This window comes from Tiliqua scincoides, chromosome 9 (assembly GCF_035046505.1).
Source record: "Tiliqua scincoides isolate rTilSci1 chromosome 9, rTilSci1.hap2, whole genome shotgun sequence".
Lineage (NCBI taxonomy): Eukaryota > Metazoa > Chordata > Lepidosauria > Squamata > Scincidae > Tiliqua > Tiliqua scincoides.
The window spans coordinates 31,634,505-31,705,803 of record NC_089829.1 but is presented as its reverse complement, the minus strand read 5'-3'; the positions used below and the strand labels follow the sequence as shown (position 1 = coordinate 31,705,803).

Below are 71,299 nucleotides of genomic sequence, written 5' to 3'. Positions count from 1 at the left end.
GGTATCAGTTCTAAACCTCTGCAAAGACTGTCCGTTGCAATGAGACCTGTTTCCTTGCTTTTGTAGCGCAGCACGCAGGAGCTGAAAGAGGTGGCCGCTTTGCTTCTGGCTCAGCAGACCGCTCTAGAAATCATTGTTAACATGTGCTGTAATGACGGTATGTATGCAGTAGTCATCGTTGAGAGGATATTTTGGATTTGGGTTTTTTCATGGTGTAAGAAGCTCTCTCTTCTTCTCTTTCTCAAGTAAGCATGTTAAAATTTTTAGCCTTAAATCTTATCCAAATTATCCATTAAAAATCCCTAGAATCAATTTGGTGGTTAGCAACCTTCAGTCTCGAAAGACTATGGTATAAGCCTACAGCATCCGGTATTCCTAGGCGGTCTCCCATCCAAGTACTAACCAGACCTGACCCTGCTTAGCTTCCAAGATCAGACAAGATTGGGCATGTGCAGGGTAACAGTTGCTGCCAATTTAATGAGTGTCAATTTGCAATTGACCATTTACAATTGCAGCAATTTAACAGTTGCTGCAGAATCAATTTAATGAGTGTCATTTTACAGGTTTACCACTGCTGTCAGAGCAGTTGGGCTTGAACCAGCTCCCATTTGACTCCTTGCATCCTAGAAGTGCTTCTATCAGTGGGTGTTAAGCCTGTGTTTTATAACTCCCTTATGTCACAGTATGAAGGAGCTGGTTTCCTGAACATGCTTGTTTTCCATTTCCTGCACCATATAATATTTTTATTAAAATTACGTTTAAAAATGTTAAAATGTTGTTATAGTTATGTTTAAAAATAAAAAGCCACAATTTCTTAATACCTTTATTAAGGCCAGCCAAATAAACACAAAAGCAAGCAAGAGTGGATGTTAAAAGCAAAAAAGGGGGGTTGAAGGGTCATTATGTATACCCCCCCCCAGCTTGCAGCTTGTCATAGTCCTAAAGCGGCACACAGGAGGAATTAAGCAGACTTAGTGTTGATTAATTTCAGGTGATGTTTGGCAGGATCTCTGTTTCCACCCAGAGGTTTTCTGGTTTTAAAAAAATGAGACAATGACTGTTCCCAAATTTTCAGAAAGTAAAGTCTAGCAGTCACTCTGTTCCATCCCTGGACCCCTTTAAAGCACAGAGGCTTCTTGTCGGGCATAAAACAAATAGGAGAGAAACCCAAGTGGCCATGAGCATTGTCCTCCTTCTTCTCACTTCTTTTTAGAAGCCCTGGGGACAAACTGAGGTCCTCAGTTTTCCCTGTCTGCAATATGGGGATAATAATGGTTGCCTTACAGGGTGGTTGTAATGATAACAAGAGGATAATTCGTGTGAAGCACTTTGAATGCCCAGGAGTGCTGTGCATTTTCCCTTGAGAGTCTGGGAGAAAACTGTGCAAAAGTGGTAAGTGATAATGAATTCTGGTCTTCTGGATGGTCTTCTGATTGCTGTGCTGTGCTGTGCTTGCAGACCCCTCCGATGATGAGTGGGAAGAGTTGTCCAGTAGTGATGAAAGCGATACCTTCCTAGATAACTATAATGAAGGCGAACAGCTGCTGTCACCCCTGTGCCTTTCTGCTGAGGTTCACACAGCCCTTATGAACCACTGTGTTCCGAAAAAGGTAGCATCCTCCAGCATCTCTTACATAAGACACCTGGATCAAGATCCAAATAAGCGCATGACTAGCTCTGAGTTCCCAGTGGGGTTTTCGATTTGTGTTTCTGGAACCAAAGTGCTCCATTTCAAAGCACACTTGGAGTCTGGTACTGGGTGGGAGAGTTGCTGTTGCTAAGAGAATGAATTAATAGAATGCAACAGGTTGCTGTTGTTAATAGAATGAGTTAAACAATCCCACATGGCCCTCAGACTGTTGGGCTTCTCACAAAGATCGTTTTGAGATCTCGGCCCTGGGAATCTTCTTTTTGGGCAATGTGGCAATGAAGTTTAACAGCTCTTTTCCCCCCTAGGTCCTTGATAAAACAGCTTTCCCCAACAGCGTAGCTGTTGACATCTGTACAAAGAGTCCAGCTTGGAAGCTGCTTATTAAGAAGTAGGTGTTGCTTGTTTTTTCGTGCGTTCCTAAACGTTTCATTAGGGCAGCTCTGTCTCTTCCTGCCTTTCTTCAGAGCTTCCAGAGGAATCTGGCTGGCCACCGCAGAATAACCGTGATGGGCTAGATAGAAATTTGGTCAGACTCAGCAAAGTTGTTCTTGCACCCTCCCATTTGAATAACGTCTGTTATTTTTAAGGATTAACAGCTGGGCCCTGCGTGGCTTTCCCCTGTTTTATTTTCTAAGAATTCTACTTATCAAGCAAGGCGCTAGAGAAACCTTATTCAGGTCTATTTTTAACTTTCCTCCTCTCTGAAATTTTCAGGAGTCAAGTTGAGGTTTGTACTTGAAATGCAAAACATTGTCCTGTTCATTCCTCTCCCTACATCAAAACCAGGGATTGTGCTTTGATTGAACTTCAAGTGTAGGATTGTTCTCTGAGCTTTTATTGTTCATTCTGCTGTCTCAGTGTTCAGCCAGGTTTATCACATTATGAACAGTGTTGCATTGGGAATCCTGAACAGCTGAGTGAAACCAGAGGCTTCCGTTTCCTCAGCCAATTTGCAAATACTGTACTGCCTTGAAGCAAAGGAAAAAAATGGAATCCTATCCAAATAATTACATCCACGTTTATTTTGTTCATGCATGGATGTTCAACCACACAAACTCTACAAGGTCTTGTCCCTGAATTTTAGTTCCTTTTAACCACCTATTTTGCTTCCTTGGCATCAGAAACTACAACTGACAGAGACCAAATGTTGGATAGTGTAGGCTTAAGATGTCCCCCAAAATTATTTCCTTTGGAAGACTGTGATGGTTTGGAATGGCTAAGATCTGACTAAATAAGGAACTTGGGGGGGGGGGAATTTCATGTAGAAACCCCAATTCAGAGTACTGAGTATAGGGATCAGGAACTAGAAGTCTGCTCCTCATACCTGGCTCATTGAGGGATAAAGCCTGTGCTCAGGTTGCCTACCCAGGGTTGAAAGACAGATGGAAAGAGAAGCTGCTATAATAGGACTTGTTGGCTCAGAGGGTTGGAACTGGGGATGCCAACCCCTGTGTCTTTCTAAAAATGACAATCCAAAGTGGCTGATTGGGATACAAAAGCTTAGTTCTGTTGATGGGAGTCATAAGGAGCCATAGGCTGTTACGTGGCAAGTGTATTCTTTGTATTTAGTACATTCTCTGATGCGTGGGGAGATGATGGATAGAAGGTTCTGCCTTCAGGTTTCTTGTTGGGCTTGATGACTTTTTTGCCCTCTCCTGCTCTATGGGTCCTCTTTATGGAGACACTGAACATGCACTGTGACTGATTTGGTTCCCTTCCAGGTTGAACTTGGTCCAGTACAGAGCCCTGACCTGCCTTCACAGCATTCTGTTGGTGTCTGATGTGGATTGCCTTGGTGGAGCTGAGGTGCTTCAGTCGCTGTCACAACACCTATCCCAGCTGGTCTTTTCTCAGTCAGGTATGTTTTCAATTTGCAGGTTGTGTCCCACTCGCTGAGCCCCTTGTTTCTTCATCTCTTTCATGGCCCTTTTTGATTAAAGGATTATATCAAATAAAGTTTAAAAGAGAAGGCATTGGATAGAGCAGGGGTGTCCAAACATTTTGGCAGGAGGGCCACATCATCTCTCTGACACTGTGTCGGGGGCTGGGAAAAATAATTAATTTACTATTTAAAATTTGAATAAATTTACATAAATGAATATATTAGAGGTGGAACTTATATGAATGAATGAAGGTCTTGCAGTAGCTCAAGGCCTATAAAGACTTTGCACAAAGCAAGGCTAGCATTTCCTTCGCTGCCACTGCTGTATCACAGGCATGAAACAGCAAGTAGTGGAGGGAGCCCTTGTCCCACAGCTCAGGTGAGAAGTTGAACAGCCGTCCTCTTGCTAACAGGAGTTGCATTGGACCAGCACAGGCTCTAAAAAGTCTCTGGAGGACCAGAGGCTCATTGGAGACTGGGGGCTTCCCGAGGGCCTGATTGAGAGCCCCCGAGGGCCGCAGGTGGCCCCCGGTCTGGGGTTTGGGCACCCCTGGGATAGAGGGATGTTCTTTTCCCTCTTATGCAACACCAGGCCCAGGGGACATCCACTAAAATAGAGTATCAGGAGAGTTCGAAAAGACAAAAGAAAATATTTTTTTAGTTACAGGCTGGGTAATCTGTGGAACTCCTTGCCACAAGATGTGGTGATGGTGTCTGGCCTAGATGCCTTTGAAAGGGGATTGGAGAAATTTATTGAGGAAAAGTCCATCACAGGTTACGAGCCATGATGGGTATGTGCAACCTCCTGATTTTAGAAGTAGGCTACCTCAGAATGCCAGTTGCAAGGGAGGGCACAAGGATGCATGTCTCTTGTAGTTTTGTGTGCTCCCTGAGGCATCTGGTGGGCCATGTGAGATAAAGGAAGCTGTGCTAGATTGATCTTTGGGCTGTTCCAGCAGACTGTACTTAATACCTGTTGCACATGCCGACAACATGTGCCATTATCTCCCCTTTTTCCCCCCTCTGCTGATCATGTTGATGACTGATATTCCATTTTTTGTGAGGAGAGATGGGAGGAGGGGAGAGAACCTTGTCTGCCTTGCAGGAATTAAATTAAATGTCTGCCGGATTAAAATATAATGAGTCAAAATGAGTTCTGTTTTGATTTTGAACAGAGTTTTCCCAACACACGGAATTTCTGGAAGCTGTGACCAGTGCGTTGCGGGCTCTTTTGCAGATGTTGGCATCTAATAATATACCTCAGGTGAGATTGTTTGCTTCCTCCACTAATTCATTTTAAAATATTCACTTGACATGTATTGCTTCAAACTCATTTTAAACTGAAATAGGACTTGCTTCCTTTTCCCCCCTGAAGGCATTCATGAGGTAACAGCAAGAAGAGATAAAGGCTACCTCATTTAAGTACAGTTATGAATCACTTAACAGTGGGGATACATTCTCTGAACCCCATCACTGAAGCAATTTCATCATTATATGAAAAACATACATATGTTTTGGTGGTGTTGCCATTAGGAGACCCCAGAGGCCTCTTTTGGGACACATCGGGCCTCCATGGGCCTCAAAATGGCCACAGAAGCATCCAGAAACTAATTCTGGTTTTTGGTAGCAAATGAGAAGTACCTTTCCTAAAACTGGAAGTAGCTTCCAGAGGATTCTGTAGGCTATTCTGAGGCCCATGGAGGTCCAGCATGACCCAGAACTGGCCTCTGAGGCCTCCTAATGACAACACCAATACCACCAACACAAAGGTAAGGAATTTCAGCTACTGTACAGTAAACCAGTGACAGACCATCATATATGTGGGTCAGTTGGAACGTTTCTTATGATGCCCACCTGTATACACAGAAGGCCATGTTTTGAAGATTGGGGACATGGTTGGAGGGTGACTTCTTAAAGAGAAATTGTTGACAAGAACAAAACCATCCCACAGCAGCTATTCTGTTGTCTGAAAAACAGTGTTATGGCCAAAGGGCACGTGATGTTAAGCCCGTCATAGTGAGATGAGCTAAACACAGAAATTAAAATGGAAGTGTCTCTTAACCATTTTGCATAGATACATTCCTGAAAGTCAAGCACTGCTCAAAACAGCCCTGTAGGACAGTGTTTCTCAACCAGTGGTACAACTACCACCGCTAGAGGTGGAGTATGGTGGTTCTCATGGGACCCCTGGACACCTGCCACCCAGCAGTGAGACCAGGAATGTGACACAATAAACAGTGGTAGGAGGCTCGGCTCAGTGGGCAGAGCTCCAAAGCATACTTTTCCGTATTTAAAAAAAAAATGCTCTCGCCCTCCCGGAGCCTCTTACTGGTGTTCATTGCATCACACCTGGCCTTCTAACCTGCAAGTAACTTGCAATTATGTCATCACCAGTTACTTCAGGTGGTACTTTAAATAAGTGGACCATGTGAAGTGGTACAGCAGGCGACAAATGTTGAGAAATGCTGCTATAGGATGTTAATCCAATAGGCAGGACATGGGCTGTTTTCCTGCTTGATGTCACTTCTGTTTGTGACATCACTTCTGGTGGGTCCTGAAACATTCTCATTCTAAAAAGTGGGTCCTGGAACTTTTTAGAGGCCCCAGAGGCTACAGCCTGACTTATAAATGCCGAGGAGTATGGCTATAATGGTGACTGGGCAGCAGTGCTCCCCCCCAGTAGCAACTTATTTAACCCTTGATGCACATAGCCTAATCTGCCCTGTCCGTTTCATGAACCACTAACAATTGGGTCATGACCCCACTGGTGGGTCTCAGACCCACAGTTTGAGAACCACTGCCCTAAGGCATCATGGCACACTCATAAGGCACATACTTTGGGAACCCCTGGGCTTATTTAAAATAATAATAATGACTTTGTTCTGTTTAAACAGTGTATGACTCCTGAGCAACTGATGACTTTGTGCGAAGCTGGTATTCACAGCAGCCATGCTGGAGTGCGGGTGAATGTAGTTAGCATTCTAGGAATTGCTGGCAGTGTGCTTGCAAAACTGGAAGACTCTTCTGAGACACTAAAGGTAAAGCCACACTCCCCAGTGGTGATCTGTTCCATTGGCAGGGATCCTTATTGCTCCAAAGATTACCTCCTTTTGGGGTATTTACTTGTCCCGTGTTTCTGTATGGTTTCAGATGATTGGGAAATTCCTCCTTGAAGTGGCAATGAAGGATACATCTCTTGTGGTGACGGGAGAAGCTCTGGATGCCATCTTTGACGTTTTCGCTGATGGCAGACAAGCGGAAAAGGCGGCAGAGCAAATTAAATTGCTTCCTGCACTGAAGGAGTTCCAGCCGGTTTTTAAATTGCGAGTGAGTATGTTGCATCATGGTGGGAGGAAGATGCTGAAGCACTACTGTGATTTGTGCTACAGATCATAGAGGTGGACTTTCCAGAGTGTAGTGCTCCCATTGATTCCTAAAAACTTCAACTTTAAAGTAAACAGGTTACAGAAATCCGCAAGTTGCTAGTCCTCAAGAGGGAACTTACATTCTTTAAAAGATGGAGGCAGGTAAAGATTGTGAAAGGGCTGTTATAAGAATTTTAGTGACTATTGAGGGAGGTACTTGGTTTCTTCCTTTGCTTTTCATTGTTCCCTGTCCATCCCTGAAGACCTGAGACCCAGTTTTCATGTCTGCTCTTTGTCAACATTTCATGAGACCCATTCATTCCCTTGTTCTTCTGCAGTGTTTTCCTGGTAGAATGAACTGCCTAGCTTTTCTCGGTTGTGTGATGCTGCTTCCAATTAAAGCAGTATACACTTCTTGCAATGCCGGAACAGAATTTGTGTCCTGTTCTATCTGATCAGGTTGATTTCTGAGACAAGACCAGTACAGGCTCCTGGCGGTCTTGAAGTACTCAAGTTGTAGCATTTGGTTTCTTAAGGAGTTAACATAAAGAATTTGTCTGAGAAATGATTGCTACAGTGTACCTGCCAGCTTCAGAGAACATGTTGCACTTGAACACAAGAAAGGAGCTAGTCTGCCAATATATCAGGCAATTGCTGAGTCATCATCCAGCCAGCAGAATCTAGCCTAGTGTTTTAGTGCTTCCCCAAGGCGAAGTGAGAACCTGGGGGCAACAAAGCACAGTTGTTAATCCAGGACTGCAGCATTTTGCATGTGTAGGGGTCAATGTGGTCTTTAATGGCCAACCAAAAACATGGCAGAGTCTTCTCTGCTTTGCCTCTAAATAATCTTCTGCTCTTTTCCATATTCCAAGCTTTGAGCTGGGAAAGAGAGTGGGGAATTGTTTGTAACTTTTCTCTCCAGTTTGGAGTTGGGCTGTGCTTCAGGGAGCCCCTGAATCAGTCTGGGGAGTGATCGATCTCTGGCTTCAAGTCAAAGAGGAAGGTTGTGACTTGAACACTGGGGCCATCCCTATAAGTGGCATCCCTTTAAGTGTGTCACAACACACACTTTGGAAACCCCTCTACTAGAGATGATATTTTATCTGAGGTCTTGATTGATTCAACCAGATCTTTTATTAAAAACTGATTGTTTGCAGAATGTTGCCCTGTTTAAACTCATCCTCAAACTTACCATTGAGTTATAGGCAACTGGAGGGAAACCTTTTTTTATTCTAGCAGCTTTTTGCTTTGACCAAGTGGACACACTGTGCTGATTTTTGAAGGGATGCATATTATAACTCTTGTTGTCCAGGATGAGTCAGTTGTATTGGGTGGTTTAAGCCATTTCTTCCCAATGTTGCATATACACAACAGGGATCAAATGTGTACACCTGTGGGCTGGGCAGAAATGGGTTAAGATGCAAATTGACTTTGAAATGAAGAATGTCCGACAAATGCATTTTCTTTTAAATTGCAGATGCGGAAAGAAGGAAAAGGACGGTACAGCTCAGATCAGTTGTGTGTGCTTGACAATGTGAAACTGAACTTAAGAAGATTTATTGCCTATCAAGAGACACTGGAGAGAAAAAAATAACATTTGAATAGCAAGAAAGACTGCAAAGCTATATTTTTTATTATCATGTGCTAAATATATTACTCTGGAATTATAGCACCTTGCAATGATTGGTAAGGGGGAGCGGAGATCTATTTTTTATGCTGCATTTCTTACAGGTAAGTGTGGAATGAGGGGGTGACCTGGGCGTGGCTTCAATAAGTGTCACAGAATTTAATGTCGATATAATGACGTTTACCAGAATGTGTCCTTAAATCAGGATTGGGAACAATTATTTTTAAACACCTAGAGGCCATTTTTCAGTTCCCTAAGAGCCAGCACTGCCTATAACCAAACAAATTGAGTCCACGGATAACAAGTACAGTATCGGATTTCTAGGTGACTAAATGTCTGAGATTTTTTCAATTCTCCATTTGAAGGTATGTTGTAGCCATACTTTTATTAATCTAATGACCATGATTAGGAGATTGCAAGTACCTCATAGGCTTACATGCATCTCTGCCTTCTGTCCTCCCCTTCTGCACCTCTGGCTCCTGTTTTCAGACCTAATGATGGTGTAGTCTTAGGTCTGCACTATTGTTAACATTAGCCATGGTTAGCTCAAAATGAAAATTTGCAAACATGCTTCTAATAATGGTTGCAAGCTGGTTTAAGCTAACTAACCATGGCTAATGTGGGAAGGGGCACATAAGCCTCCAGGGTGCTCCCGCTATCTTTAAGCCATTTCTGCCGGATGTTGCATATACACAACAGGGATCAAATGTGTACATCTGTTAGCTGGGCAGAAATGGGTTAATCATGATTAGAAAGTTGAAAATATTACCTCTGTACTGGACTTTCTAGGTGGTAGTGTCATTGTGTGAAAATATCCATGGCTTCTGGCATAAAATTACCATTCTACAAGGAAGTGAAAGAAATATGAATGCCTCAATGTCAAGTCAAGTCGAGTCAACCTTGAATGCCTCAATGTATGCTGGAAGATTCTTAAAAAAGAAAGTAAACTTTTATGCTGTGTCTTGTGTGATATAATTCATTGGAGAAGTGGTGATTGCTGTTAAGGTGAGCAACTTTTGTACACTTAATATTGACTGTGAATTAGGTCCAAATTCTGTACCCTGGGATTGACTTTGTTTCGTTTTTGTTACTAAATCACACAGCAAAAATGCATCCAAATTCTTACAGCACAAAGCCTATCCTTTGCTGTACAAAAAGTCTGGAATCTAATATTTCCAATCCTGTGCACCAACATTGGCCATTTAGGTGCCAGCCATACACAGGGCTGAAAAAATATTTCAGATTTCATAGGCACCGTCATCCTATTCCCTGGGCCATGTGTTGTCTGGACTTTTTCCAGCCTGGGCTATATTAATGATTGCTATTGACTGCTACTGGTGAGCAGTAACAACAGGTGTAGATGTTGTCACTCTGCAAAATTGTCCACACCTGTCACCTTGAAATGCGTTTGCTGGAGAAAAAAATATAGATGGCACAAAACCAGCCTAGTTTTCTTGAGTCACTTAGGGAGTATATAGTTGGGAGTTAACTGAAATCAAAAAAGTAGCCATGTTAAGCAACAGTGTTCTGCAACACCTTTTGAAACGAGGAAAAAAAGATAGTGGTGTGAGATTTTGTAGGCAAGGGGTTCCTATTATCAGCCTGTTGGTATGTCTTGCCTACACAATACAGTTAGCCTTCAGTATCCGTGGTGACTCTGTTCCCGGACCCCTTGCAGATACTGCTTTCTGTGGATAATGGAATCTGTGGGGAGGGCCTCAAGAACCTTCCAGACATGACCAGAAGACTCTTCCAGTTGCATTCAGGAGGTTCTTGAGGCCCTCCAGATGTGGGTTCAGCATTGAGTCAGATCCATGGGTGCCAAACCCACCGATAAGGAAGGCTAGCTGTAAATGTTTCCAACTGGTTTGTTTATAGGAGGCAGGTTATGCAGGCCTGTGGGAGGAGGGAATATGGGGGACTGGTTGTTATTCCATCCTGACCAGCTCATTTGGGTTCCCAGCTTCACACCTGCTATCCAGGCAGAAAGGAGCAGAAATTACACTTTGTGGGATGTTTATGCCTGTTCCTGACTAGGATGCATGCATGCATCACAAGAAGCTTGAGATGCTGCATTCAGTAGGAGGAGTGGAGAAATTTGGATGGGCTGTGCCTGGTGCATTACTGTGTATTATGCATAACTGAATCTTCTATAATGTGCCTTCTAGATACAGAGAGTAGGGGTGTACTTTTATTACAAAATACTTCAGGTAAAAAGGCTTTAGACTTTGAGATGCAAAAGATCAGGGCCTGCTCATGCATGAGGCTGACTAAAGCTGCAATCCTATCCTCACTTACCTCGGAGTAAGCCTCATAGACTATAATGGGACTTCTGAGTAGATGTGTATAGAATTGGGCTCTGAGACACTAATCTCAGGCAGCAGATGGAGGGCATCCACCTCCACCTGCTTACTCACCCTCACTTCTCCTTTCCCTATATTGGAAAAGGGAGAGGGACAGAAGAGGACATGTGGAGTAGAGAAGAGGGCTGGGTTAGACTGTCTCTGACACACTATCCCAGCAGTTCCCAAACTTACCCTGCCCATGGCACCTTTAGTGTCACAGGAATTTTTTCACAGTGCCTTATCATGGCAGTGCTGCACCATGGGCGGATGAAATGGCTGACAGCACTCCCATAGGATTGTGTGAATCTTCCGAGATCATGCAATCTCAGCTAGGTCAAGATGGCGGTACCCAGAAGGGCTAGTGCCCCTGTGAGTTTGCTATGGCACCCCAGGGCACCATGATGCACAGTTTGGGAACCACAGCACTAACCCATTCCTTCATACTTTTCCATTCCATCCTCCTCTTCTCCAATCCAATGAGTCAGAGGAACAGAGGCTGGCACATCGGTGATTATGGGGGCGATATTTGCCCAATATTTGCCTACTACCCAAGATGTAAGGGAGGCATCTGCAGAACATTTTCTGAAAAAGATGAATGCTTCCTATTCCTCTCTCTTTACCTTTTGGATTGTTGCCATATTGCTTTGAACCTGGTATATTTCCTCCCAGCTTATATCTTTTATGATCTAAAGCATATTTGATCTCAGTTCGTTTTTCCCCTGTAGCAAAGACAGCCTAATTTATGTTTGAAATGGGAAGGTAAGTAAGCCACATCAAATACATCAACTATTTTTGTACTAAGTCTAGGATATAAAGCATATATAAATATACATACTTCTTTTAAAAAATGAGACAATTTCTACCAACATTTGGATAGCAGAGGTTGTATGTTAGGGTCACGGAAAGAGACAAGTTAGGAGACAAACTTCTAAAACCGATTCTGCCATCATCTCTGCATTATGTTAGCAGTGTTTTTTCAAATTTTGCACAGGTGAAAGGAGGATTCTGGCCCAGGTTACATTTGGCTATTTGTTTTCACTTTCTCCATTCAACCTTTTTGATTAAAAACTCACATATATTTGCCATGAGGTGTTGAAAATGAGCATTTGCAGAATGGTGCCGATTGTGAATATTGCTTCAAAAGTATAGGTGGTGTGATGATCCCAGTTTGAAACTGTTGCTTGGAGAACCTACCCAGTACATGATTTTGTGCGCTCGTCAATAAGGACACAGGAATCTTATGGTGCGTGTTTGTGGCAGTAACACACCTGCCTCTTCTTGTTGCAAAAGATGGTGTCACTTTTTCATGTTGCTAAATACAAACTCAAAATTGATAATACCTGCTGTTGGCTGACTTCCTTCATTGCTGTGGGAGGTGCTGCATGTTTTTAAATAAAGTAGATAAAAAGCAAGCACCCACTTTGGGAACGTCTAGTTTGCAATCTGTTCCAAACTATTTTAATCATGTGTGGAGAAACGGAAAACTTGCTCATGGCTTTTGATGAAAAGAACAGAAACACTTGTTCGAGTTATCTGATTGGAATGAGGGATATTTTTAATGAAAACAGACTAATTTTTCCTCCCCCCCCCCTAAAATTAACTCGGGTCTGTGTTTATTTCTTGACTGCCTTTTCATTTGCCTCAGCAAAAAAATATGTCATGCTTTTTCAAATCAATAAGAAGTTGGAAACTATTACTGTAAGGAGGAAAAAAAATGGAATGTTGTCTGTGTTTACTAAGGGATGCTGGCAAATGCCCTGTAATAGCCCAGATTGCTTGGGTTCTCCCCTCTCTGGTCTTGGAAGACTACCCAGTCCATGTTGGGTTATTGTCCAAAAATGGGTTTGTAAATGGAAATGTTCCCTTGTGACAATTCACCACAGACATACCACAAGATGGAAAGAACAGCTAGCTTGAATGAATCTGATATTGAGCTTTGGTTTCATAGATTTTGTGGTACGATTAACATGATCTTTAGACCAAGGGGTTTGTTGGTTGGTGGTAGCTTTGATCCTGCTTTTCAAAACTTTAGGGATGTCTTAAGATAATTGCTTGGGGCACTTTCCCTGGGAGTCTTGCAGGGATCTGTTCCATCTCCTCTTTTATGTAGTGTGTGTCAGGGAAAAAGGGAAGACTTTCCAGGGGGAGAATAAGGATGTATTGGTACCCAAATTCTGAGAATACCTACCCTGGCTTCTAATTTTGATCAAACCAGATGATACATCTTGCTGAGGGATAGTTTAGATCATTAATTTAGAGCATAATGCCTGCGGGCTGCATGTGGCCCCCGGAAGCAGTTTGGCTCCTGTGATAATTGGGTTTTCCCTACGTGATAATTGGACTGTACTAATATCTTGGAAATATGAACAAGATTTGCACATTTTCGCTTTGTCATTTGAAGCAAATGAATTTCTATGTGAGAACAAAGGGCTTCTTTCTGGCCTTCACCTGGTTAATGATGTCACTTTCTGTTTAATGATGTCACTTCCAACCTTCAGCAGGCACCATGAATGCTAACTTTGGCCCTCTGGTGGCCCACTCCCACCAGGAATGTCAAACTTGTTTCATACAGAGGGCCAAAGTTATCGTTCATGGTGCCTGCTGCAAATGACAGAAGCCTACTGCAAATTATGGAATGGGCTACATCAGAATGCCAGATGCAAGGGAGGGCACCAAGATGCAGGTCATGTCTTGTGTGTTCCCTGAGGCATTTGGTGGGCCACTGTGAGATACTGGAAGCTGGACTAGATGGACCTGTGGCATGATCCAGCGGGTTATTCTTATGTTCTTAAGTGAAAATGTGCAAATCTTGTTTAGATGCTGGGCTCAATTTGGAAAAGGCACAAAGGAGCTGCTCTGTGTGTGTACACATGTACAAGTGAATGACTAGCTGAAACGCAACTAAATCTGTGCATCCTCTTATGCCCAGTGATTGTAGTGACAATAAATTTTCTTCCAACATGTAATTAATGCAAGATTTTTACCACCCTTTATGGATGCACTTCTTTTCACTGTTTTTCATGGTGTTCTCCCCCCCCCCCCAATTACCAGATAAGTCTTCTCTCATGCACATTGCTGTGGGCAGCACGATTTTGAAACTTCAGCTGGCAAAGAACATGATTCAGCTGTCCAAGGACATAAGCCACAGGGTACCCCTTATACCAGTGTGGTGCATTAGCACATAATTGCTTCCGACCTTTTGACAAACTGTTTCTCTGCCTAAGTAGCCTCAGAGTTATTACAATCATGTAAAGAAAGAGTTTTTGCAAATGGTCCAGAAATTCCAGTTTTGAAGGGAAGCTGGTCACAGGGCATTTTCAAAGAATTTGCATCCCTGGAACTTGATGCTTGGTATTAGTTACCATTAAAACTTGAAATTGCTCACCTTTGGGGAGCAATTAAAGCCCCACAGAATATGCTGAACCAGGTCTGCATGAGTTCTAAGACACAAGAATTCAGGAGTTATTGAACTTTACCTTTGAACAAGGTCCATCTCTACTCAACCAGACGTTCTTGATAGATTTCTGATGCGTTGGCTGACTGTCTTCATTTACTTGCTTGCTGTATTGCTGACCTCAACCTTTTGGCTGCTTTTTTGAGAGTGCTTTTTATTCTTCCCTGTATTTATTTGGTTTTTAACTGACCATATTCCTCAGGCAAGCACAAATATAAAAGAGATGTATGGTAGCTAGCTCCACAAGAAGTGGAGCCATAAGCACAGGTGTTAAGTTCCTCCTCAAGTGAAACTTCTTATAGCATTCAGTGGGGCTTCCTCCTATGCAAGGGTGCATAGATCTGTTTGACTTTGACACCAGGCTTGTGTCATCATGAACCCATGATAGGCATAAGAAGAATTATTACTGCTTAATAACTATTAGACTACTGTATCCTGCTCTACAGCTCAAAAGCATGTAGCGGCTGTAGAACAGGATAGAGCCCTCTAAACCACTGATTCTCAACTTTTGTCCTCTGCTATATCACTTCACATGGTCCACATATTCAAAGTAACACTGGAAGTGACTGGTGATTACATCATTGCAGTTACTTCTGGGTTGCAAGGTTAGACACTGCGCAACAAACACCAGTAAGAGGCTCATGGTGGACAGGAAGGCTTTTTTGAGCACAGAAAAGGATGCTTTGGAGCCTCCTACCACTGTTAGTTGTGTTCCTGGTCTCGCTACTAGGTGGCAGGTGTATAGGGGGCTGCAAGTACCACCAAAACCACTTCAAGTACCACTGGTGGTATCTGTACCACTGGTTGAGAAACACTGTTCTAAACTTTTGAGATATTACGATCATTGTTTCAAAAGCCTGTGGCGTAGCACCTTGTTTAGTCTAAGTTGCTACAATATTTTTGGTTTTTCTGCAACAGACTTGCAGTCTGGTTCTATGCTTATCTGCTGAGAAATCAGTCATGTTGAGTTCAATGGGATTTACACCGAGGTAAATGGGTAGAGAACTGCAACCTAGCACAACTACCTGTCTGAAATAATTAGATTCACTTGGTAAGGAGCTTTGAAATGTTCTGTTCTGTTCTGGATATTACTCCCTGTATTCTTTGCTTGGTTTCTTTTGGTGTCTTGTATTTTTCATTGGTCTTGTCACCTTTCTTTCCCCCCTATGCCAGTGGTTTTCACAAATTTAGCACCGGGACCCACTTTTTAGAATGAGAATCTGTCAGGACCCACCAGAAGTGACATCATCAAGCAGGAAAATTTTTAACAATCCCAGGCTGTAATCCTACTCACACTTACCCAGGAGTAAGTCCCATTTACTATCATTGTTAAAAGAATATACATAGTAGCTTGTTTAAAAGTACAGGTCCCCAAATGCAGTCAGATACCATGGTAGCATCAAGTCTAATATATTAAAAATAAAATACTGAAATGAATGGGGACCCACCTGAAATGGGCTTGCAACTCACCTAGTGGGTCCTGACCCATATTCATTGAATTTTTTTTGTTTGCATAGGGTCTCAGGAATAAAATCACCTTTGATCACTTCTAGTGTCTGGCCAAGCAAGCACTCACTCATGAACCACCAGAGAGAGCTGTGAATGGACTGTTGGTAGCCAGCACTGAAGTGCTGACTGCAGGCGGTCCATTCACTACTCTCTCTGGTGGTCCATGGGGACCCCATCACTTGAGAGATGCTTCCTGTGGACCACTCACAGCTGGCATTGCATGTGGTCCATGACAATTCCAATTTTTGCCTCAGTGTTCCACAGGCTCCTAAAGGTTGGGAGTCAGTGGTATAGGGCAAGAAGATACAAAGTGGGACAGAGTGTCTTCTCTACCTTTAACCATTGTATAGAAGAGGGAATTTTGGCAGGTGCATCTTTTTAAACCCTTCCATGTTGAGCTACACCTGTCAAAATTCCATCTACTATACCTTTAACCAGGGGTGCCCAAACCCCAGCCCGGGGGCCACTTGCGGCCCTTGAGGCCTCTCAATGTGGCCCTCAGGGAGCCCCCGGCCTCCAATGAGCCTCTGGCCCTCCAGAGATTTGTTGGAGCCTGCACTGGCCCGACACAACCGTTCTCGGCATGAGGACGACTGTGTGACCTCTCGTGTGAGCTGTGGGATGAGAGCTCCCTCCACTGCTTGCTCTTTCACATCTGTGATGCAGCAGCGGCAGCAAAGGAAAGGCCAGCCTTGCTTTGTGCAAGGCCTTTTATAGGCCTTGAGCTATTGCAAGACATTCATTCATTCATATAAGTTCATCTTTAATATATTAATTTATGTAAACTTATGTAAATTTATTCAAATTTGAAATGTAAATTAATTTCCCCCCCAGCCCCCAACACAGTGTCAGAGAGACAATGTGGCCCTCCTGCCAAAAACTTTGGATACCCCTGCCTTTAACCATTGTATAGAAAGCACTCTGTATCTGGTAAGCCTATCATTGCATGAAAACCCAAAACATTTACATAAAAATTGTTAGGACTAAGGCTCTGCTCTACCCCTATAAGCTTTTCTCTTGGTATTTATTTCTATTTCCATAAGACTGTAAGAAGAGCCCTTCTGGATCAGGCCAAAGGCTCATCTAGTCCAGCTTCCTGTGGTCTACCAGATACCTCAGGGAGCCTACAAGACAACAAGGGACCTGCATATTGCTTCCACACCCCTGCATCTGGCATTCTATTTACCCTTGTGCCCCCAACAAATACACTAGACTGCGCTTGGGTCTAACTTGGGCCACTTTATTAAACAAAGTGACCAATTTTAGGTCCCTTCGGGGAGAAAAACTGGATACAAATGCAGTAAGTAAGTTAAATTTTTAATGCATGAAACCTACTGGGTAAACCTTCCTTCCCTCCCTTGCCAGTCTGGGGTAGGCAGAAAAAAACAAACAAAAAGCTGCCATCCACCCAGTTTGGATGACAGAAAAAAACTCCTACCTAGCCCTCATGATGCAGTTGGCATCCTTCAGTCTCGGAAGACTATGGTGTCACACTCTGAATGGTGGTTCTGGAACAGAGTGTCCTCTCCAGTGCACGAAGCCTGGGTAAAGTAGGTATGGAGGATAGGCTGTTACCCATGCAGCAAATCCCCCCCTCTCCACATCGCTGAAATGGTCCAATGGAAAGGCAGAGGCCAATACGGTTGGTTCCAGTGGCGTCGCAGGAGTTGCCAGAACGTGACTGTGTTCAGCCATGAACTGCCTCAGGGACTCCGGCTCCGGATTTTGCCTTGAGGTTGACTCCTGAAGCCTTTTCCATAACTGGATGTAGCCACAAGGCAGTGGAGTTTTGGGATCAGAGTTTTCCTTCTCTCAGATGAGCTGCCTTCCCAGGCTGACGAGTCCCATCTACCTGGTGGCTGTTTAGTCGCCTTTTACGACAAGTACAGCCAAACTGAGGGCCTATTCTTATCCCCAGCCCCCAGGGGTTCCCTCATGATGAGTGACCAGCTAATCTCAGACTGTACATATCCATCATGGCTTGTAACTTGTGATGGAGTTTCACTCCACAAATATGTCCAATTCCCTTTATAAGGCATCCAAACCAGATACCATCACCACATTCTGTGGCAAGGAGTTCCATAGACGAATTAGATGCTGCGTAAGGAAATACTTTGTCCTAACTCTTCCAAGACTTTAGTGGATGTCCCCTGGTTCTGGTGCTGTATGAGAGGGGAAAGAGCAATGCTCTACTTAGCTCCTGCATAATTTTGTGGGTCTCAGTCATATCCTCCCCCCCCTCAACTCTTTTATAGACATTTTTGGCACCCTGGTAGGAAAACAAAAAACTGGTCCCTCAAAGAAAAAATGCTGGTGTTAAAAGGCTCTGCACCCACAGCACATGAGGAGGAAACTATGCTGGTGTTAGGCTGCCATCCTATTCTTAGGATAGCTCCTATATCCTATACTTCTATCCTAGCTATCCTATTCTTAGGATAGCTCCTAAGATTCCTATACTTAGGAATAAGCTCGATTGACTATAATGGAACTGAGTTCTGAATAGACATGCTAAGACTTGGACTTTTAGGCTGCCATCCTATCCACTCTTTCCTGGCAGTAAGCCCTATTGACTCTAATGGGACTTACCTCAGAGTAAGGAGGTAATGTGATGTTGGGCTGACATCCTAGCTACACTTCCCTGCAAGTAAGCCCCATTTACTCTAATGGGACTTACTTCTGAGTAGATATGCATAGGCTCAGATGGTGGATAGGATGGCTATCTCAGCCCAATCCTAGGCGTGTCTACTCTGAGGTATGTCCCATTAGTCAGTGGGGCTTACTCCCAAGAAAGTGTGGATAGGATGGCAGCCCAACAGCACAATCCTAAGCATGCCTACTCAGAAGTCAGTCCCATTAGACTGACTTCATGGGAGTAAGTCTCATTGACTTCTGAGTAGGCATGAGCTTAGGTGTGTGTTATTGAGCTGCCATCCTCTTCACACTTTCCTGGAAGTAAGCACCATGGACTCTAATGGAACCGACTCCTGAGTAGACATGCCTACGATTGGACTGTTAGGCTGCCATCCTCTCCACCCTTCCCTGGGAGTAAGCCCTATTGACTCCAATGGGACTTACCTCAGAGTAGACATGTCTAGGCTCAGAGGCTGCCATCCTCCCCACCCTTGACTCCAATGGGGCTTACTTCAGAGTAGACACGCCTAGGACGGGGCTCAGGCAGCGATCACTTCCCTGGGAATCAGCCCCACTGAGTGTAAAGGGACTGACTTCTGTGAGCAGCCCTGCCTAGGGCTGGGCTCGGTGCCAGAGGCCTCTGCCCCGCTGTCTCCACAGTCCCTGTGGGGGGGGGGGGACCAAGGGCTGCAGTGGGGCAGGCGCGCTCCCCGCGTGGCGCCGAGAGCAGGCCTGGCCTCGAGGGCCGCGCCGGCCTGGCCCCCTCGCTCGCCGCTCTTCCCGCTCCCTCCCTCGCTCGCCTTTATTACGCGCGGCCCGTGCGGAGGCCGCCTCTGGGGCACGGCCCCGCCTCGGTCGCCGGCAGGGGCGGGGGCTGGGGCTGCCGTGCCTCGCGCTGGAGGACCGGGAGTAGCAGCAGCAGCACCTCCAGCCGCAGCAGCAGCCGGGCCTGCCGCCGCCAGCGAGCCTCCGAGCCGGGCCCGGTCGAGGGAGGGCGGGAGCGAGCAGCAGGAAGGCAGGCAGGCGGAGGAGGAGGAAGAGGCGACGGGCAGCCCAGCGCAGGAGCCTCCCTCCTCGCTCCGGGGCCTCCACAGCCGCCCGCCATTAGCGCTGGGAGCCGGTGGGTGCCGCCGCCACCCGCTCGGCTGCTGGGCCGGGGCGGGCTCCCTCGCAGCAGCAGCGGGGGGAGGCCGGGGCTTGGGGCTCCCTAGCAGCGGGGCTGGGCCGGGCCGGGCTCCCTAGCAGCAGCAGGGGGAGAGTGGGGCTTGGGGCTGAGCCGGGCTCAGGGCTCCGCAGCAGCCGCGGGGGGAGGCCGGGACGGCGCTTGGAGCTCGACCGCAGAGGGCTCCGCAGCAGTAGCGGGGGGGGGGGACACCACCGAGCCCGGCTCCCTAGTAGCAGCGGGGACTGAGCCGCCCCGGGCCGGGCTCCCTAGCAGCAGGAGGGGACCGGGGCCTGGGGCTGGGCTGACCCGGGCTTCCTGGCAGCAGCGGAGACGGACGAACTAGGGCCTGGGGTTCGGTCGAGCCGGGCTCGGCAGCAACAGCGGGGACTGGGCCGGGCTCTCTAGCAGCAGCAGCAGCAGCAGCGGGGACTGGGCCGAGCCAGCGGGGGGGGACCAGGGCCTGGGGCTCGGCAGCAGCAGCGGGGACTGGGCCGGGCTCTCTAGCAGCAGCAGCAGCAGCAGCGGGGACTGGGCCGAGCCAGCGGGGGGGGGGACCAGGGCCTGGGGCTCGGCCGAGCCGGGCTCCCCAGCAGCAGCGGGGACCGGGCTGGGCTGACCCGGGCTCTCTAGCAGCAGTAGCGGGGCCGGGACCGCGGCCAGGCCGGGCCGGGACAGCCACGGGCGGCGGCAGCGGCGGGCGGGGGCCCCGTTTGATGGATCCCCGGATCGCCTGGTTCCAGCCAGAGCAGCTCGGGCCGTCGAACCGCCTGTGGATGCAGATCTGGGAGACCACGCAGGGGGTGCGCAACCTTTACTTCCAGCAGCAGCAGCACGAGCAGCCGCCTCCCTCCGCCGCCGGGGCAGCCCCCGCACCCGCCGCAGCCCCCCCTTCCGCCGCCGCAGCCCCGCCGCCGCCTGCGGGGATGTCCCGCGCGGGCCCTCGCAACACCGAGCCTCAGCCCGACTTCCTGCCGCTGGAGAGCGCCAGCCACCCGCAGCAGCACCGCAGGCAGGCCTCGCCGCAGCCCTCCCGGCCTAGCAGCGGCGGTGGCAGCCCCCGCGGACCTCCGCAGCAGCAGCCGCCTTCCTCCGCCTCCAGCTCCTCCGCCACCGCCGCCTCCAGCAACAAGAGGAAGCGGGACAACAAGGCCAGCACCTTCGGCCTCAACTACAGCCTCTTTCTCGGGCCCGCCGGGGAGAGCGCCGGGCCCGCGCCCGGGGACGGGCCTCTGGGGAGGCCCCAGGCCGGACCCGAGGAGCCTGCCGCCTACACGGGCACCCCTTGGAAGAAGGGCAACTACAGCCAGGGAGTGGTGGGGTAAGGAAGGGCGAGGGGATCTGTGCAATGGGGGTCTGGGGTGATGGGGAGGAAGGGGATGGGGTCTGCAATGGGGGGCTGGGGTGGTTGTGGGGAGGAAGGGGATGGGGTGTCTGTGCAAGGGGGGGACAGCGTGATAGGGTGGAGAAGGCAGAACCTCGGGCTTCCCTGCCCTTTCACATTTGGTTGTGTAAGGGGGGTTCATCTCTGTTGGGAGGAAGAGGGAGAGAAAGATGATGTGTGAAAAGGGAGGAGATGGAGGGTGTGGATGCAAGGTGGGGAGAAGGCAGAGCCACCTCCTTGGCATCCCTTTCCTCCTCCTCCTTGCTTTCCTTTTCCTTTCACGTGTTATATATGATTGTAAGGGGTTTTTTATTCTTTCTGTCTGGTAGTGGGGGGTGTGTGTGAGAAGGTTGAGAAGGGGTGTGTGGATACACCTTTCGCATCCCTTTTCTTTCTCTCCTTCTTGCTTTCTTTTTCCTTTCACATGTTATGTTTGTAATGTGAAACATAAAGGGGTTTTCTCATCTCTCTGTGGGGGGAGAAGGAGCGTGTGAATGCAAGGTGGGGAGAAGGCAGAGCTTCCTCCTCAGCTTTCCTTTTCCTCCTTGACTTCCTTTCCCTTTCACATGTTTATTATTGATGGGGGTTTTCTCTTCCTCTCTTATTGCCTGGTTGGGGAGGAAGGGGGAGAAGGAGTGTGTGAATGCAAGATGGGGAGAAGGCAGAGTCTCCACCTACCCCTCCACACATTACATTTGTTTGTAATGGGGGTTTTCTCCTCTTTCTCTGTCTAGGGGGGGGGGAGAAGGAGGATGTGAATGCGAGGTGGGGAGAAGGCAGAGCTGCCTCCTTCTCCTCCCTGGTTTCCCTTTCGTTTCACATGTTTGTTTGCAGTGGGGTTTTTCTCCTTTCTTCCTGTCTAGTTTGGGGGAGAAAGGAGGAGAGGAGGAGGATGTGAATGCAAGGTAGGACAGGGAGGAGAGGAAGCAAGAAAGGTGGGGGGGGTGGATGAGAAACAGCTGCCAGTCCCAAGGTTACAAAATAAGGCCCCAGTGTTGCCCCAGAGGCGGTGTGTACTTTTAATGTATTGATTACATTCAATCTTCTAGGCAAAAAGTTAATTTTTTATTTTTTTTTTGTAAAGGCTTAGAACTGTACTTTTGAAACCCAGAGGTCAGGCTGCCATGCAAGCCCAGAGGCATAGAAGTTAATGTTAAGGCAACTCTGCATGTGTTTGTGGGTTTTCTGCCTTCATTTCCCTCCCCCATATGGTTTCTTAGCAGAGTGGAAAAGGGGTGTTCTGAGTATGTTTGTATGCTTGCTCTGGTTGAGCCTTGTGATTTCTGGGTGTCAGTAGCCAGAAATGTTAAGGCAGGAGTAGAAAGCTGATCAAAGCTCAGAACCACACATGTGGGGCTGAAGAAGCTGCAGCAGTAATGCTTGATATTGTGGTGCTGGTGAGGACCAGCTGCAACACAGGCTCATTGAAACATGTGCTGTTAAATGGGGCACTCCTTGCAAGGTTGTGGTGTGTGGATTTGGTTTTTTAGCTTTGGGGGAGATCCAAAAGGGCAGGGCTACCATGCTGCAGCAATCTGTAAGGGCTGAAGTGTGCTTGTGGATTGGTCTGATTTTTGTCTGCTTTCTAAGGTTTGATGAGACTAGATTAGACTGACTTCTGTGCAAAGCTAGGTTGGTGTCAGCAGGGGTGGAGGTGGTGAGCATTCACATATGGCTGAGGCTGCTGTACGATAGCTTAAAATTAAAGAAACTTGCTTGAGAAGCTCTGCATGAATGCTGTGGGATTTTCATTCTGCTCTGCAGCACGGTAATGTGCTTGGATAGAACAGTCCCTTCTTAAAATGCTGCCTAGCAAGCTTAGTCCAGAAGCACATGGCATGGGAAGCAAGAACACGATTCATTGTCCTTATCTGTCACCAAGACATACAACACACCCCCTTTTTTACTGTCTACATATAGGCATGCATTCATTTTTTTTCATTGTGTGTCCCTTCCTATAAGAATGTAAAAAACGTTTTATATCTCCTGTACCTGCAGATTTTAGGCACGTGCTGAACTTGCTATGCTGTCATTGCTTCACCCTGCCGTAGCTTATTTGCACAGGGTAAAGGGTGGAGAGCTGGGATAAAGAGCAGAGAGCTAGCAAGATACAAATCTTTTTTTTTTTCTTGAAATAAGCATGCCACTCCTGTGTGCTTTTGAATACCACAGAGACAAATGCACACGTGCTATACAAAAGGACATGCTCAGGGTTGTGCCTTTTGGTCCTGCGACTGTAGGCGCCACCCTGTGCTGTCGCAGCATGCGTTCCAGCACATGGAAGTACATGGGCCAAGAAGCATATCATGAACAGGCAGTGTGCCTGATAAAGAGCAGAATGTACAGTGAATGTACAGCTGGTCTGTCACCCAGGCCTGAGTTCAGTTGATCAGCAAATTGTACACTGGAATTTCCCTCTCTATTGCCCTTTGCAAAGTCTCATTTTTCTGTGCAATGCTACATTTTCCATAGACAGTCTGTCACATATAGTGTTATATTATGCATGGTCCCAGGAGGTAGATTCCTTTCTGAATACAAATATTGTGCCTGTGTGCAGAGCAAAGTGAGTGTGAAGGAAAGTCTTCTGTACAGTTTATGCACTACTCCATGGTGTGTTGTGCTTAATTTAACAAATGGTTGTAAGGTGCTTGAAGGTGGTCTAAAAAATCATTCATATGTTTGTCTCACCTGCGCCATTCTTGCTTTGCCATCAAATCCTGTCCACTAGTTTTGCTTGTATTCTGCCTCTGTTACTTAAATCTCTAAGTCATCATACCTATCCATGTGCTCTGTGTTTGAGTCAATGCATTTTTAACTACAGTAGCATTTCCTTAATGCTGCAGTACATTTGCACTATTGAGTTGTCATTTTAGACAGTATTATCTCCTATGCATTCTGTTACACTTTCCTTTTGTTGTAGACTTTACACAGTATGGCACTTCATAGTCATAAATGTATAGAAGTTTTTTTCAGTGTATATGCTGCTACTGCCTTTGCATGTGGACCTTGTCAGATAGAAGTACAGTACATGCCTCAATTGGATGCTGCTTCAAAGCGTTAAGTCATACATAGACATCTTCAGTTAATGTAGTGTTGTTTTTTTAGACCCTGTGTGTGTGCTTAAACTGAAAATAGTGGGAGCCCATCTGTCTATTCCTTGCCTAGATTACAGGCATTGATGAATGTCAATGGGCACAACTAGATCTGAATCAATTAGAAGATTGCCGGGTGACGTAGATTAGCACAGATTTCTGATTCCCAATTGTTCAGCAATGGCAAGTACAAAATGGCTTCTTCTCTGTGCCTATCCCTCCAATTTTGGCTGCTGAAACAAAGACCATTGGGGAAGGGAGAAGATAGGCAAACTGTACTCCCCAGCGCAAAATGTGACTTTATTCTTGAGTTCTGATGCAACATGCAGTTCCTTTAATATGGCATGTTAAAAAAAATCACCGCCTGTCAGGGTTGGCCTTGAGCTCCTTGCTTAGCTTTGGTGGTGCTCACCTCTATGAATATTAAGCGGTTGTTTTTGACTAGGTTTTTGTGCAGCTACACTAGCCAGATTGAGAACTTTTTGTGTTAAAATCTCTGATATATAGTAATGTAGATTTAAGCTTGCATGTAGAGGTCGTTCTAGCACATGGCTTGTGCAGTATAGTAGGTAACTGGCACAGTCCCAAAGCCACTGGTTTGCATCTGGCTCTGGTTGTGGACCTTGAGATTCCATCAAATAAAGTAGATCCTACATATGTTAAGTCTGTTACCCCTACATATAAATACTTATGAGCATTTCTCTCATGCTAGGAATTCCCTCTGAAAAGTTCTGTTTTAAAGGTTGGAACTCGTATGAGTTGGTCTTTGCACAGTAGAATATCCTCCATCCTACAGAGATGTGAAACTTGGCTTTGTAATAGGTGAAGAAGTACAGTAATAGAACGGAGAAGACTTGAGATGAGGGTGGGTATCTTAATGTCGGCTGAAATCAGTCTCCAGCAGGAGGTTCCAGCCCTAGCTAAATGACCGACTTTCATTATTTTGTGACCAGTATGATATGCAACTGACCACTTGGGTTTGTACCATGCTCCTGGAATGACCAGAGGCTGGATGTTTTGGTGAAAGAGAAGAATTTCATTTGGCGAGAACTATCATCTTCTCTGATATTGTGTCCATTGTGAAGCTGTTTCCAAGCATCTAGAAATATCTTGCTCTCTTCTGTCTTATGTTTTGGTTGTCCAGGTTGAATATAATGTCTTGGTTTTAGCATCGTGCCAAACCACTGACACAGTTCTGGAAGCTCAACCACCGTTAGGGATCTAAGGTACAGGCAAACCATGATTCAGAGCTCCGGTCTAATTCCATCTACTCAACTCTGCTGTCTCTGTGCATCATTCTTTGAAGGCAGAATGGCTTCAGTATAGTGTATACTGGCTATACAGTATACTGGCTATACAGAAATGGCTATCACTATACTGTAGTTTGTCACTTCAGCCATCCCAGTAAACCATGGTTAAGCTGATGCAAAATTCTTTGTTTGGGTTTCAAGGCCACATTTATCAAATCCTAATCGTAACCCAACATTTTGCCCTAATGTTGGGTTACGTTATTGTAGGGCATTGTCAAGGGATAAAAAACCCAAACTGACCCCAGTTTGGGTTTTTTTATCCCTTGACAGTGTGCTACACAGCTTAGGGTGAAACGTCTGGTTATGATTTGGATTTGATGTATGTGACCTTGAAACCCAAACAATGAATTTTTCATTAGGTGACAACTCTGGCCCCAGAAGCCTTAGTTTTAACGTGGTTAAGCTGCTTTGCCTGATGTCTGAACTGAGCCCCCCCTCCTTTCGGAGACAAGCAGGAAAGAGGCAAGTTAAATTCATTTTGTGTTTTCAGGTGTTTAAAAACTGCCATCAGAATTAGGCTTTGCTGAAGACCAAATAGACAGTAACAATTGCTTGTTATTGCTGAAAGCTGGTCTTAATGCTCTTAGATCTTTTTTTGACAAATCCTGTGTTGACCTAAGATAATGAATACAGTAGTTAAAATATAAGCTGACACTGCATATGATAGTCTTTTAATAGACACAAATAAGTTACATTCTACTAGTATGTTTTAATAGGACCAACTAAAACGACACAATCTTGAGCAACTAGTTGTATGTCTTCAGAATTCTTAAATCAGGTGAGATGGTAAGAAAAGCAAAAGTTGGGGGAAAGCTGAGTGGTGAAATGTCTCCCAGAGGTCCTAGCGTAATCATATTTAACAGTTATTTATCCAAAACCACCTTCTGTAAAGTGAATATTTTTGGGCAAAATCTTATAAAACTGCTGTTCCAGTGAGTAGTTGGTCATGTTTTGATGCATTATAATTATGAAATCAGGCCTTCTGGTAATGTGAGGTGTTACAACAGAGAAGAAGGTGGATAAGTAGTCTTGAAACTCACCAGCAGGTTACTTTTATATAATAACAAAAGGCAGAGAGTCTTAACTAAAATTTGAATTAAAGCCATTTCTGCCCCCAACTTTGCATATATACAACAGGGATCAAAGTGTATACCTGTGGGCTGGGCAAAAAAATGAACTGAATTAATTGATAGAGACAATAGCTTGCACTAGATCAGTGGTTCCTAAACAGTGGGTCGGGACTCACTGATGGATTGCAACTTGACTTTTGGTGGGTTGCCAAAGTGTGATGGAAAGATCAGGTAACTAATTGCCTTAAACCCTGAAGCTGTTCAGAAATCAGATACTGTAGCTGCTAACTACCCTGCAAGGAACTGAGTTCCTTCAGTTTACAAGCATGTTTGAATATAGGGAGATACGTTGTGGGTCTGTCTTTCTAGTTATTACTACTTAAATAAATAATTTCTTTCTACATTTCCTTTCTTAAGAGACTGGTAAACCTAGGTGAATCCTGATAAAGACCTACTTTCTAAAAGTGGATCCTGGCGCTAAAAATTTTGGGAACTGCTGCACTGCATCAAGAATCTGGAAGACTTGATTCAAGTCTTTCAGCTAATATGGGTTCTGTTGTATGTATTTGAAGAAGTTACTATCCCCCAACCTCAGTTCCCCATCTGTAAAATGGGACTCATACTAACATAATTTACTTTGTTTGTACTCAAACTGTTCAGAAACTTGAAAACTAAGAATTGTATTAATGATCAATAGTAGCAGTAGCACGTAAAAGCAGTAAGGTTCAGTAAGACACCACCTATCTTGAAAAGTGTCCTGCTTGGTCTATTTAAATGGTTTAAGCAAACCACTGTAAACATTGTTGTAAATATTTGTAAAAATAGTTTGTAAAGCATTTAATGCTATATTGTCACAATCTCCTGTACATTCTTACCAAATTGTAAAAAAAGATTTTCTTCAAACTTACTCAATGAGTACTTTTTCAATATTACAGTAAATGGCACTCCAGTCCTTTCTGAGATATCAAGTGTGCTGATTTAATAAATTAACTTGCTCCTGTGCATCCCATTCTTAAAGCAGTTTTTCAGTAGTAATGGCCCGTCTGTTTTTATGCACTAAATTGCTCATATGGTTTAGCTTTATAGAGAGATGATTAGTCCCTACTCAGACTGGCATGAGTTCTCTAATCCTGTTATCTGTATCCTGACTGAAATGCTTCAAGGTGCTAGCAATACTTGCTGCCACTTAAAGCTTTTGGACTTGACTTGGGTAAGAGTCGCCTGGAGGCAAATGTCCTAACACAGCATGGGGATAGTGCAGGTTGGACCGGTTATATGCTCCATTTCTCAGGCCAGTAGTGCTTCTCCAGCTGCATGGGTTTCAATAAGAAAGTTGTCTTGCACTGAGTCAGGCCATCACTCCATCTTACCAAGTTAGTGTATGGGCAGTAGCTCACTTAGGACTTTGGGTACAAATCCTTAAATCACTCATTGGCTTTCTGTGTGATACTGGATCCAGCACATGTCCCTGATCTTTACCTTCAAAAGCCTTTATGGCCTTGTCCCTCTTTACTTCTCTACTCTACTCCTGCCTATGATCTTTGTTCCTCTCATGTTGCCATCCTCAGGTGCTCTAAGCTCTTCTGCTCCCTTAAACACCTCTGCCCTTTTCCCCTTGTTGCTGCTCATTCCTTGTTAATCTGGATGTTAGATGGGTCTTTTATTTCTTCCTGATTTGGATAATCATAATCAGGAAGCTGGAAGGCTTTCCTTGTTTGGTCATGGATAGGTCTGGGGGTTAGGATCCCTACAGTCAACTTTCTAGTGCATCACTTAAGCTTACCAGACTTGAAGAAACAACTGACTACAGGGCCCTGCAGGCTACTCCTTAAGAGGGGTGGCCCTGTTGGCAGCATTTAACATGTGCGTTAGCTAGGGAATCAATTTTAAACAGCCAGGAGGTTTCTGTATGCCTTTTGGCAGTACTACAGGATTATTTCTCTTCTGTAGTGGCTGCCTTGGGCAGGTGGGTAATGCAATCTATCCTCCATCTGCAGCTGGTTCATGTGAGAGTCCCATCCTGGGATGATATCGTCTGTCTGTTACATATCAATGATCTTGAGTGCCCTTTGGGAGTCTCGAGAGAGAACTGAATTTTCTTGCTGTGGATTTCAGTTCCTGAGTCTCCCAGAGGGCATTCCACCCACCACTGTTCTTTCTCCATGGGACGAGCTGTGCTTATTTTTTTTTCTCTGTGGGACGAGCTGTGCTTATGTTTTTTAGAGAATTGTGTTTTGTTTTGTTTTGTTTTTTTACAACTGTCTTTATATGTTGGGTGAAAGGTAGGGATGCCTGAGAAAGTTCCTTGGCTTCTACTAGCCTGCTAGTTTTTACTTTTGTCTCATAGAGTTAATTAACTGAGATGGTATGAGTTCTGTGTTAGCAGCGCTTGGTGATAGTTCTAGTCATTATGGAGCAAGTGGTAGCCACTGCTTTTCAGTCTAGTCTGAGAAGGTGGCAACTCTTTCCTCTGAAGAGGCAACTTTCCTGGTTGACCCTCCCCACTCTGCTGGGGGAGGCACCATCCCAGTAATCTTGGAATGTCTTCTGGGAGTCTTGGGAGAATAGGAATTAATGTTTAGATCGTGGCATTATTCTTTCTCATCTTTTATTTAGAGATTTATATCCTGCCTTTCTATCCAATGAGGACACTTGAGGCAGCTCACAATTAAAAACATATTAAAAACATAAAATATACACACATAAAAGGCATTAAAAACAATAAAACCTGGATCCCAAATTAAAATCCATTCAAAAAGTGCCATGCCCCCTGGTGTCAGCATAAAAAACCTCCCTAAGTAAAAAGGTCTTAAGCCCCCACCAAAGAGGGAGCTGTTCTCAATTCCAGGGGGAGGGAGTTCCACAAATGGGGAGCCACCACCGAGAAGGCCCTCTTTCTTGCCACCATCCCCCTGTTCAAAGCATTCTCTCATTGTGTTGTCTCTTGATCTGATCAGCAGTATCAGCTGTTTATGAATGTGTCCCTCAACATGCTCCCCCCAAAGCTTAGTTTTCTTTCTTGTGACCACCCATGACTGTAGATTGTCTCATTAGAGAGAGCTGCCATGTCATCTATGTATCTTCTTCATAGAGCTTAAAATAATAGAATTGTAAGACTTGAAGGCCTCAGCATTGTTCACTGTCAATCAGCATCAGTGTCAAAATGCATCTGAATGTACAGGTGCCTATAATTTTGCAGTGCTCTTTTTGCCTTTGAAGCTATTATGAGTCAGGATTGTTCCACACCACTCGTTCAGGGAATGTTCATTTTTTTAACTCTCTCTTTTTGCATTTATTGTTGAAGATTGAAGAATAAAATATAAACATGAGTTGGTGAATCAGGTTTAGCCAGTTTGAGTCACCAAAATGCATGCCTTAGAATAAATATTGTACACACCTAGAGTATTTGAAGGTGATATGATTCTTCTAATGCAGGTATGCCCTCAAAAGTAACATCCATTAGTTGCATGCTGGTATATTGAAAAGTAATGTATTCCAGTTGATTTTTTCTATAAGAACCCAGTCTTAGATTTCTATTCCAAAGTGCTTTAAAAAAAATTGAGCATGTATGGTCAAATAAGGACAGTTTCTCTCTACTAAATCTGAGAGAGCCATCACTTTCAACTGAGTGAAACAGGCACTTTTGCAAAAAACAATAACCTCCACCATGCATGCAACAATGAAAATGCAGCCATGTCTCTTCCTCACCAAAGTTGCTAAAATACCTTCAATAGCAGTCTAAAAACCCTGGAAAATAAATTTGGAGGGAAAGGTGGGATATAAATTGTTTTAGTAAATAAGTAATTAAGTAGTTGCATGGTGTGCAAAGGCCAAAAAGTACATGCAGGGCAAACCTCCCTGAATGGAAACTTCTCCAAGTGGGGTGTCATAGCCAAATGGTCCTCCTTCCAGCCACCACCTGCTTAACCTCAGAATTTATGAGTGTCCAGAGAGCTTCCGACGATGACCTCAGTGTCCAGGCAGGTTGATATAAAAAGTAAATTTCACAGTTTGGTGTGGAAATTTTCTCGACTGATATAGTGAAGTCCATTCTTTCATTTATGGAGAATTCTGGCAACATAGAAACAGTCTATTTGCGTTTTGAAACTCTTGCAATTCAGTAACATAATTCATTTTGAGTTCAAAATAATATCAGTAACCATTAGAATTATCTCTTGATAGATTGGTACAGTATCAAAAAGTTCAATAATCCATCATGGCAAACACTAATTTTATTTCCAAATGAAATAACATGAAACAGATTTCTTCCATAATCCATATGTGATGATTGAGTACTTGGTTGTCTTTTTTCCCCAGGAGGAATAAATTTATTCCATATGTTTAATCATTTCAGAACATGTAACCTTCCATTTCTAAATTTAAGAAATGTTGTCAGTGTAGTCACAGTGCTATACCTAATACTTTCTCAAATTTATTAGTGGGAACCAATTCATTTTTAAGTATTACACTTAGAATCACAATTGAATTTTTGTTGCAATGGCAAACAAATCGGAGAAAAACGTGAATTGCTATAAACTAAATTCCACTTTAGGGTCCAGAGATGGTAACATCCTGGAATTCATGGTTCTAGTGTGTTAAGGCAGAATCCATGTGTGAAAAAGTTGATTTCCAACACTTAAATGTCTTTTTCTGCTTCAAAAAGAGAATACTGTGCAATAAGTTTATGGTGTTATTATAGTACATGTTGTCCTTTGAGGAATTGTTTGCATGAGAAATTTTTTTCACATTTTAATACTACCCTTCCTCCAAAGAGCTCAGTGTGGTATACATGGTTCCTTTCTTCCTTTTGTCTTCAACAAGCCTGTGATGTAGGTGACGCTGAGGATAATGACTGGTCCAAGGTCACCCAGGAAGCTTCATGGCTGAGCAGGGATGTGAATTTACTTCTTCCAGGTCTAAGTCCAACATCAGAATCACTACACCATTCTGGCTCCCTCCTCTTTCCCACTTTATTGTACCTTTTGTACATGTGGGGTGGGTGGATTTAACCCATATTCTTTTTATGAGAGAGTTTGGGGAAAACTAGGAATATATGTCTGAGCCACCCTTTAAGGCTAGTTTTCTGCTGCAGCGTTTGGGTGCTGTTTGGTCCAGAGGAAATACTTTCTACTCCAATCCAAAGATTCCTCAAAAATTTCTTTAAGCTGCAGAGAAAGAAAATTTGCCATCAGCTAGGAGGCGGTGGGATTTAGGATCAGGTTGTTTTCTATGTGACGTGTATCCCCTAGCCGAGCATTTATCAAAATGTGAATCAGGACCCACTAGTTGGTTTGCAAGTCTATTTCAGGTGGCCCCCCCATTCATTACAATGTGGATTTTATTTTTTATATATTAGACTTGATGCTACCATAATATGTGACTGCATTGGGGAAAATGTTACAGATTTGTACTTTTAACAGGCTATTATGCTTTTACCAATGATAGTCAATGGGACGAACACCCAGATACATGTGGTTAGGATTTCAACTTTTGGGATGTTTGGTGAATTTTTTAAAAACAGATCTGTAACTACCTGGGAGGGCTAGGACGGTTCTTTATTTTAAATAATTTTTTTAACTTATACTTATTGTAAACTTTTACTTAATTAATTTGATTTTGTCATAATGGGGTTTGTTAAAAATGTTACTGCTTGATGATGTTACTTCTGGCCTTGACATCACTTCCAGGTTAATGTCATCACTCCCAGTGGGTCCTGACCAATTGTCATTCTAAAAAGTGGTTCCTGTTGCTAGAACGTTTGAGAATCACTGCCCTAGCCCCAATTTTCTGCAACCAATTGCTTTCTTTGGCTGAAAGGATGCAAACAGTGTGTGATATAGCATTCTCCATGGGAGAAGGAGACTTAAAACAAAAATTCTGAGCACCTGTGGTGTTCTCTGGTTTTGATGAAAACAACTTAGCTTGTGGCAGTGTTTTGTTGCCATATTGGTCAGCATGGGGCCACCCCTTTGGCATTAGAGGGAGCAAAGGTGAGATTTTTCTGTATTTGTTTTCAGCCTGTATGAAGGGGCACTGATGAGGTGTGCCATTAAGTTTGCCTTTCTCAATCCTCTTAAGTGTATTCAGATTTCTAGCACTGGTTAATCCATTAGTGCTGGTGCCAAATAGCAGTTTGCAAACTGCCCACCTTCTAACTAACTAATTTGCAAGTGGATCTGATAATCCTACCCTTTGGAAGTGTACAGTGCTGTTCCTGCTATGTGTCCCCCCACTTGCTGTCACAGAGTAATGAAATCCTTTCACTGTGGTGGCCTTTGGAACTTTTTATAAATTTTAAAGTGGTAATCCTTGTTATACCAACTCTTTGTTAAAGAGTGTCTGTCCTGCCTTTAAAAAATTAATGTGCTGCTGGATGTGAATTAAGGAATTGGTCATGTGTGTGATTCTATCCTAGAAATTAAATAAAGGCATATATTTTGCTATATGGCAAGAAATATTCTAAATTCCAGTAGTGGTTTGGGGACTGGACTTAGACCTGGAAGAACCAGGTTCAAATCCCTTCTCAGCCATGAAGCTTCCTGGGTGACCTTGGAATAGTCATTATTCTCAGCCTCTAACCTACCTTACAGGGTTGTCATGAAGAAAAAAGGAGGGAAGGAACCATGTACACCACCCTGAGCTCCTTGGAGGAAGGGTGGTATCAAATATGAAGGTAACAGGCCTGTTGCACAGAGAGAATATTCTAGGTGTGAAATCCTTAGCTACCAGGGATTTTTCAAGCCGTGCTGGTGTAATACCAGTGGTAACTGGAAGTATATATGGTACTGTTTTCTTACCACCAGTGTTTCATTGAGTGTCAGTTGAATATCTAAACATTTTTGACAAGATCTATGTACTGTTGCATCATCTAGTACAGTGGTTCTCAAACTTTTAGCCCAAGGATGCACTTTTTAGGAGGAGAATTTGTTAGGAGTCAGGACCCACTGGAAGTGTTGTCATGACCAGAAGTGAAGTCATCAAGCAGGAAAATTTTTAGCAGTCCTAGGCTGCAATCCTACCCACACTTACCCAGGAGTAAGTCCCATTTACTATCATTGTTAAAAGGATATACATAGTAGCCTGTTAAAAGTACAGATCTGTAACATTTCCCCAAATGCAGTCATGTACCATGGTAACATCAAGTCTACTGTTTTAAAAATAAAATATTGAAATGAATGGGGACCCACCTGAAATTGACTCGCGACCCACCTAGTGGGTCCTGACCCACAGTTTGAGAAACACTGATCTAGTAAATACTGTCAGATGATGATTCTGTATCCCAGATCTTAATGTTGGCTTTTATGTTGTTGGAGTTGCATGTAAAATGGCTCACTGAAATGTATTGACACATTCTGGTACAGAGTATATGGAGAAATAGTTCTCGCCTTTTTGAAGTGGTAAAAAAAACTGTAAACATCTTTTTGCAGCCTGTCATAGCTGGGGTGGGGGAAAAGAATGCATAGGGAAATCTTAGGTGGCTGATAAGGTGATTATGTTCAAGATCTTACAAACAATGGCAGCAGCTGTATTGTATTGGCAACCTTCAGTCTCGAAAGACTATGGTATCGTGCTCTGAAAGGTGGTTCTGGCACAGCGTCTAGTGTGGCTGAAAAGGCCAATCCGGGAGTGACAATCCCTTCCACACTGGGAGCAAGTGCAGTCTGTCCCTGGTCTGTCTCCCTAGCTATGGGCCTTCCTTCTTTGCCTCTTAGCCTCAGACTGTTGGCAAAGTGTCTCTTCAAACTGGGAAAGGCCATGCTGCACAGCCTGCCTCCAAGCGGGCCGCTCAGAGGCCAGGGTTTCCCACTTGTTGAGGTCCATCCCTAAGGCCTTCAGATCCCTCTTGCAGATGTCCTTGTATCGCAGCTGTGGTCTACCTGTAGGGCGCTTTCCTTGCACGAGTTCTCCATAGAGGAGATCCTTTGGGATGCGGCCATCATCCATTCTCACGACATGACCGAGCCAACGCAGGCGTCTCTGTTTCAGCAGTGAATACATGCTAGGGATTCCAGCACGTTCCAGGACTGTGTTGTTTGGAACTTTGTCCTGCCAGGTGATGCCGAGGATGCGTCGGAGGCAGCGCATGTGGAAAGCGCTCAGTTTCCTCTCCTGTTGTGAGCGAAGAGTCCATGACTCGCTGCAGTACAGAAGTGTACTCAGGAAATGGCAGCAAATTGAATAACAAAAGTCACAATCAGAAATTTACTGTTTTGGGGTTCTCCAATGTGGTTTGCTGGTCTGCTGTCTTCACTGGGTAAAAGTATACTTCCTAGGTAATATTTAAAGACCTGATCTCTGTCTGCTGAGGCAGAAACTATTTGGCCCCAGTCCATCTAAACTGAGTTGTGACTAAGCCCCATTGACACCTACAGAAGAAACTAGTTACAGGTAATTGATGTCCCCATTGCTTTCAGCTGGACTATGTCCTAACTGAATGTGGTTTGATGGGACCTCTGCAGTCAAGGTGCTGTTAAAAATTGCTCTTAAGGTTGCAGATTGTTTTCATATGAGAACTGAGCTTGCAATTTTCAAGCTGCGTTATGACCCTGCCCTTCTTGACAGTCTCGCATGCCAGCACACTGAACACTCAGCTGTTGGTTCTGTCCTTTCTGGGAATGATTTAGTGGGCAATTCGTTTTTTTTAAAGCATTGCATGAACATTAATGTACTTGCCTGCTCATTAATTGCCTTATTTTTTTTCTGTCTCTCCCCCCTTTATTTAAAAGAGCACAACTGTTTTGACTGTGGAGGGATTTCTTTGTGACATGATGGTGGTCACCCCAGAGGTTGACCCTGGAAAGGACTCTGGTTGTGAATCCTGAACTTTAAGAGGCCACTTTCAGAGTGACTGTTTGTGTCGTCTCTGTAAAAGTCAGACTCTTCCTTCTAGAGCTGTAGCTCTCCTAGCCTTTAGCAAATCTTTTAAAATCAGCTGCATGAATAATAGTTATTTTATTGGACTAAGAGTGACCAGCCTCACAGGGTTGTAATGAGCTCAAGGGGAACACTTGACCCTTCTTAAGGGGGCTCTGTCATCACAGATTAAAGCCTTCCTCTATTTCCTGTATACACATGATTGTACCTCATCATATAACACCAATGAAGTTATAAAATTTGCAGACGATACTACAGTGGTGGGGCTTGTTAGCAGGAATGATGAGTCTGCTTATAGGAAGGAGGTACAGGAGTTGTTGTTGTGGTGCAAAGAAAATAATCTCTCACTTAACATAAAAAAAACTAAAGAACTTATAATTGACTTCCAAAAAAAAGAGGGATGTACACACACCATTATACATAAATGGTGAGGAGGTTGAGAGGGTTGCAAGTTTCAAAGTCCTAGGTATTTGCATCACAGAGGACCTCTCATGAACTATTAACACCAGCATGTTGATTAAAAAGGCACAAAAGCTGTTATATTTTCTGAGGAAGCTTGGGAGGTTAAATTTGTCACAGCAGCTGCTTTTGTCTTGCTATCCTTGCACCATTGAGAGTGTCCTAACCTATGATATCTTGGTGTGGTACGGAAATTGCTCTGCAGGGGACAAAAAAGCTCTGCAAAGAATTATTAAGATCGCGCAGCACATCATCAACCTTCATCTACCAGCTTTGGAGGACATCTATACATCTCACTGTCTGCAGAAGTCACATAGTATTCTGAGAGACCTCTTCCATCCAGCTCATAAGTTCTTTGAACTGTTGCCTTCGAGTACATGATAACCTATATCGTCGGGTAGACGATAATCGTTGGGTAGATACAGAACTATTAGAGCAGCACCACACGATTCCTGAACAGTTTTTATCCCACAGCCATAATTACGTTGACTAAGGCGATATAGTTGTTACCATGCTCCTGGGCATTATGCTCTGATATACTGTTTTTATATTATGATGCATGTTGTATAGAATGTGTGGGTGAGTATGTAGAGTGTGATTGTTGGAATTGTAGTATATATTTGTGCTTGTATCTCAAAGGTGCATAAATTTCTTTGTGCTGTAGCACAATGACAATAAAGTTACTACTACTACTACTACTTTGATAGGAATTTGCCAGGCTGCCCTGGAATTCATTGTCGCTGAACATCCCAAGCGGCTCCCAAAATGTCTTGTGGAGAATCTTTTTTTCTATAGGCTAGCATTTTTCCTTTTGAAATCAAAGTGGCAAACTTTCTTTTTAAGTAGAGTGCCTTGCATGTTGAGAAAGTTCTAAAATGTAATGCTAACAGCAGTTCAGGAAACCTTTTGTTAAGTGATCCTGAGAGTATTCTAGAATCCTAGTGTTTGATACTCGAAGCCTTAAAATAAAGCCAAAGTGTTTCAGTAAGTTCTCACTATCAGTGGGGGAGATTCATTCCTGAACTCCCCCCCAAGGACAACAAATTCCATGGGTACTGAAGTCCAGGATCTGATGGCCTGAAAAGACTTATTGGCAGCCTCTGGAGGCCTCCCCTGGGTTGTGCCAGGCAAATGCTGCACTCTGTTGGCTTCCGCGGTTTTCAGAATGCCTTGTGGTGGCCTCTGTGTGGTTCCCAAACTGTGGGTCAGGACCTGATTTTTGGTGGGTTGCCCAAGGGTGATGCAAAGATCAGATTAATTACCTAGAGCCCTGGAACTATTCAAAATTTATACTGTAGCTGCTCTGCAAGGAGCTGAGCTCTTGCAGTTTGCAAGAATGTGTAAATATAGAGAGATAAATGTTTGTAGGTTTTCTTTCTTTCTGGTTATTACTGTAAATAAAAATTTTCTTTCTAGATCTCCTTTTTTAAAAAATCTGGTAAACTTAGGTGGGTACTGACAGAGTATCATTTTAGAAATTGGGTCCTGGTGCTGAAAAGTTTGGGAACCACTGCTCTAGCAGCTACTTCTAGTTTTCAGACACAAACCAGAAGTTGTTTCTGAAAACTGGAAGTAGCTTTGTGAAACATTCTGAGGCCTATGGAGGCCAGACAAGTGCATTGCGGGTCTCGCATGATCCAGAAATAGCCCCCATATGCTGCAGCTAAGTTTTTTTTCAGGGCTTTGGAGGATTTCCAGTATGTCAGTGGCTTGATCCACAGGTGTTGAAATCTGTGGATATGGAGGGTCCAGTGTAGTGTTTTTTTTTGTGTTTTTTTTTTTTAATGGCCAGCCTAAGAATTAAAGATGCTTTGAAGCAGTGTCTTGAATTCTGTTTGATTTGTAGTGAATGGGACAGGGCCAGGGAAAATGTTCCAGGATGATGATGGTGGGGGAACAAGCCTCTTTACCAAAAAAAGGCTCAATTTTTAAAATTGCCTTTTAGTTGGCTGAGGTTAACTCAGAAAATCATTAACCTGAGTGCAGTCCACTAAGTCAGCAGCCCTGTGTGCTCTCAGCTTATCATATAATTCTGCCTGCTTTTTTCTCGCAATTCCAACCTGTGCAGCACTAGAGTTTCCAGGCATCTTTTTGTGTGGGTTGTGTCTTGGCACTGAAGCAAAGTGGATTGTTGAATGTATGTTGCATGTATATTTTTGGTATATTGTGGGCATGCTGCCTTCCTTTTTGCCCTCTTCCTTTAACATCACCACCTCTAGACACCACCAATGGATCCCTTGCATACTTCTTTCATTGCTGTGACACTGCTTGTGTTAAGGCCTAGTCTAGTTGTGGGTTTTTGTGTAGAAGGACCAATTAAATCATCTCTAGAGTTGGAGAGCCTGTGCTTGAACAGGTGTGTGAACACTTGGGGCATATTTGCACTGCATGTAGAAAGTCCCTGTAGAAGAGGACACTACATGCATTTGAGAGACACACATACACTCTAGGGTGCACCTTGGCATATTGTATTCAAACCAGAGTGTTCTGAAGTGAATGTGACCCGGAGATGGGGGAACCTGGAAGCTTAACAGTGGAGAGTGACTTTAAAAAGTCAACAACTGTGAAAGCATTCCATATATAAAAAAGATGATGCTTGTATTGAAGTCTGGTGTTTGAATTCCTCGTCTGTGCACATTCCTCTCTCCTTTTTCCCCCCTGGGTAATACTGAGACTTGTTTGTAGCTTTCCAGATGCTTTGTTCCTCCAGGCTAGTTCAGATAGACTAGTTTATCTCTTAATAAATTTAGAAATGGGAAAGAGGGAGGAAGACAATCAACTTCCTGGTGCTCAGACTGAGGGTGCTCCAAGCAAGTCTTTGGCGGATTGTATGCCGTGCTAAGTAACATTCAACTGATCATGCTTTGCACTTTGGTTTTTGAGCACCCATGTCCCAAGTATGGGCTGGACTAGGAAGAAACACAACCATGGTCAACACTGAATGATCAGAAAAAAGGATTGTTGGTTTAGGGGCACAAGTGCACTTTTTGTGCCTGCATAAAGCAGTATGTGGAACTGTGGAGTGCCTAGTGTGGTAGCCCAATGTGACTTTGGTTGGTGTACCAACAAACCCAGCCAGCATTGGTTGCCAGTTTGTTTCTAGACTCAGTTGAAGCTTCTGGCTATTTCCTTGAAAGCCCTTTGTGGCTTAGGACCAGAATACCCAAAGAGCTGCCTTCCTCCATAGGAATCTACCTGCCCATTAAGATCTGGGAGGGATCCTGTTCTGTCTAACTATAGCCTTTTGAGTTGAGGCTGACAGGAATATGTGAGAGGGCCTTCTTGGTGTTGGTCTCCTCCCTCTGGAGCTCCTTGCCACTTAATGTGCAGCTGGCCTCCTCTCTGCTGTTCTTTTTTCCTTGTTTTTAGTCTCTGACATAGAAGAAAACTCTTAGCAGGTTTCCCCTGGACTCTACATTTAGTTTCTGCCTCTTCTGGTTTAATTCCATTTACCTTGTGTTCCTGCTATTTGGTTTTGTTCTTAGCTGTGTGATTTGTGTTCATTGGTGTTTATTGGTTTAACCTTTTTTTGCTATAAGTGATTAAAGTTTCGTTGCTTGTTTGAATCCCTAGTAGGAGAAAATGCGGGATATAGTTTATTATTTTTAAAACTATATCCTGCATTTTCTCTTATTAGGGATTCAAACAAGCAACGAAACTTTAATCACTTATAGCAAAATCTCCAAAGGAGATAGGATAACTTTCCTAATCCTTGCCTCCAGGTAACTACTGGATGTTTCTAAGAGATACTCAGAAGGGCCTGTCTTTGGTGTTGGCATCCTGGCTGCTGCTATATTGTTCGTATGTGTAGCAGTGGCCTAGTGGAGAAAACTATTTTTATCCCCTGGGAATGATCTGACAGTGCGCTGTGTGGGTTGAACAATTCTTCACCTATTCCGTGCAGTGTGTTTTTGTCTATTTTAATGGCAAGACACAGGAGTGGGATTGCAATATGCAACAATGTATTAACAATAACATTTGGTTTCTTCACTAACATGATTGTGTTTTGATTTATGCAAACTGGAGAAGTTTTTTAAAAAAAGTGGTTAGGAACTCCTTGAGAAGGAACTTAGGTTAGTGATGATGATGATCATTTGTGCAGGTTGAGACACTGTCTTTTTGCTCCTTCAACTTGTCTTTAGGGTGAGCTTGTTACTCAAGGTCAACTGTGGAATAAATGATTTAAAGATTGGAATCCATCCACTTAAATGAGGAGAGAGGAATGAAATCAAAAGACCTGGCTTGCTGCCCTTACTTGCATTCTTAGGCTGAAGTAAGTTTAATATGTAGCAATTTGGACTTTGGTCAATTTGGAGGGGACATAAGTGGATCTGCAAGAATTAATCCGCAGTTCACCATGCAGAAAAAATCTCATCCTGCTGTTGTGAATGGGCTTTATTTGAAAAGTGTAGCTTTTCTAAATAGGCACCATGTTGAAAGGAAATTGGCAATTGACTGTTCCAATGCCAGATGGCTCTTACAGTTGAGAAATTCTTTTTCTGTGTATAGTGTAATTCTACTTCCCCTGTAGTTTCAACCCATCAGTTTTAGTCCTGCCCTCGGGAGCCACAGATTTCTTTAGTGGAGATTTGTGAGTAAGTCTGCTTCTTCTTCCATGCCGCAACCCTGCAGATTTGTTTGTTTCATTCTTCATGCAGGAAAGTTGAAAATATACCTGGTTATTTTCTGACCTTTGTGTCTTGTCCTTCCTCTGAGCATCCTCACCAGTCTACCTGTGAGGAGTAGATAAGGGTGAGAGATACCAGCTTGAAAGTGAGAAAAGGCAAAGCCCATCATAATGCCTTGGGAAAATTACAGGTGTGTGCCACTTAACAATGGGGATGCGTTCTCCAGTCCCTGTTATGTGATTAGGTTACTAAGTGAACATTTAGCCCAATCTAGTGTCTTTGTTGTGAAAACAGTCACTCCCTGCCAGATACTAGTTGGCTGTATAGGCTACTGGAGATAGATTGCATTAAGGGCCTCTGTTGTGTAAACAGACAGTCTGTTGCAGGCTATGGGAGTCCTAAGTGCCTCATTAAGAGCCTCTTCATTGTGCTTTGACTACTTTCGTATATGTGGTCCGTTGTTAAGCGGAAGGTTGTTAAGTGGCAGATGCCTGTATTTGCAAGATCTTGTGCAAACAGGAGGTCTTAAATGGGTTTGAGAAGTCAGAAATGACCTTCTATTAGTGGAAAGGCATCTTTGGGTACAGCCATCTAAGATTGCTCTGAGGCAGAAGACCTGTACTGCATCTGTATGTATCATGAAGTCTGGGATGTAGCAGGTTTAGTTTCTCTTTACAGACACAGTTTCTTGAGTTTCCTAAGCTGCAAATGGGAGTCTGAACTGGGCAATGGAACTGGGACACATCATTAATTAAAAACAAAGTAACTGGGTTTGTTGAATGGTTGTTTTTTTAAGGAAGGAGTAAAGAGGAATCCCTTTTCTGTTCTTTATCTTTACAATTTATGGTTTCTGACCTGTGTCATTTTTTTTTCTTCAGGAAATGCAGGGTTTTTTAAAAATTCCATGTGGGTTTTGCTTGATGCACCCTTCCACTGTTAGAATGAGCAGTGCCAAACCTACTGGAATCCTCTGCATATCTCTTTTGCTTATGACTGCTCTTGCTGTGAAGTGAAAAGGAGAGTGGAAAATTGGTCTTCTGAGTAATTCGTAACCTGTGTACTGTTGAGAATGAATCCAAAGAAAAACATTGCTTTCAGAAACAGCATTCTACAAACACAATTCTACTGAATAGAAGGAAGGTTGCCCTTTCCCTCAGAGGCAGAAGGGGGAGAAGGAATGAGTCAGTAGATCCTGCTTAAGGAAGGGGGCAAAAGTGTGCATCCTACCTAGCAGGAGGCTGTGGCTTCTCTTGGAATAGACTGGCAGGAAACAATCACCACACCTCTGTCTAATCAACACAACTCTTTCCGTTTATTTGCATCCTGTGACTGTAGCATTGCGAGCATTGCTTTTTTCCTTTGTCAGATTAAACTTTTTAATGTGCTGCATATATTTTAAAAAAGAATGAGTGGTATTCCTGCTTGACTTATCACCTCAGTCCTAATGATGGATAATTGTCATTTTAAACTGAGTGAGACTCAACTATACATTATCCCTGCAATGCCCAAGATGGCATTTTTGAGGCAACATGGATATGGAAGGCAGTTGCTGTGGAGAATCTGTGGGTGGCAGAAGTTAGCAAACCTTTCTTGCTTGCTAGTTCTGCCCTGCAGTTCTCCACCTTTGCACTAATATTGTCAGGGAAATACAACTTTTGGAACTGTGTGTATATGTTCATCTTGTAACTTTAACTATGCAGTTTATTATTATTTTTAAATGAACATTTATTCGTTTTTATTCCGTCTTTCACAAGGAGTCCCAAGGCAGCTGTTTATGATCAGGTGGAAACTTCTTTTTGTAGCCTTTAGGCATTCACTGGGTTGCAGCTGATGTTGGTGCAAGTCCCATTTAACTCAGTGGGACTTCTTTGTAAACAGTTCCCAAACTTAACTGCGTCACAACACCCTTGCAGCCTCTTCTTCTGAGCTGAGCTGGGCACTGCCATCTTGGATCTTGTGAAATCTCATTAGATCCAAAATGGTAGTGCTGGGGGGCAGAGGGGAACAAGAAGAAGGGGCAACCAGGGACATCCCACAGAGCTCCTGTGAGTGTGCCACTATGCACTATGGTGTTTTGATGCACAGTTTGGAAACTCTTGCTGTATAGGATTGCTCTGTTAAGATTGAAGTGCTTAGGTTATTAGCAGGGTTGGTGAACTCTGACTTCTTGCCTCATTGTGATATAATTTGGCTAACTGGTTGCTCTTCTTTTTCAGTCTTCATGAGGAGATCACTGATTTCTACAAGTATATGTCTCCCAGACCTGAAGAGGAGAGAATGCGGATGGAAGTGGTGAATAGGATAGAAAATGTGATAAAGGAACTCTGGCCCAGTGCAGATGTAAGTATAACACACTCTTACTCCTCCTGTTGACTTTTTATTGTAGTCGTTTTACAGACATGACTTATGCTTGGCAATTAGGGTTTTTGTTGCTACGCCCTTCCTTGAGTGTTGGATTCATATTCAGCCTTGGGTAAAGACCTAATCAGAGGAGGGTTTTTGCACTAGAACTCCACAGTTCTTCAACTAAGAGATGGAAACCTTGGAATAAAATTATGCAAATGATGCATTTGTGTAACTATACAGTTTATTTTATGTGATTTGTGTGTTTTCCCCATAAACTCAGTATTTAGGGGACAGTAGAGGTAAAGACATTTGGAAGAACTAATTATTTTACTAAATGGAATACCACTAATAAAGCCCCCACCCCTGCTAGTTCAGTAGCAAAGTCTGCCCAGCTTGAGACCCTGTCCAGTTTTCAGCAAGATTGATTCCCCATATTTAGTGCTCAGGTTGCAGGTCTACAACAGTCACTGATCTCCCCTTGCTGCTTAGAGGTAGAGCTGTTCTTTACTACCCTATCCACTAAGCCTTAAAAAAAATCAGGTGACAAGAAAGTAAGGTAGGTAGAAGAGAATAGAACAGCGAGGTAAAGCTGGATAAGCTTTGAGATTTTTTTGTACATAGATTCTCTGACTGAGGTGACTTGCACTGTAAAAACCCCATCAAAAGCCTGTGACTGAAGAGCAGTTCCTTTATATGAACCCAGTTACTTCTGAAACCCATTGGAATCAACTCTGTAAATGGTTTGCGGGTTTATAAACCAACCCTCTTAACCCTCAAAAAGAACATCTTGTGCACTCTTTTCCCACTTCACAAATCCAGACTTTCTCCATTAGTTTGAGTGAGTTGTAGCTGCTACGTTCAACTAGACTTGAAAACAAAATCACTGGTTCCTTTCACTTCATGGAAAACTCCAAGTCAGTGTTTTTTTTGGGGGGGGGGGGTAAAAAGGGAGCATGTATGAGTGTGTTGAGGAAACGGATAAGGCAAAATTGATGGCATTAAGCACGGGTTTCTTAAACTATGATTTTATTTATAGAAGCCAGCAATTGTGTCATTTGCTCTATTGCTGCAGGGAATGTGCTTAGATGGAAACATTCCTAGTAAGTGAGAAGTGTTCTTGGCAACCACTGGGCTCCGCCATAAGAGTGGCTAAGGGAAGCTTTAATTATCCTGGGACTGGGACAGCAACACTGACATGAAGAGGGAGGCATGTTAGCTTAGTTTTTTTTTTGGGGGGGGGAGAAAATAAACATTGTTTAAAAGAACCAGAAGTGCTCAGTGAGATTTTGAGATTCTGTATTGAGATTAAGGCCAGACACAATGTGGATCTTTACATGCTATACCGTTTTGTGTACACACACAGAGTGAGCTTACAGTGGAAGCTTTTTCCTGTCACACGTTGCAATGGTTCCCTCACCATGTCCACTGGAAGTTCAAAGAGCCTCAATGTGATTTTCATAATTGGACTTTGGTGACATGAGCCTCTTGTGACCGTACACCTGTGTGCAGAGAATAGTGAGCTATACTGTAACCCTACAGGACCAGTCTGATCACTGATTAGTTTTACAATCAGAGTCTTTTTCTGATGGGGAATTGAACTGAAAGGTCACCCAGGGTCCTCATTAGCTGAGCAGTGTTAGGTCTCCCTGTTGGGAAACATTCCATTGTTTCAACCACATTGGATGATGTTTAATTACCATAAGAGTATGCAGTACTCTGGTCTGGACTTTGACCTCTGAAAATTGATAGTTAGGGGCCATAGCTCAGTCATAGAGCACACGCTTTGCGTGCAAAGGATCCCCAGTTCATTCTCTGGCACCTCCAGTTAAAAAGATCCCTGGTAGCAGACAGAAATAAATCCTGGGAGAGCAGCCCCTAGTGCGAATTGATAGTGCTGGATTAGATGGGCCCTTGGTCTGATCCAATAAAACCAATTTCATAAATTGAATTGGTTGCTCATTCTTAAAAACTGGTATATTTTAGCAGATGCCCTCTGGAATTCCTAAAGAGCATGCAACAGGATTTTTTGATGGCAACTTGGATTCCTAAAACTGCAGGACTGAAAAAGTCCTGAAGGTCACTTTGGATTGTGTCAGCTTTGTGCCATAGAAAGTTGTGTGCTGTTGTGACCTTGCCCAAAACTACATCTTGTTAATTGGACAAACCTGCAATTATTGTGCTTGTTCATGTTGGGGCTGCTTTCAAACCGAGCCTGTATATGCAACTAGTCACTGTGCCATTTCTGCCTTCTGTACAGAGCCCAGCATACTGCTAGCTCTATGTTCATGTGCAGCTTTTTCAGGAGTTCCTGGATTATGGCATGTAACTGCAGATACCTGAAATTTATTTATTTAAAAGATTTTTACCCTACCTTTATTCTGCCAGAGTAGATAGATGCCCAGAATTTTGCTTGGGTATAGATGGTTGCAGGTGCCTTGCTTGTCCATGATGATGGGAAGAATCGTTTTGCTTTTCCCAATGTGGCTGAACGCAAACATCTGAATTGTTCATTAAAATCTTTATCTTAAACAAAAGGTAGTTTTGAGTTGTAGCAGACATATGAGTATCTTATTTTGCTGAGTATCTTTTTTCACTTCCACCACCACCACCTATTTTGTAAGGGTTTGAAAGTTTGATTTTTTTTTTTTTAAAAACTTGTGTTGCATTACATTTTTCAGTTTAATACTCCATGTGTCATTTGGTACATGAAAGTGGTTGCATTTTGAACATCTTTGCAGGGTTGGGGTAAATTATCTGACAGTTTGTGAAGTAGCCACTTAATACTGTGACATTTTTAGGATTGACCATTGGGCAATGAAGATGAATCCAGAATTTGACAAACTGAAGAGTTCAGTCCAAGTTTTCAGGAATTCAGTACTGTATTCTGGCTAATACTTTTTCCAGAGTCTGCCAGTTCATTTTCTTTCTTGTCTTTCAGGTGCAGATATTTGGAAGTTTTAAGACTGGTTTATATTTACCTACTAGGTTAGTAGTTTTTAATTACCCTTTATACCTGTATTTTATTTGAACTGAAGAGCAGTATTGTCTTCCTCTTATATGCAACTCATGAGTATATTGAAGTTGGTTGTTACAGAACTGAATGGTTGAGTAGTTTCATTAGAAGATCACTTTGACAACCAAAAGTCAAAGTGGTTGCTTCCATTATTCACCTGCCCTGCCCTGGTGTTTGATAGGAAGTAGTTTGTTGCATGACCTGAACAGAAGAGTATAGAAGCAGCAACTTGTGTCATTGTATGAGGCAGTGTGACCCAGCCTGCCTGTGACGTACTAACTCATCTTGTCTCTGAACGTGGTCTAGGGCAGTCATTTTCAACATTTTTCTTCTCATGGCATACTGACTAATATGGTCTTCTCCGTGGTCTAACCCAGGGGTTCTCAAACTTCCCCTTGCCACAGCTCACCTGTTCTGCAGCAGAGGACACTGTGACCTACCTCCAGCGCCAGACCTCCACAGATCTCTGGAAGCAACTGGAAGTCACTTTCAAGAACCCAGAAGTAAACTGGAAGTGTCTTTCTGATTGCTTCTGGAGCCCTGTGAAGGCCCGGTAGAGCCTCCAGTTGCGTTTGGAGCCAACCAGGCTCAAGGGTGAGTGGGAGGGCCCAACCCAAGACATTGGGTCGCAAACTACTGTTTGAGAAACCCTGGTCCAGCCTGTTGTGGTGTTACTTCCAGCTTCGGGTAGACTTGTCTGGGATCTGTGGCTCTGTTTTCAGGGCAATTGTCTGTAGCAACAAATTGTCTGCAACTCTTCCTCCGCCAGCTTGCCAGTGAGGAAAGAAGGACAGACAATTCATTACTACAGACAGTTGCCCTGACAACATGGCCACCGAATCTGGAAGAGTTTTTCAACCGCTGTACTCTGAACTACCATAGCACACCTGCAGTCCTTTTGCAGAGATCTATGGCCAATATAAGGTGGTGAGGCTTCTGCAAGAATTTTGCAGCTCCTCTGGTTGGTTTCCATGGCTCCCTGGGGAGCCATGCTCACAGTTTGGGAACCACTGGCTTCCAGTCTAGTCTCATACAGCAAGCATGCCAAAGTAAAAGCAGCATTGTTAATAAAATTAGCACAATATTAACAATTAATCTTGTTTGAAAATGCAGGAGATTTAACCCTGCTCTGAAATTATAAGAGTGAAGGCACTAGGTAAAGTGCGTTAGGGAAGGAGTTCCAAAGATGTGGTGCTACTACACAAAATCTTCAGTAAACACTCGCCTTGCTTCTGAAATGGAAAAGCCAATGAATGATTTCTGAAGGTGATCTTAATTGCTAGGCAGGTTTAAAGCATGTGAGAAATTGGGAGCTCTGGAAGTTGATAAACTTGAGGATATTTGTGTGTAAGAAAGTGACAGAGTTTCCTTAATTCAGTGCTTAAGGAACTATTTGATATGCGCTGAGAGGCACTTCACGCGATTGTGATAATGTCACCGGCTTTAGGTTTCTAACTCCTGCTTTTGCAACTTGAAATGTTCTCTTCAGATTCTGTATGCGTTTCCTAAAGTATAGTCTCTTTGCCTTATTTCAATTTTCAGCGATATTGACTTAGTTGTGTTTGGAAAGTGGGAGACGTTACCTCTCTGGACCCTGGAAGAGGCTCTCAGAAAGCACAACGTAGCAGATAAGGGTTCAGTAAAAGTTTTAGACAAAGCAACTGTAAGTTTATTTTTTTTAACTAAAATGTGATATATGGGGGGGAAAAGATACTTGCTGTATAAATGTCCTTTTTGTCAAGTATTCAAGGAGGTTTACGTGAAAACAAAACATGTTCAAACGTAGGGCACTCACCTCACTACTCTGCCTTACCACCTTGTTTATAATTGATCTGTATACTCCTGTTAAGTAGTGAGATGGAGGCTATTGGGGAGCTCACAATAGATCATGATAGCTCACAATTAGATCAGAGCCTTCCCTTTCTGATCTAATTTTGTAGGGGCTGCTGCTCAGTGGTAGAACATCTACTCTGCAAGTAGGAGATCCCTAGCTCAATCATCATCATCTCCAAGTAGGGCTGGTGAAGACCCGCAGCTCCTGGGCCTGACCCAGTGCCAGTCATTGTTGACTGTCCTGACCTAGATAAACCAATGGCCTGACTCGGTGGTGTAAGCTTCATGTGGCCCTAGGTGATTTATGCACTTCCTTTTGACAGCAGGGAATTTCCCCAGCTGCTTAACCCATGAACAAGAGAGTTAACTCCAAAGCAAAGGGAGGCTAAGATCCTCCCCTTCGGAACAGTGATGGGAAGAAGGAAGAACACACACAAGAACTCTTTTTGTGGTTATGCACTTATTGCAAATATTACCAGTGGCAGAGTTACTGCTGATTGACAATGGGAAGGAACCCTTTCTTGCTTTATTATTGCTATTGCACCTGTGAACTGCACCGCTGGTTCTGTGTTCCCAAGCATGGCAATGTGCAGGTGTTTCCCAAATACCAGCACCCAAGCCAGAGGGGACTTTCAAAAGTAGCTTTTGATGTGGTTTTTAGGGGTCTTTTGTTCCCAGTCAAGTCAGGAAACCTTTATTAGCATAATAATGTAATGTTCACAGAAGTAGTTGTCCTCATTGGGCGTACTGAAGTTCCTGGGCACATTTAAAGTAGCCCTTTGGATTCTGGTCACAGTAAATTATTCGTTAAAATGATTCCCCGAAATATTTAGGATCTTTGATACTATGGATCTGAAGCTCATTGGTACTACTTTAACAGTTGTTTTCATCAGTTTTTGCATGGGAATTTCACCTCCTGAAAGGGCTCAGGTTATCTCTCAGAAATAACAGGAGAAATCTCTTTGATACGAATTGTTTGCCCCTCATTTTAATTCTGTGGGCTGGTTTCATTTTATGGGCTTCTGTCTCCCCCTGCTGTTTGCTTATGGCTAAAAGCAGCTGCTTTATATTTGGAGTCTTGTTTTATCCTTCAGTCCTATAAAGGTCCTCTTATACCAGGCAGAAGGTTGAACTCTGCAGTGATTGTTCTTTTTTATTTTGAGTGTGTTGTGCCAAGCATACAGCTGAAAAGTTGTGCTCTTCCTGAAATGAATTGCTTCTGCACTTTCTTTAGGTACCTATTATTAAACTGACTGATTCCTTCACTGAAGTAAAAGTTGATATCAGCTTTAACGTACAGAACGGGGTAAAAGCTGCTCATCTCATCAGAGATTTTATCAAGGTGAGGTGATGCTTACATGTTAACTGCCTGGTAGTTTATAGACCACTCTGATTGCAGTCAAGAGTGGGCAATAGGTGATTTGTTGTTCTGAGAATTCCAGATCCTGGGTTGCTCCACTGCCCTTTTTAAAAAAAAAAAAAAAATCTGGTTTGTAATCCTGATGGCTGTAAAGAAATGCTTAGTTTATTGATAAGTTGGTGCCAAACATTTAAATAACTAGAAACCATGAAATAAGTTAAGAGGTCTGAAACATATATTTCCATGGTTTAAGAAAGTGGTCCTATGCACACACACCTAGGATTAAGTCCCACTGAACACAGTAGAACTGCCAGGTGAACATGTGTAGGATTGCTCTATAAGTGTCTCAAGGACTAGATACTTGTAGTTTTGTTTTTTAAATGAAAGTCAGATTTCATGGCTGGCAAGTGCCTTAGCTACTCACTATTGTTCTTGGAAGCTCTACAGCTAGTGTCTTCCATCACAAAATCATTGAATAATATTAATTCTAGACTGCTTTGTTGTAAGTGGGATGCAGTGTGTGAGACAAGGCAAAAGCCCTTCCTCAGACATGTGGTAGGTGAAATGCTCTAGGCCAGTGATGGCTAACCTATGGCACGCGTGCCACGGAGGGCATGCGGAATGTTGTTGGTGGGCACTCGAAGCCATCGCCCCAGCTGCCAGGCACAAGCCTCTGCTCGCCACCCCTGGAGGGAGGGGCAAGGCCAAGGGGGGGGGAAGGAACGGACAGCAGGGGGAAGAGCCAGGCCCCCAGCGAGGAGTTACCCCCAGCAGCCCAATGGGAGTGCTTCCTCCCTCCCCTGCCTGGGGTAAGTCGGAAGGCTCGAAGGCAGCCAGGGTGTTGGGCGGGCTCAGCAAAGCTGCTGCTGCTTGGGGCTTGCTCCAAGGAAAGCATGGCTGGGACTGCAGCCTCAGAGCCCAATCCTACTGTAGGATTGCATATCTACTCAGAAGTAAGTTCACTGTAGTCAGTGGGGTTTACTCCCAGGAAAGTGATGGTAGGATTGCAGCCCTAGTCAAAAGGGGGGGGGGTGCTGGTAGTTTAAGAGCCCAAGCCCATGCATGTCTACTCAGAAGGAAGTCCCATTAGAGTCATTGGGGCTTGCTCCCAGGAAAGTGTGGCTTGGACTGCAGCCTGAGAGCCCACTTCTATGCATGTCTACTCAGGAGTCAGTCTCATTAAAGTCATTGGGGCTTGCTCCCAGGAAAGCATGGCTGGCATTGCAGCCTGAGAGCCCACTCCTATGCATGTCTACTTAGAAGTAAGCCCCATTACAGTGGATGAGGCTTACTCCCAGGAAAGGGTGCCTGGGATTGGAGTCTGCTCCTGTACATGTCTACTCAGAAGTAAGCCCCATTAGAGTCAATGAGGCTTACTCCTAGGAAAGAGTGGCTGGGATTGCAGCCTTAGAGCCCACTTCTGTGGGTGGGTCTTTTAAAAAAAAAATATTTTCTTGTTTGAGAAAATGAGCAGTGGCAAGGTCTTGCAGCCACCCCCTCCCTGACAATAGTTCTTTGCCCAGCGTGTAATTACTCTGTGGAACTCTTTGCCACAGGAAGCAGTGATGACAACTTGCCTAGATGCCTTTAAGAAGGGATTGGACAAATTTCTAGAGGAAAAGATCTTTAAGGGTTATGAATAATAGTGGGTAAAAGATGTTAATGTATGAGTTGTTTTTTCTAAACTAAAACCTCAATATTCAGGTTAAATTGCCGTGTTGGCACTTTGTGATAAATAAGTGGGTTTTGCGTTGCATTTTGGGCACTTGGTCTCTAAAAGGTTAGCCATCACTGCTCTAGGCAATGGGTGTGGAGGGAAGAGATAGAGGTTACTTGCTAGTCTGTTCCCCTTTGGGTATCCATTTTCTCTACCCTCATCTAAAAGATGCAGGTAGGATGTGGGATAATTATAGAGAGCACATGTATTTGGTCAGTGCAATCTAAATTTGAGGCGGCTATAGCACCTAGCTGTCAATGTTCATGTGTCAAGGCTAGTGTTTCATCTTGCAGATGCTTTATGGGCTGTGTTTTTTATTGCTTTCTTGGTCACACAATGTCCAAAATGCAGCCCTTGTACACTGATGCAGCTGTCTTGTTATGAGAGCAGCCTGTGCGCCTGTGAAAGAAAGTTTTATAATGACAAATGGTCTTGACCAGAGATGTTGAGAAGATGGGTCCCAGGGCACCCCTTTTCTGGAAGCCCAAACTACTTAAATCTGACTGGGCTACTTGTAGAAGAGTGATGGAAGCCAGCAGTAGTGCCTGTCACTCTGTGTGTAAGTAAATAGGGGAAATAGACACCTGTGAGAAGTTTTTTTTGAAAGGAATCTAGAATTTTTTCTCAAAGCATCTGATACAAAGTGGTGTCTGTCCTTATTTTAATTGTTCCCACTAGAGGGCACCAAAGATTTTCTTCTATCTTACAGTTTTGAAGGAATTGTTCAAAACAGTTTTCCAGGGTTCAGTTTTCATATTTTAAAATCTAATCACACAATTAAAGGCAAGCAAAGTTTGGCCTTTAGTATATCTATGTGGACTATTTCTTCCTGAGGAGTAAATTCTCAGTTTTACAGTTTTGAGTTGCCCCTGGACTCCTCCTGTTACATAAGCAGGGAGATATTTTATGGCTCTGCTTGTAAATGCATGTGGCTGAAAGCTACTGTAAACTAAACTACTGCATTCAGTCAGCATGTGTCAGACATGAACTTTGGTTGGAGTTGATTTTGTTTGTTAATGTAACTGGTTTCAAGATATGGAAGATTCTTTCTGGCTAAAATGCATACACATTTGTTTTCACAAAGAACGTAACATGATAAGGAAAGGAAGCAGTCATGCACTGGAAAGGTCATGGATTCAGTCGGCATACAGGTGGCAGATATCCCTACCTTTCCTGATCTAGCACTTCCAGTGCTAAACTAGAAGCAGAGGTTATTTGCAGGAAGAGAGAGGGAACTAGTACCAGGCATGTCCATCAGTCTGGCTAGTACCCTTTGTTTTTGTTTGGAACTAGTAGAAATCAGCATGGAGATCGGCACAGTCTCTATATAGCAGGTGTGGCCAAACTTGCTTGTCATACATGGCTCTTATGATAAACTTCAGATGCTTGGGAGCTGCAATATAGTGGGCTCTCGGTATCAATGGGATGCCACCCCCAGCAGATACCAAATTCCATCCATATTTACATCTGCCGGGGGGGGGGGGGGTTGGCATCCAACCAGCAATGCCTTCCAGTCACATCCAGGGGGTCCTCTGGGGGGGGGGGGTTGGCATCCAACCAGCAATGCCTTCCAGTCACATCCAGGGGGTCCTCTGAGGTCCTCTTGCCATGGACTTGCATATGCAGGTATTCAGATCTACTGATGCTGACCCTGCAGATAAGGCGGGCCCACTGTAATTAAGAAGTATTTAAATTATTAAATTTCTTATCACGAACATTAAAGTTATGGTTTAATCCAGTGGACTCTCAGTTTATACTCAGTAAGATTATAAAGCTTGAAAATTATTATTTCTCTTTTACAGTATATTAATTTTGATGCAAAAAGGAGCTCAGCCGGCCTGTAGAGCCACATGTGTCTCGCAAGCCGCAGTTTGGCCACCTCAATATATAGCTTTCAAGCACCAGATCAATACACCTGACACTTCAAAAATGCTCTGTCTGGAATTGACTCATCTGTCTGTGTGGGGAAGTGGGATGGCCCAGGACACAGACTCAGAGAATGTTACTGTTTGGCAGTTTACCTATTAGCTTAATGATCAGTATCTGCAGCATGTTCCATTGCTTAGAGCAGGGGTCTCCAAACCCTGGCCCGAGGGCCAGTTGTGGCCCGCGGCAAACCTTTTTCCAACCCGCAGCCAACCTCTTGTCCCCTGAAAGCCTCTGACATGACCAGAACTGTGCTCTGATTGTGTCTGGAGGGTGTTCTGAGGGCCAGAGACATTTAATGAATGAGCCCATTCATTCATTTATTCACTCATCTAAGTTCCATCTCTTATTTATTTAAATTTTATATTTATATTTTTTTTCCCGGCCCCCCACACCATGACAGATATTTGATGCGGCCCTCTGGCCAAAAAGATTGGAGACCCCTGGCTTAGAGTATAAGTGATGAGTCTAAAGATGAACATTTCGCAAGAAGTGGTACCGTATGAACAGAAATCTGATTTCCACCTTCTTTTTCTTCCACAGAAATATCCTGTATTGCCATATCTAGTCTTAGTATTGAAACAGTTCTTGTTGCAGAGGGACCTCAATGAAGTATTTACAGGTGGAATCGGTTCTTATAGTCTTTTTTTAATGGCTGTCAGCTTTCTCCAGGTAGGTTGGCAGAAAAATTATTGGCCCTTTTTCTGTTTTCACAATAAGGGCGCAATCCAGCACTGACATAAGGCCAGTGCAGCTCTAAGGTAAGGGAACAAACATTCCCTTACTTTGAGGAGGCCTCCGTGAGTGACACCCAACTGCAGGATGCAGCACATGTCCCATTGGCCCTAAGAGTTTGCGCCCTAAGAGTTGCAACAAATGTGGCTGATAGTATACCATAGGTATATCAGACTTAAGATCAGTTTAGCTTGACATTTGTTATTGTAATTATAAAATTGAATACTGTAAAATTTAGATATGACTGTATGCATTTAGTTCTGCAGCTGTTAGTCTTTAGGTTATTTGTCTGTTGAGAGGAAGAACCCCTATCCATAGAGTACAGGTTCTAGCTGCCACTGCAGATGGGAGAGCGCCCTAAAAAGAGCAGTTCACTAATTCCCCCCCATCACACAAAATACTTACCAGTCTCCAATTGCAGCCCTACTCTTACTGTCTCCTGTGTCTCTGTGCTGTCTGTGGTCTCTGCAAATGCTGCCAGGAATCAGGAAGTTGGATGGCTGAAAACAACATGATGCTAAGCTGCTATGGCACTGTTCCATGATTTATTTCTGTTTTAAGCCATTTTGCCCAATGTTGCATATACTCAGCAGGGACTAAATGTGTATACCTGTAGGCCATGCAAAAATGGGTTAAACGCATGACCTGTGTTGAATTATTTTTATAGCCATTCCTCTTTGCCACTTGTGCATTGATTGAATTGAGTAACATTGGATAGTCAAATATTCCAGCAATTTATAGATTTGGGGCTGGGACCAGGATGCATTTACGCAGCTGAATCAAGTACTGGAGCTTGTGTCTTCCAAGATTCACTTCAACTTGCTGTTCAGTGCACAACACTCAGTATTGTTAAAGAAGAGAGAACTTGGATGCTAGGGCAGGGGTCTCCAAACCCCGGCCCAGGGGCCAGATGTGGCCCGTGGCAAGCCTCTATTCGGCCCACAGCCAGTCTCTAATCTCCTGAGAATCTCTGGCTCAGTTGACCAAACACAGCCAGAGTTGTGCTTGTGGGGTGGGGGAATGGGTGTCCATTTAAGTGTGTGCTTTATTTCTTGGGCTGTGTTGATGCTTGGAGAAATCCTTGACATTTGAGCCCATTCATTTATTCATTCATCTAAGTTTCATCTCTAATGTATTTATTTAAATGTTGTGTTTAATTTTTTTCCCGGCCCTTGGCACTGCCAGATATTTGATGCAGCCCTTCAGCTGAAAAGTTTAGGGACCCCTGTGCTAGGGTATATGTAAGAGTATGTGTTCACAGTTTCAGCCTCATTCACCATTTGTAGCAATCCCATGATTGTAGATCATTATTATTCCCAGTTGACAGATGGGGATCAGAGTAAGGGCCTTTTTTGCCTAAACACACCCACAAAGTCTAGCCGAATCTTAGGTCTGAACACAGTATTTTTAGGTACCAGTGCAACACTCCATTGGATCCTGTAACCTCAGGTTGGCAGATATTGTAGGGATACTTATGCAAAGGGATGGGAGAATGTGTTTGAGGCATTTCACATTGAAGGTGTTTGCATGCTGAATAGGGTTCTAAATGGGGAACAAATAAATATTTTTTGTAGGGTCCTTTTACTGTGCCAGCTGTTAGATTTAATGTGCTTGTGTTTTGTCATTTGACTTGAGCTTTGACTTGAGCTTGAGATTGTTCTCTGAAAGCATTTTAATTTTTTTCCATAGCTACATCCCAGGGAAGATGCCTGCACCCCCAATGCCAACTATGGTGTCCTATTAATAGAATTTTTTGAATTATATGGACGTCATTTCAACTACCTGAAAACAGGCATCCGAATAAAGGATGGTGGTTCATATGTGGCCAAGGATGAGGTGCAGAAGAATATGCTGGATGGCTATCGGCCATCAATGCTATATATTGAGGACCCACTACAACCAGGTATCGTGTTTTTATCTTCCTGTGACACAGTGTAAAACTTCCTGTAGAGATTTCAATCTAAGGATGCAGAATACAAGAGAGTCAGAATTCTGCAAGGTGCTGTATTCCTTCCTCTCACTATTTTGGATCCCTGTGGGCTTATGGTGTCTATCGGTTGCTCACATTTTTGTCCCATACTTCCTCTATAGGGGTCAGGACAGCATATGAGATTTTTTTTCCTTTTATCACAACAACGCTTTGAAACATGTGAGACTGAGAGAGCATGACTGGCCTCATGTCATGCAGTGAATTTCATGGCTAAGTAGTGATTTGAACATAGGTCTCTCTGCTTCCACTTCAGTGCTGAAACCATTAGACCACATGGCCTTACCACGTAGCTCATGTTGTATGGTAGCACTGACTCCATGTATGAAATTCAAGCAAGGACTCTTGCAGTGAACCAAGCAAGAGCCTTTCCTTGGTTATGAAACAGCTCAGATTCTGCAGGAAGTAAAAAGTGTGGCTTAGATTTAGTTTTCACATGCTTGCAAGTAAATGCATCACACTGGTCAAATGTTCTGCTATTTGTCTTGCCCAAGGGTCTGATTTTAACTTTGAGGGTCAAAAACATACCCTGTACATTTCCTGTTGTTCAGTTGCTAAAGGAAAGCAAATTCTGAAGCAACCCAACTCGTGAACTGAGATTGTTAGTGAGATTATATTTGTATAACTTTAAATTGACTGGGGACATTCAGCAAATCTTTCAAGCCTCCAAGGCAGGGTGAACTTGGGTCATTAAAGAAACAGTTTTTTCTTGTTAACACCTAACTTAATAATGGTTTACTTTTTAAGGTAATGATGTTGGGAGGAGTTCCTACGGTGCCATGCAAGTAAAACAAGCGTTTGATTATGCATACGTAGTCCTGAGCCACGCGGTGTCACCCATAGCTAAATATTACCCCAACAATGAAAGTGAAAGGTAAACATTTTGCTTTCAAAAGTTTTGCTTTCAAGCAAGCATTTTTGCTTACAAGGCACCCGTTTTGTATTTTCTTTTGAATCTAACTTTTTATTTCTCTAAACTCTTGACAGTATATTAGGAAGAATAATCAGAGTAACACAAGAAGTGGCAACATATAGAGATTGGATATCAAAGCAGTGGGGGATTCAGAATAGCACAGAGACTTCCTGCAATGGTAAGTTTATCCTGTGAAGAGGCTTGTACAGTCTTTCCAGACATCAGCTTAAGTGATACTTTGGAAATGGGTAGCCCGTAATGCGGACTATCAGTTTTGCTCTTAGCCTCCAATAATGAGAATTTTACAACTTTAACAACTAAAATAAGTTCCTAGACCTCATGAATTGCAGCAGAAGCATGAAAATGTAGCAGCAGGATCTGCGAAGGTTTAGACTGGCCTGTGGCCCAGTCTGTTGGCACAAATTGCAAAACCATTGGCTAAATGAAATCTAAATCGCACCATCTCGCCCATCTCTTCACTGGATCCATCCATTCCTCATAGACTGGATCAGTGTTGCATAAAAGGCTGTGGGCTCTGATTATCCTCACTACAGTATGTCATAATCAGAAGCAGGAGATGGAGTACAGAACACAGTGTTGGAGGGACATTCAACTAAAGTTGGTGGCCCCAATCCAGCTAGAGTTAGTCATAACTAAGACTGCATGCTTACATGGGTTGCTTACATGCTTACTTTTCTGCATGCTTACATGGGAGTAAGCCCTGTTATTGTGGGACTTCTAAATAGGTGTGCACAGGATTGGGATGTAAATCTCATTGGAAGTAATAATTGTATTGATGTTCCATCAGCTTCAGTGGGACATAAGCATGATTCATGTATAAGTTTCACAAGTTGAAAGTCTGAAATACAGTACAATTGGATAGATGGCCTGAATCTTGATGTTAAGGTTCTTGGTCATTATTGCCTTAAAACAAGTTAAGTTCCATGTAAGTAATGTGCAGCATAATATTGTAAAAGGAGAAGTTGATTTTCCTAGACCATGGACTGGCTGAGAGGAGCATATGTGGAATCTGTGCTTTTCTAATGGAGGTTAAAGCTTTTACCATTATGAATAACTTGATTTTAGCATACAGACGCTTATGTCATTCTCAACTGATTTTTTCCAGGTAATGGGGTGACCTTGATAGTGGATAATCAGCAGCTGGACAAATGCAACAATAATCTTGCTGAAGAGAGCGAATCACTAGGTAAACCTAGAAGTAAAATCTCAGAGACACCAAGCAAGCATTCATCAAACTCCTCGTCGGGCCCTTTGTCATCATCGTCTTCTACACTTTCCAGCTCAAGTGATGTAGTAAGTATGAAAATTTCTGGGTAGCGTTTGTATGTTTTGGGTCACTAGAGCAATGCAGTTGCTTCCATGCACCCAATGGGGACTTTGGATTGCATTTATCAAACTGCGGTCAACAGAATCCTATGTCAGGCTGTTTTTGAAACTAAGTTTTAGAAGCAGTTTGTGATATGTTATGGTGAGTGATGCAAGGGTCTGATCTTGATAGAAAATAAGTTCTCACTCGTACTGGGCACATGCAAACCCTATGCTTATAGTGACTCCTGGGGTCTTGGCCCATGAATATGCTTTAAGAAATAAAGAAAATCAGTTTCTAAGCACCTATAGTTGCAGTGAATGTTCAAATCTGGTGAATGCCAATCCTCGATAAATTTACTGAATGTCCAAAAAAGCAGATGTTTTCTGCTTGTTTTTTCACAGTAGAATCTAAATTTCATTTATTTATAATAATAAAGGAAAAAGGAAAGGAAAAACACAGTAAAAGGAGAAAAAAAGAAAAGACAACCTTAAAGATACATAAAAAAATACAAAGAATAATAATTCTTTAATAATGTAGCACAGGCGAAGTTGAATGTTATAATTACTTACAACTTTATATCTTAATAATTTAAATTTCCACCCATATATACATTATATCTCCAACAGCCCCTCTTATCTTCTCATAAGTATTCCATTTCAGATTATTTCAGATTGATGTTCTCTTGTTCTTTAAACTTCAGATCCGCAACTCATTAACTCTTTGTTATCTATTTCTTACTTATGTACCAGTCAATGCTAATGATGGCATCTGGTTGAGTGTTGGTTTGTCTACCAGTGCGCCCTCTGACTGTAGGGTTGCTCATCACATTTTTTTTATGTTCGTATGTGAATGCTGACATGGACCAGATTTTTTGGACTTGTACACATGTTACAATGAATCTCTGCAGGTCCTGCAGACATGATGTTAGTATTCGTGATGTTCTTGGAATCCAGTATAAGAAATGGAATACTAAAAACTAATGGTGTGCCTTCAGTCATTGGAAAGGGTGGCTTTTCAATATGCTTCTGTTTCTTCACATGATCTTCCTAACATTGCAAGAGTATCCTATTTTAGCTCACTTTGGACTTGGATATAAGCAGTATCTGGTGGGCAAACAATGGCCTAGCCTGGTGTAGCTTTTATTTGGGTTGCCTATCTCAAAAGGAACCAGTCATTTCTAGAATATGGGGAATGAGAGTGATGGAAAATATACGTGTGTTTCGTTGAGCTAGAGGTGCCTGAAAGGGCAGCTTCTTTGCATTACCTAGGTCATTTCTGGTTACAGAAAAGGGCTAGGAGGCAGTCTCTTGCTGTGAAGCCCTTTTTCAAAGACTGCATTACTAGTGGATTGTCCAGAGGTATCTGGTTGCCCACTATGGGAAACGGGATTCTGGATTAGCAGGGCTGCACTCACAATATTTTCTGTTTCTTGTAAAAAAAATTTCCCCTGGCAGCTATTGCAGGTTTGGAAAACCCTTGCAGCTCTGAAAGGGTGGGGGGATTCTGGCTCATTACAAGGTACCAGGAGTGCCTAGGGATGCAAGTGTTACAAATGCCATTTTCTGCAGCTTCTTAAGCAGTTTATTTAAGAGTATTGACATAAGGTTACCCCAAAGTCATGAAGTTTTCAGCCACTAGACTTTAACAAAACACCTAATTTCTGTGCAAAAATATTTGCATTTTGTGGATAAAAGTGTGATTTAGGAACAGTCCCAGGGTGTGAACTAGCCTGTGACAGGTCACTGGAGAAAGGAGTGTATATTGGGGTGGGAACTTTAACACTTGATTTTTGATAGCAGTGTCCTCCTAATTGGTCATAGCTTGAGGATACTGGCCACCTGAAAACAGTGGGTGGGTTTATCTTGATCGTTCCCATTAACTACAATAAGTGTTCCTACTTTTGCCTGTTTCTGACAGGAGTCTGATGGAACACCATGCAAAACCTCTAAACAGCTGGGCTGCCGCCAACCTACCGCAAACAGAATGGCAACTCAGGACATATCACTGGGATCCACACAGTCAAGTGTGAAAATAACAAACAGCCAAACAGTGAATGCATCCAGTGTTGCAAACAAATCGCAGGTTGGTAGGGCATTGGGTTCATTTACTCACTGGTGTCTGAAGTCTAAATATCTTAACTGAGATTTCTCCCCCACCCCACGGGCTTCAGTAGAGGATTTTGCAGGCTGCACTAATTCTGTGGCCTGTGGCTTTATACCCAGGCTTAAGGTGGAGATCTGGTAAGATGGATCTCTCTCCTTCTCATCTTTCCCCCCTCCCAAAGTGTTGATGGTAAAGGGGAGGCTTATTGCTGCTATCAAAAAAGATTCCCTAGTGAGAGGAAAGGGATCTGTGAGGCAGTGGGTAGCTTAAAGGGGTAAAAGAGCTTGAGGAATCATAAAGAAATGCAGAGGCATACAAAATCTTGCATCCTGAAAACTCCGCACAAACCTTCCTGATCCTTATGTGACCTTGCATGGAACCCACGCACCCCTGGCTTTGCCCTTGGTTCACATGTGTGCAAATGGTAGCTCCCCTGCTCACACTGGTATCCTTCTCTCTTGCAGCACGGACCCACAAGGTTATTCCGCACTTCTTCCAGCAAAGGCTTCCATGGTCCAGCAAATTCAAGCCATGGCACTTCGGTGACGAACAAACAGCACCAAGGCAGCAAATCTCACCAGTATTACCATGGCAAAAAGAGGAAACACAAGAGGGAAGCGGTCCTTTCAGACCTGTGTAGATAGGAGGGACTCTCTGATGGTTGACTGTTCTTCTGCGTTCAGTGATTTCATGCTACAAGAATAAGTTGGACAGTTACTACGCGGACCTTGCCTGGAGCCTCAGACTGTTGAAAACGTTTAGCAACGTGTTTTAGTTTTTTTTTCCAGCTCGCCACGGAACAGATCATGAAGACTGAGAACTGCAAAAAATAAAAATAAAAAAAAAAGAAAAAGAAAAAAAAGAGGGGGGGAGGAGGAGGAGGAAAAAGCGGCTAACTTGATAAGTCATATACTACAACAGGGTCGTTTTAGGATATAAAAGCTTGAATGTATAATAAATATTTCCCAACAGCTTTTATGCTGACCTGTAGGGGTAGTATTCAGTGTGCTTTAAGGGGGTTGGTAATGAATTAAAATAAAACAAAGGATAAAAAGTGAAAAAAATTGTATTTTGAGGGAAACCCAAACGTCAAAGGAGGGTAAATTCACGCATGATAATTTTTAAATTATTTTTGCATATATTTACCATTTTATTGTGTATCTATAGATGATCAAATAGGAGAATTGACATTTGTAATAGTGGATTTGTTAATACTTTTTACATAACATTACTGTTTAAATTGTAGAATGATTTTCCTTTTTCCTCAGGATTAGTTTAAAAAGAAAAAAACAAAAACCTGAATGGTCAGTTTAACATCAGACAAATGTAGTGAATTACATGGCTTAGTGTGTTTATTTTTTTCTTTTAGCATTTAAATAATTTGGTAGCATATTTATGCGTCTGCATCAGTTGTTTCTCCAAAGGAAAAAATTTAGACGCAGGGACAAAGATGTGTTCATAAAGTGTACAAATACATCCTGTGTCAACTCTGACTTTGTGTTCCTCTCTCGGGAGGAAACGTGAACTGTCACCTTGTTTTCTTAAAGTGCCAGGTTAGTTTTCATCAAAAGCCTCTTTTTTTTTATTTGCTAGGAAATTGGAATATTTTAACGGCCAGGGGTGGTGGGGGGGGGAAGAGGGCTTTGTCCTATCTTGCTGCATTAAACCCAAACGCGTCGAGGGTTTGATGACTGCATTTTGGGACCTCCTCTAAATTATATGCCTTTTTTTGTGCCTTTATCCACTGACCTTGTACTTATTACCCTCTTGCCTCTCACAACTTTTATCTTACTTATCTTTCTTTTTTAAACTTATGGAGAAATGGAACTGTTAAGGCAGTTGAAACAATTTTACCTAAGTGTTATCTCATGCCCTTTTTTAGGCATTTTTAATCCACCCTTCAACGAATTAAACTGTCTTCAATAATGGAAGTAAATTTGTGCTGCTGTCTAAAGAGCTGAAACCCTTTCATATCCGAGTAAAGCTTCACTGAACAGTTACTTCCCCCCTCTCCCTACCCTGCCTCTTTAAAAAAAAGGTTGGAACATTTTAAGACTGAAGATAAATTTTCATGCTATGGACGCAAACAGAATGTGTAGAGTTGTTGGTCACTTGCATTCTTTGTGATGCAGAAAAAGAGGAAAGAGGATTTGGAGCACTTTAATTGATAGAATGTAAAGTGACATTTACTGTAACATTTTTTCTTTGAAGAGGAGTGCGCGTGCGAGTGTTTGTGTGCGCACATGCGTCTGGTGCGCAAGACTGCGTTTGATGTATCCATTCTAGAGGATGATGATGATGATGATCCTTTTCGAAGGACTAATATTAGCTTTTCAATGTTTCTTTTATAAACTGCAGACCAACTTTGATGTTTAATATGCACTGATCAGTGCAAAAGCTTTTTAAATAAAATAATGCAACACGACCAAAAACTGTCATGACTGAAAACTAACAAATGAAAAAACACAACATGGTAAAGCATTTTTAACTTCCAGAAAAGGAGAAAAAACAAACCCTTTACACCATAATGCTCTAAGAACACTAAGCTTCAAACAAACAAAACTAACCTGAATGTGCTAAATTTTAGATCTATGTTTTGGTTTGGTCAGTTTTTCTTACCAACAGAATTTTGGTTACTAGAATTTAGTACAAGGTGTCACATTATGCATAATCAGAATATTTATTTTGGGTTTAAAAACAAATATTTTATAACTGTCCAAGTCCTACCTTCACTGCTTTCGGGAACAAATTCTAAATTATATTAATCCAGTATTACTAGCTGCTCTTAGCAAATGCTGTTACAGACATGTGGTACACTGATCTGTATTACATTTAACCACACCGAAGTTTTTAAAATTTTAATTCTTTTATTTTGGAAGAATCACCCTCATTGTTGGAAACAAATGTTCTGTGGGGATGCAGAGACTGGTGTTCCAATAAGCATGTGATTATCTGAATGTGGTGTTAGCGGGAAGATAATCTTGATTCCATTGGGAATCTTAGGTTTGTGTCAATTTATGGTTTTCATAAATTTTAATGGAAAAATAGCTTTTCCTTGACTGCTTAAGTTTCATTTTGTAAACAGTATCTTTCTAACAGATGAGAAGAGGAAAAAAAGCATGAAGGAGAAATTGAGGTATTTTCCTCAAATGACCAGCATTGTATTCATAAAAACACTGTATATCTTGCAAATCCTTATTTAACCCGAACAGTTGAACTGTTCATTTTTTTCAATCTGAAGTAAAAAAAAAAATTACTTTCAAGACCTTTTAAGTTTTGCCTGCTCATTTCTTGTACATCTCATCTCTGTATTTGACTTAAGTCTAATTTTTTTGTTTCAATACTTTTTGTGACGATTTTGTGAAATATATATAAAATAAATGTTTCAACACATTTTTATCATTCTTGACATCTATTTTCTTTTCAAGGCATGTGATTTTCCCCTTCTGCTTTTCTTTTAATCAGGCATCATCTAGCCAAGACATATAGCGCTGTAGTGGAAATAAAGGGAGCAAAACAAATATGGCAGCATGAAGGGATCCCAAGTTCATGTCATTTGGGTTAGTTGCCATCATTTGTGTGTTACAAACTCTGCCTCAAATATATTTCCTTTGGGATTCACTGCTACTCAGGGAGTTTTTTTCCAAGGTGGCTGCTTTCTGTTTGGAACTAGCTTTTGGTGATGGAAGTAAGAACTACCATTCTGGTCCAATACTACTCCAAGAGTGAAGTGGGTGCTGGTTGCTAAGTGGTTTACTTATTCTGCCTTCCCTTACAACAGGGGTTCCCCAACTGAAGCAGGCTGGTAGTGAGACCCATGATGGAGCTTCAAGACGGCCATAGGAGGCTCAGCCCATTGGGCTGAGATCCAGCGCGGTGTGGTTCTCATGCACTTTGAAAAGTCCACCTGCCTGTCCCGACCTGCTAGTTTGAAGCTCCGTCACAGGTCTCCAAACCCAAATGATGTCATCCTCAGTGAATTCCAGGAGCCACACACTGCATTTGCAGCATATGGGGGAGGGGGGCATTGTGGACCAAAGAAGATTGGGAAGTGCTGTCTTATGATATCAGAGTATAGTAGCTTGAGATACACTTCAAAAACCAGAATGGAGTCATTGGTGAGCTAGATAGTGTCTGTATGATTGGATGGGTATAATCTGACGTGAAAGGCATGTTGAGTGAGGCTTTAGCTCGCCCCAAATAGGCAAATCTCTATTTTATCACAGGGGTCTCCAAACTCCAGCCTGGGGGCCAGATGCGGCCCGCAGCAAGCCTCTATCTGGCCCACAGCCAGCCTCTTGTCCCCTGAAAGTCTCTGGCCCACTCGACTGAACATGTCCAGAGCTGTGCTCTGATTGCATCTGGAGGGTGTTTTGAGCGCCAGAGAGGCTGAGTGAATGAGCCCACTCATTCATTTATTCATTCATCTAAGTTCCATCTCTATTCATTTAAATTTTATATGTAAATTTTTTTTCTGGCCCTCAGCACTGCGCCAGATATTTCATGTGGCCCTTTGGCCAAAAAGTTTGGAGACCCCTGCTTTATCAGATTCATCTGATGCAACTCAAAAGTATTTGAGACACAAACCATTTGTCGCAACATGCTAATGAAGACTACTCTCTTGGAATTTGTATCCCTTGTTGTACATGGGAGAATGAGGAAACAGATAACAGTTAAGTGAGCTTCCTGACTGTAAGAGCTCTGCTAATAACATGGACTAGGGCCAGGCAGAACAAAGATCTCTGCGTGATATGAAACAGGTACAACCACAGGTTTTTGCCTAAGCAATCACAAAAAGGCTTCACAAAAAGGCTAGAGGGTGGGGTGGGAACATGTTTCCCAGCCCCCATGGCAACAGAATTCCCTTGGAATGCCCTCTTCCACAGGGAGCTTCAAGCTTCCACCCCCTCATCTCATTTTAAAGTGTGCTCATAATGCCTCTTTTTCATGTGACTTTTAATTAACTGGTTTTACATTAAGTCTTTTTAGATTTATTTGCTGCTGGAGTTGTAAGAGAGTTGACATATATTTGCATTGTATTTGTAGAATTCTAGGCAGCCCTGTGTCAATGTAGTATCAAAAGAGGGGCTATAGATATGTGAACTCAATAAAATATAAGCATGTGGTGGGTCAGAAGAAGCTGCTGCTTACTGAGTCAAGCTGTTGGTCGATCCAGCTCAGCCATTTCTACACTGACTGGCAGCAGCTCCCTGGGGTCTTCCCTAGGCCAACCTGGTGATGCACAGACTGATGGAACCTAGGGCCTTCTGCATGTAATGCAGATGATCTACCACACGGCTCCAGCCCTAATATGAATTAGGAAGACATGAGGAGAGAAGTGTTCGCAGGTCAGGAAGTCCCCTGACCTCTACATCCATTAGCCATCTTCTGCTGGAGTTAATTTCCTCTGCTGCAGCTGCTGCATGTGCTTTCCATGGCAAAGTCCTGTGTCTCTTGTTCAGCCTTAAGGACAGAGGGGGTCTTAAAACACAAGAAGAGCCCACTGTGTCATGCCAGTGACCTATCTAATCCAGCTTCCTTTATCTTTCCAGATGCTTTGGGGAGCACACAAGACAGCAAGCCACCTCTATCCTATTGCCACTCCTGTGCATCTGGCATTTAGAGCTAGCCTACTTCTAAAACGAGGTTTCAAGCATCATGGCTTGTAATCCATGGTGGACTTTTTCTTCCATAAATCTGTCCAACTGCATTTTAAAGGCATCAAAGCCTTCAGGTGCTATCACCACATCCTGTGGCAAGGTGTTCCACAGATGAATCACAAGCTGGGTAAAGAAGTATTTTCTTTTGCCCGTTCTAACTCACCTGATACTCAATTTTAGTGGATGTCACCTGATTCTGGTGTTGTGCCAGAGGGAAATGGACATTCCTGTATCCACTCTATCCATCCCATATATAATCTTATACATCTCAATGATTTTCTCTATGCCCTATGCCTCTTGTCCAGCCTCCAGGGCAGAGGGGGTCTTAGGCAGCCTCAACAGCTCCAGTGCCTTCTAGAGCAGGGGTGTCAAACTCATTTCATATAGACGGCCGAACAGCATTCATGATACCTGCTAAGGACTGGAAGTGACATCATTAAGCAGGATGTGATGTTACTAAGTGATGGTACACTTAGGAATACATTAGCTGCAATTGCCAAAAGGAAAAATATGCAAAATTTTATCATATTTTTAAGATATGGGGGAGCTCAGTTATCGTGTGGGCTGCCCTTCCAGTAGTGATACTTCAGTACAGCTCAGCAGCTGAGAGAGAACAGCTGATGGTAGTGATGGGAGAGCTCAAGAGCCACATCTGTTTGGCACCGTTATCCTAAAGGACCTTCTGCAGGGATGTGATCCACAGGCCCTGGATCTGCCTGTTCAGCTTGCTGGCCACTTGAGCTACCTGTATTTGTGACAAAGGGGCCCCATGAAAGACACACAAGCAGGTGCTAGCCTAGGAGGGGCCCTACTGCCTTAAACATAGTAGTGTTTAACTGGAAGAGGCACAGAAGAAGCAGGAACTGCTGTGAACTGGTGCAGCGCTGCGACTAAAGAGATTGAGCTGTGAAACAGGCAAGCCTTTGGTTCAAATCTTGCTTCTCTCACAGGCTCAGTGAGCAACCTTAGTCAAGTCAGCTTTAAAACCAACAGTACAGACTACTAGCCAGCAAGTGTATGAAATTCAGGCTCAGCAACCTAACTGGGCACAGTTACCTGCTGCAACCTGGACCGAGGGGCACATTTTAAAACTCTCTTACATTAAGCAGTGGGAGAACAATTGTCCCTATAAATAAGTGTGCCCACTGATTTAATATTTGTCCTTATTTGTTAAAACTGACCCCTCCCCCCAACCAGCAGTGATAAACTAAAACGTTTTGATCCTTTTGCAGCAATCCTTTGGGACAGCAATCCTTTGGGACCACCCAGCAATGAAGCAGCAACCCTTTGGGACCACCCAGGACCTAAGGTGCTCACCAAATGCCAGGCTCAGTATGCAGCAGTGTACCTGCTGCCACCATGTGCACCCCAGCACCTCCCAAATGCCCCCAGAATCTGAAAATGAGGACAATGGAGCAGAAAAGGAAATGTAGAGGAGAAGAGATTGGTGGGCTAGAGTGTCTCCCCTCTTACCTAGCCATGCGCCAGCCTCCACCTCTGTCACTCCTTTTCCTGGTCTCTGGATTTTACAAGGAAGAAGAGTTATCTAGTCCGACCCCACCACTCTTCTCTCCTCCAATTCGCTCTTCTCCTCTGTTCCGCTTTCTTTTTAAATCTAGGGAGTGGGAAGAAGAGAGGTGGTTACACCACCACTGGTGTACCGGGGCTACGCACAGCCTTTCCGGCCCTCAGAAGGCCATCTAAAGTCTCTGAAAGGTCTTAGAAAGGTACTCTGTTTTCTTTTTTTTTTTAAACGGAAGTACCTTTCTAAAGCCTCTGGAAGCACTGGAAGGCTGTTCTTCAGCCCTCAGAATATCTCTGGACTACATTTAGTGGTGGGGGGCTACATTTACAGGGACCACCCTGGGGCAGCAGAAGCTCCAGGACCACCACTGTACTCCACCATCCTCCACAGTGGCAGAGGTGGCCCTGGCATCTCCAGTGATTTGGTATAGACACACAACCTTTGACACACAACCATTTTTCCTTCTGTCTTACACTTCTAAGAATTGTGTGAGCGACAAATGCCAACCATCTGTTTTGGAACAAGACTGCTTATGACCTCAGCAGCACGGCACTGTTATTTCGAGTTCTTTTTACATTTCCTGCTCTTCGTAAGTTGTGTAATCTAATCCAATTGAACTTTCTGGCAGAAAAAAAGAAACTTTATTATTATTATTATTATTGCTTTACTTCCTGGATTTCTCTCTCTCCTGCCCACCCCTTTGGAAGAATATAAGCAGGTGTTTTTGGTTCCTCCCCCTTCGCTTAAAATAAACTTCACTTTTAAGCGAAGTGCCTCTTGGCTTAAAAGAGCCCCTTTTGTTTCACTAATCTAAATAGGCTTCCTAGTTTGTTGCTACACAGCCCTATCTTTATTAGGGTAATTGCACTGGAAAGCCACAGCTGAGCTGGCATCAGTAAAACCCAGCATGAAGATAAGAACTGAAGTTCTAGGTAGCTTCTCCCATGCTTGTATACCATGCTAGCATTTACATGCCTGCCCTGCATGGACACTAAAGGAGACTCCCGTGCTATCAACTTATATTATTTTCATGCCCCCTAACTTATCACTTTACTCAGAGTATTCTGAGAAGCAAAGCATGGCGAGGTGCTGATAAGTCCCTCACTATCGACCCCTTACCGAATTAAGAAAAATTCTTAATGAGTTGTCTGTTGAATCTTGACTACGGATTCTGACTCATTTATACACAAGGTTCAATACAACTCCTTGGGAGGGCTCCTAACACAGGTCTGAAGCAGGTTCTTTTCCCCCCAGGCCAAGGGATCTCAAAGTGCACGCCACGACACTTTGGGGCAGTGTTTCTCAAATTGTGGGTCGGGACCCACTAGGTGGATTGCGAGTCCATTTCAGGTGTTTCCCCATTCATTTCTATGTGCATTTTATTTTTAAAATATTAGGCTTGATGTTACCATGGTATGTGACTGCATTTGGGAAAATGTGATAGATCTGAACTTTTAACAGGCTACTATGTATACGCTTTTAACAATGATAGTGATGGGACTTACTCCTGAGTAAACGTGGACAGGTTTGCAGTCTTTGGGATGTATGGGGAATTTTTCTAAACAGATCAACAACTGCATGGGGGGGATAGGAGGGTGGTCCTTTATTTTAAATAAATTTCTAAACTTACACTTACTGTAAATTTTTAATTTTCTTTGGCTGCAATCCTATACACACTTTTCTGAAAATCAGGACCAAATCCTATCCATTTTCCCGTGCTGGTGCAGCCATGCCAATGGGGTGTGTGCTCCATCCTGCAGTGGAGAGGCGGTCACAGAGGCCTCCTTGAGGTATGGGAATATTTGTTCCCTTACATCTGGGTTGCATTGGAGCTACACCAGTGCTGGAAAGTTGGATAGGACTGGGCTCTAAGTCCTATTGAACACAATAGAATTTACTTCTAAGTAGACATGCATAGGTTTGCACTGTTAAAGAATTTGATTTGATTTTGTCATATGGGGGTTGTTAAAAATTTTCCTGCTGGATGATTTCACTTTTGGCCAACACATCACTTCCAGGTTAATGACATCACTTCTGGTGGGCCCTGGCAGATTGTCATTCTAAAAAGTGGGTCCTGGCATTAAAAAGTTTGAAAACCACTGCCTTAGGGCATCCCAGCACACTCATAGGGGCACCATGGGTCCCCGGTGTCCCCTCCTGCCTATTCCCCTGGGCACCACCATCTTGGATTTCATGAGAACCAAGAGTGTGGCACCCAAATCTCACAAGATTTGGACACTGCCATCTAGGATCTCATGAAATCTCACAAAGATTTGGGTGCCATCCTCTTGGATCTCATGAAGAAGAGGTGGCAGGGGCGTTGTGACACAGGTAAATTTGGGGACCACTGCCCTAGGCTGTTAGCCCAATCCTAACTAACTTTCCAGCTGTGCTGACAGGGCACATGCTGCATCCTGTGATGGGCAGGCAGTCATGGAGGCCTCCTCAACATAAGGCAACATTTGTTTCCTTATATCAGTGCTGGAAAGTTGATTAGGACTGAGCTGAGAGGGAAGATTTAGCGCACAGTTAATTCATTGTGGTTCAATAAAACAAAACATCTAGAGTTTCTTGGAGAGAGAGAATGACTGCAAAACCAGTATAAATCTTTTTTTTTTTCTTGCCCAAATATTATTAAGAATATTTGCATACCCCTTTTCAACAGAAGTGGTTCACCAAACAGTTTACATCACAAAATAAATCAGTAAATGAAACCAATCTTCATTGATCTTCATATATAATCTTCATATATAATTGTATGTCAGTTATAACCTGCAACCCAATCGATGGGCACCAACTGCACGTGTGTGCAGTAGGTCAGTAGGAAAAACAGCCTTTGATAAGCACACCCCGGTTTGCCAGGAAACAGGATGGACAGCCTGGGAGAGGCCGAGGTCTGAGTCACTGGTAGCCAGGCTACCCTCTAATTGGCTGAGTTTCTAGAGAAAATGAAGCTGTGGTGATTAAAGGATAAAAGCTGGGCTGGGGAGACATGGGCGGTCAAGGCCCAATTGCATTATTGGGAAGTGTTGTTCTCAGCTCCTTAGCTCAGAGGAAAACCTACATTCCTATTCGGTTGCAATGCTGAAAAGAGCAACAGGTGCATTGACTAAAAATATTTCCATTATAAAAAAGGGATTCCCATAATGCAGCAGTTTTCAACCTTTTTCATCACACGGCATAAGGTGCTAAAACTGAAAAGACACACCATCAATTTTTGGACAACTGACAAGGCACACTGCACTGCCGGCCAGGGGCTCATATCCCCCAATGGCCCTACCAATAAATGACCCTTCCCCCAAACTCCTCTCACGGCACACCTGTGGACCATTTGCAGCACACCAATGTGTCCTGGCACACAGTAGTTAAAACTGTTGCCATAGTGAATCAAGTAGCAGTTTTTAATTTTTAAAAAATGGGGGGGGGAAGAGAAGGAATTATTTTTAAAAATGTGCAGGCAGGAAGAAAATGCAGAAGATGACGTGTGTTAGAGGATCAGGAATGCCTCTTCTGAGATGGATACTTGCTCCAAAGCCTGCTTTTCCACCCTCTAGATAAGCAATTTTCAACCATTGTGCCACTGCACATTGGTGTGCCATGAATGGTCCACAGGTGTGCCACAGGAGTTTGGGGAAGGGTCATATATTAGTAGGGCCTTTGGGGGCTGTTAGCCCTCTGCTGGCAGTGTGGTGGTCCTAGTCTACAGCAGCTGAGCTAGGTACTATGCAAGCCACCTGAGCCAGCCGCTCAGAGTTAAACTAAATGCGGATGCTTCCATGAGAACTTGCTGTGTGCAAGTGTGCATCTCACCTTTCCCCTCCCCCCTAAATAGCAGCTTTGGATGGGGGAGGGAGACTGACAGATTTCCTGCCAGGGTACAGGGGATTAACCCTTTACGGGTTCCCCTGCCTACAGCGAGTTGCTTTTGAAAGGAAGCTGGTTCTGCTTACCATGAATGTATAGGACAGTGATTTTCAATCTTTTTCATCTCATGGCACACTGGCAAGGCACGCCATTAGTCTTTGGACAATTGACAAGGCACACTGTGCTGCCAATGGGGACTCACATCCCCAATAGTCCTACTAATAAATGACCCTCTCCCAAATTCCCATGGCACACCTGAGGACCATTCACGGCACACCAGTGTGACATGGCACAGTGGTTGAAAATGGCTGGTGTAGGAGCTCAGGAACACCAACTGCGGGACTGCAGCTGCTGCAGAAGTCGCTTTTGGTGCACTCAGGACACTTTCCATTCTAGTGTGAGCCTAAACATGTTGGCAGCTACATCTAGCTACCAATGCTGCATGAACAGGTGGACCTGGGCTCTACATTGGGAAGCTCCAAAGACAATGCCAGCTGTCGCTGCCCTCCCCTTGCCTTGATCTGCCCTATCCCCAACCTCTTGT

At 43.4% G+C, this 71,299-nt stretch overlaps 2 protein-coding genes and 1 pseudogene across 3 annotated transcripts in view; 2 read left to right on the top strand and 1 right to left on the bottom strand.

Annotated features, from left to right (window-relative positions):
- Nucleotides 1-9,500, top strand: part of HEATR3 (HEAT repeat containing 3) — a 22,034-nt gene extending 12,534 nt beyond the window's left edge. The window contains exons 8-15 of the mRNA XM_066637684.1: nt 67-157; nt 1,459-1,610; nt 1,957-2,039; nt 3,373-3,509; nt 4,709-4,797; nt 6,428-6,571; nt 6,684-6,860; nt 8,376-9,500. Coding sequence (XP_066493781.1) covers nt 67-157; nt 1,459-1,610; nt 1,957-2,039; nt 3,373-3,509; nt 4,709-4,797; nt 6,428-6,571; nt 6,684-6,860; nt 8,376-8,492 — 990 coding nt within the window. The 3' untranslated portion in view covers nt 8,493-9,500. The remainder of the gene's footprint in view (nt 1-66; nt 158-1,458; nt 1,611-1,956; nt 2,040-3,372; nt 3,510-4,708; nt 4,798-6,427; nt 6,572-6,683; nt 6,861-8,375) is intronic.
- On the bottom strand, nt 355-471 carry LOC136660971 (5S ribosomal RNA; annotated as a pseudogene).
- Nucleotides 9,501-20,107: 10,607 nt separating the features above from the next.
- On the top strand, nt 20,108-63,056 carry TENT4B (terminal nucleotidyltransferase 4B). Of its 2 annotated transcripts, XM_066637569.1 has the most exons (12): nt 20,109-20,947; nt 42,660-42,783; nt 45,728-45,774; nt 47,345-47,465; nt 48,870-48,977; nt 53,182-53,310; nt 55,063-55,276; nt 56,108-56,234; nt 56,348-56,451; nt 57,400-57,587; nt 59,521-59,685; nt 60,171-63,056. In XM_066637569.1, exons 1-12 carry the CDS (start codon nt 20,343-20,345, stop codon nt 60,348-60,350), a joined length of 2,112 nt encoding a protein of 703 aa, XP_066493666.1. In that variant the 5' UTR covers nt 20,109-20,342; the 3' UTR covers nt 60,351-63,056. The 2 variants fall into 2 exon arrangements, with proteins under 2 accessions (XP_066493667.1, XP_066493666.1); XM_066637570.1 differs by lacking the exon at nt 59,521-59,685 and having other exon boundaries at nt 20,108-20,947.
- The last annotated feature ends 8,243 nt before the right edge of the window (nt 63,057-71,299 follow it).

Coding starts and splice junctions, on each gene's coding strand:
- TENT4B (XM_066637569.1), top strand. CDS start 20,343: ATGGATCCCCGGATCGCCTGGTTCCAGCCAGAGCAGCTCGGGCCGTCG. Junction 47,466..48,869: donor AAGTTTTAGACAAAGCAACT/GTAAGTTTATTT, acceptor CACTTTCTTTAG/GTACCTATTATTAAACTGAC. Junction 55,277..56,107: donor TGAGGACCCACTACAACCAG/GTATCGTGTTTT, acceptor TTACTTTTTAAG/GTAATGATGTTGGGAGGAGT.